Source organism: Sycon ciliatum, chromosome 5, assembly GCF_964019385.1.
Source record: "Sycon ciliatum chromosome 5, ocSycCili1.1, whole genome shotgun sequence".
Lineage (NCBI taxonomy): Eukaryota > Metazoa > Porifera > Calcarea > Leucosolenida > Sycettidae > Sycon > Sycon ciliatum.
The window spans coordinates 18,456,327-18,528,415 of NC_088647.1; the positions used below are offsets into that span (position 1 = coordinate 18,456,327).

At 47.3% G+C, this 72,089-nt stretch overlaps 3 protein-coding genes and 1 long non-coding RNA gene across 4 annotated transcripts; 1 reads left to right on the plus strand and 3 right to left on the minus strand.

The window, feature by feature from the left end:
- Nucleotides 1-6,491: 6,491 nt before the first annotated feature.
- On the plus strand, nt 6,492-16,526 carry LOC135817923 (uncharacterized). Its single transcript, XM_065331227.1, has 4 exons — nt 6,492-7,007; nt 10,883-11,121; nt 11,771-12,224; nt 15,281-16,526. Exons 1-4 carry the CDS (start codon nt 6,679-6,681, stop codon nt 15,978-15,980), a joined length of 1,722 nt encoding a protein of 573 aa, XP_065187299.1. The 5' UTR covers nt 6,492-6,678; the 3' UTR covers nt 15,981-16,526.
- A 1,771-nt stretch (nt 16,527-18,297) lies between these two features.
- On the minus strand, nt 18,298-19,317 carry LOC135816858 (gamma-parvin-like). Its single transcript, XM_065329959.1, has one exon. It carries the CDS (start codon nt 19,315-19,317, stop codon nt 18,298-18,300), a length of 1,020 nt encoding a protein of 339 aa, XP_065186031.1.
- Nucleotides 19,318-24,356: 5,039 nt separating this feature from the next.
- LOC135817924 (uncharacterized) lies at nt 24,357-33,688 on the minus strand. Its single transcript, XM_065331228.1, has 4 exons — nt 33,122-33,688; nt 29,476-29,714; nt 27,699-28,152; nt 24,357-25,599 (listed from the first exon to the last, which is right to left on the minus strand). Exons 1-4 carry the CDS (start codon nt 33,436-33,438, stop codon nt 24,888-24,890), a joined length of 1,722 nt encoding a protein of 573 aa, XP_065187300.1. The 5' UTR covers nt 33,439-33,688; the 3' UTR covers nt 24,357-24,887.
- A 20,421-nt stretch (nt 33,689-54,109) lies between these two features.
- LOC135817925 (uncharacterized) lies at nt 54,110-55,704 on the minus strand. The gene is made up of 2 exons (XR_010553591.1): nt 55,417-55,704; nt 54,110-55,265 (listed from the first exon to the last, which is right to left on the minus strand). It is a non-coding gene; the product is annotated as an uncharacterized LOC135817925 (long non-coding RNA).
- Nucleotides 55,705-72,089: the final 16,385 nt, after the last annotated feature.

Genomic DNA, 72,089 nt, shown 5'->3' on the forward strand with positions numbered 1-72,089 from the left:
AAAGCTACAGTCCCAACGGAACAAAGAATGTCGATTGTTACTGGACGATGACGAGACCAGTACGATATTTGACAAAGCGGTCTAACTACAATTCGAAGCAGCAAAGCAGCACACCACCCAACTTGGGTGGGTCATAAATATCAAAGATAAGTAAAGAAAGGGAAGCTTTGCGAAAACGAATTGTACAAGCCGAAAGCCAAACTCCTACAGTACTCCGCGAAACGTACGTCGTGTGAAACAACTTGTTTTGTAGTCAACTAGTCCATCACAATGTCATGCATGAGGAGTACTGTAGGAGTTTGGCTTTCGGCTTGTACAATTCGTTTTCGCAAAGCTTCCCTTTCTTTACTTATCTTTGATATTTATGACCCACCCAAGTTGGGTGGTGTGCTGCTTTGCTGCTTCGAATTGTAGTTAGACCGCTTTGTCAAATATCGTACTGGTCTCGTCATCGTCCAGTAACAATCGACATTCTTTGTTCCGTTGGGACTGTAGCTTTTGCTCGTTTTCGTTGCGCTTGCCTTCCCCTCTTTTGTCTTTTCCATAACCTTGATCCTTCCAAGTTGGAAGGCTGTCGGTTAGCGCTACGGAGATGTGTTAAAGTTAGGTGTCAGGACGTCGAATGTCTCAGTACTCTGTCAGTTTTGTGCCTAGTTATTGCACTTTCTGACTGTATATAGTATCATGTTACAGTGATGGAGAGTTACTCTAAACTCGTATCCATATGTCCTTTTCTATTTTACAGTTATTTATGGCTCAACATCCGAGTTTCAAATTGCACACCTGATGAGCCGTCACGAACCATACGGCGAAACGTACGTCGTGTGAAACAACTTGTTTTGTAGTCAACTAGTCCATCACAATGTCATGCATGAGGAGTACTGTAGGAGTTTGGCTTTCGGCTTGTACAATTCGTTTTCGCAAAGCTTCCCTTTCTTTACTTATCTTTGATATTTATGACCCACCCAAGTTGGGTGGTGTGCTGCTTTGCTGCTTCGAATTGTAGTTAGACCGCTTTGTCAAATATCGTACTGGTCTCGTCATCGTCCAGTAACAATCGACATTCTTTGTTCCGTTGGGACTGTAGCTTTTGCTCGTTTTCGTTGCGCTTGCCTTCCCCTCTTTGGTCTTTTCCATAACCTTGATCCTTCCAAGTTGGAAGGCTGTCGGTTAGCGCTACGGAGATGTGTTAAAGTTAGGTGTCAGGACGTCGAATGTCTCAGTACTCTGTCAGTTTTGTGCCTAGTTATTGCACTTTCTGACTGTATATAGTATCATGTTACAGTGATGGAGAGTTACTCTAAACTCGTATCCATATGTCCTTTTCTATTTTACAATTATTATTACTGTTTTTTTTATACGAAAGTCCACTATATTCCCGAATATGTGCGAGAAGTGATGGCGGGGCAAGGCTGCTCTGCCGACCTCAAAGGTCTTGGCGTCTACAAAGACAAAGCGCGCCATAATGCAGTCCCCACGACGCAGCTCACCAGATCAAGGTGTGGGTCCTCTGCACTCAGTAGAGTCAAGTCGAGCGAGCTGCAACTCCCGGTGCCGAAAGGCGGGCTAACGCCCCTACATGGCTGCTTCCCCTTGTCTAACCCCCAAGACGAAATGATAGTAGCCGACTGGCCGAAATTAAAAAAAAATGCAGTAAAACCATAAGGGCATAAGGAGGGGAGCAAGAGGGGAACTGAATACTACATGAATGTAGTGAGGAACGAGGACAATGGGTAGATGGTCGTGAGAGAAGCAGAGTGAAAGATAACGTCACACTAAGTTGTGGTAAGGGGGGGGGGCGGGGGGGGGGAGGGTGCTATAGGCCTTGACAGATTATGCTAATATTTTCGTGAAATTATGCTTTTCGCATTGCTGAAAAAATTGCAGAATTATGCTATTATTATGCGAAAAGTTATCATATTATGCGGCATTATGCTCACATATGCTGCTAATGTATATGATGGTTCTGTGCAAAATAATAGGTGAATTTTTTTGTAGAGGGCGTTGTACTGTAGTAGCAAAAGTTCAACGGGGTCAACGCACCGTCCGACCTAGCTATGACCGTCACCCTGGTCACTGATTGTAGTGGACTGGACATGCTATCAAGGGAGTCGTAAACCTACGCCTTCCTGGTGTGTCTACTTGTACTTGTACTTGTAGAACATGTACAACTGTATGGAATTTGATGCGAACAGGCGGATTAGTCCAATTTTATGCGATTCGTATGCAATTTGCCTCGAATAATGCGATTATTCGATTTTGGTAGGAATTATGCGAAAATTTATGCTAGCAGAATCTGTCAAGGCCTAGGGTGCTAGTGAGGCGCAGGTCTAAACCGTTTCACAGGGCGTCGGTGGCTGCTTGCCAGTTCAGGTGCAGCAGATTCTTGTTGCATTTTTCCTTGAAGGATTGGAGCTGTCTGGGTTGCGCACGTGCTGGTAGAATGGTCACTGGTAGGCTGTTCCACAAGGGAATAATGCAGTCTGGGTAGGAATCCTGGAGGCTGGTACGAATGCGCACGGGCAGCGTCGACTTGAGCTGGAGCTGGTGGCAGTGTGCAGTCTCCATAAGGGGTGTGCGGATAATGCTCGAAAAGGTGGCAGATTCTGCTCAAAAAGCAGTGAAATTGGCTGAACCATACAAACCTTATGGCGGGCAATTCCTCGAATTCTGCTCCATTTCTTTATCCACATACTAAACATGCATGAAACTTACCAGAAAAAGTACCGATTTTCTGCCAATTTTTCTGCCAGCATTATCCGCATATGCCTAGTCTCCGTGGCTAACCATGTACATGTATTTGGGTGCTTTCCTGTCACTCGGGTATTAGTTGAACTCGAGTTGAACCTTGTCCTTAGTGTGAAACTAACTACATGTACATGTAGTTGTCTCATGCTCCATATTGGCACAGTTACCAGGTGACTTGTGTACGCAGGAGCACTTGACTGCTTGTTCAACCATGTTCGATTGGGAATAAGGCCCGAACGCTGCATCGTAGCCTTTTCCGACCAAATCTAGTCGACTCAGCATCCAAAAGACAACTGGTACGACATATGGGCCATCTGTGCTAGGAACGAAATTGCGCGTTTAGTGACATTTTTCATACAAATCCCCATCTAAAAGTACAATCATGTAGTAGGACGCACTCCCCCAGTTTCGGTGGAAGTGCGCGAGATTGGGAATAAGGGAGGAAGGGAGCGTCTCAGCTTCCTCGGACAGACTCCCTGCCACTGACTGACTGTCAGTGTCTGTGGCAATGACATGCGATAGTCTTAGTCTTAGTCAGCATGACATTGTAATGACTATGTCTACACTGGCCGTGGCAGGTTGCAGGTCCAAATCGCCAGATCACTCTGACTGACATCTGATTCTGATTTCTCATTTTCTGTTGACCATGGCATGGGCCGTCTCGTGGCCTCAGCCTCTGTCTACCTGGTCTGCTGTGTAGACCATGACCTCTGCCAGTGCCACCGCGTCTAGGCGTAGCTAGCCCTACAGAACAGGCTACACGGCTACACGAACGGTTGCCCAGACTAGAGGTGTCCGGCCGGCCTGCACTATGCCGGAATCATTTCCTCTACGTAAAAAAATTGTCCCTCCAGGCAGTGACTAGTCATGTAGATCCACATGTACATGCTCCGAGTTCTAGTCATTATCTTCGTCGTTCGATGAGACAATGTCCTCGGTAGTGCAGTGTGGCGGTTGTGGGTCGTCCACGACCACTCTAAAATTTGTTTCGTGTTTGCACGCATTGTGTGTGCCGTGCCTGCAGAACAGCTTGGGATTTGATGGCTGCATAAAGTGTCCGCAATGTTTGGTCAGCACGCAGGTGAATTTTAGCTTGGATCCATTACGATCTCTTCCAAATGTGGTCCAAGAAAAAGATGTGAATGGAGCGACTGGACAACTGCAGCGGAGTCCTGTTTCACCAACGTGCGATGAGTGCTGGGATGACACAGCGGCTACAGTAGTTTGCGAGATTTGTGACGTGAAGTTTTGTGAGCATCATGGCACAGGTCACCTGAGATCAAAATCAGGCAGAGGCCACACTATCAACCCACTGTCTGCAGCATCCACCACAGAGACTGGGTCAACAAGCAGTGGCAGCAGCAGTGGCAGAGTGGTCCAGCATAGATGTGCTCTACACACGAATGAAGTGCTGAAACAGTTTTGCTTGGATTGCAATCAGCTATTGTGTTCACAGTGCATACATACTGGAGCACACAGACATGATGAACACAAGGTGATGGATATTGCCAGTGCTGCACAGAACACTCGTGACACACTTTCCACTAAGCTGGGCAGTTGTACATCAGAATGTGATGGCGTTGTCAGCAGTGCCATAGAGACCGTGGAGAAGAACATTCGAATGGTACACAGTCAAACAGAGTATGCTTCAGAGAAGGTATCTAACTTCTTCAAGCCACTGAAGGAGGCTGTGAAGAAGCGAGAGGACTCTCTTCTATCCGAGCTCGATCAGTTGAGGTTAAAGAAAATGGAACCTCTGGAGAAGCAACTACATCAACTTCAGGAGTGTGTGTCGAAAGGAGAGAGTGCTGCCAGCATTCTGCAGTCGTTTCACGATGACATTGAGCTTCTCCGTGTATGGTCCTGGGTGGATGCGTCTATCGTGAAAACCATGAAAACTGCGGAGGACGAGAAAGAGCCATGCATCACCAGTGGCATTGTGTTTGGCACAACGGACACCACATCACTACTCAATGACATCAGCAAGACTGGAGCAGTGCTGGATATTGCTGATGGCACATTGAAGAGTCCCGACAATGCCCTTCTTAACGATCATTTGAACATCTCTATAGAGCTACCAGACAGTGCTGTCCCAAGTATCGTGGAGCAAGAGCAACTGGAAAACATTGGACTGGAGATATCAATATCCGGTCTTGATGAGGACACAACCACCATGTGTACACAGCTTACACCTGCTACCGGAAAAATACAGGCCCGACATACTCTATTGCAAACTGGCCACTACAACATCTTAGCCAAGATTGGCTGTGTCCATCTGAATGGTAGTCCACAGAAGCTGGTGGTGTCGGCGACTCCGAGGTTTGATGGAAATCGCTGTGGCAGCCGGGTGGTTATCACCAATAATGGTCGCTCGCTGAGTAATACCAGTGGTGGTTGGTCATCAGCATGTACCGCACCTATGGCAACTGATACTGGTAGCAGTACACTGAAGGTGACGATTGACGAGGCTAGACTTGGTGACATCTTCCTCTCTGCCTGTTCATCCAGTAATCCTTACCTGGAACAATTCCAACAGGACGAGGCACAGTGTTTGGTTGGTATGGCTATAGTCCTAGTAACTGCCACACCGGAACAGCCCTTGGTCAATGCTGGCAACCTGGTGACGTCATTCATCTCACAGTTCATCATGATCGTCACACTCTCACTGGTAGACACGAGAGAATGGGCATCACAGAAACCATCCGGAACGTCACAGGTAACCTGTACTGGATTGTGGCACTCCACGATGCGGGGGACAAAATCACTCTGATTTGACATGTTTGTTTAGTAAATGTTTCGCTTTCCTTAAGGACAATTCTAGATAGTTGAGTTACTCAAGTAGTTGACTAGATCTTATCATTGATACGCCTAGCATTGTACCAGTATCTGTATAGTCATCAACACTAATGTCAGCAGCCATCAGTGTCAGTACCAGGATCAGCATCAGCACTGTCAGCTTCACGCAATGCATAATACCGTTCCAAGTTCAGTTACATGGGCATGTACATGTACATACCGGGGGCGTCGGAACCGGTGAGGCCAAAGCCGCACCAATAATTTTCGATTTTTTTACATTTCAACCTTGTTGATGGCTTGTCGACTCTTGTACAGATACCATGTTTTACATCGACAATGCGGCGTGTCATCAGCATGCATATTCTTATTTCTCGTTATTATTCTGTAGCATTAAAATATGGCCTTTTAGGCCCAATTTTCGAAAAAAATTCGCGATGAAGTGCCCCCGCACCCCCTCTCAGTTTTCTTGGTTTACTACGAAAGAAAAAAATACGGTGATATCCCTACAGTATTATTATATATATTCTAGGTGGCCTTATAGCGCAGGTGAGCCGTGAGGGCATGCCGTGCGGTGAGTTCTGCACCGCAGACACACATTATAATCATGTATGTATGCGGTCGGATTTCAGTTGCCAGCAGCACTGTAGTATCCGGGAAGGCCCACCAAACGGCGGCCGTATCGAATGCAGAGTGCATCTAATCCCTGAAACCTGAAATCAGACTTCTATTTCTAGAGTGTAGAGAACTGAGATCTGCTACACATGATGTAGTCCGTACTACGTACTACCCGTATAGTAACCTTATTTTTGGCAAAACTATCGTAATAATAATTATTATAAAAAAAATATTGTGTGAATGAATGACGATGCATGCTTGACGGGTCGGCGTTATACGTATACCAGGTATACCGGTATGCAAGCTGCAAAGCCACTTCGTTCCACCGTTATCATTGTTTTCCAAAGGCACAGACCTCCTCGTATAGTAGTTGAGAGCGAGCCCTGCAAGAGGATCCAAGGGCAAGGAGGAGTACAGTAATAGGGCAAGAATCTTTGGAACAGTGTCGCGAAGCCCGGCTTGGCTTCGACGCTTCGCCCTTGGCTTCGACGCTTCGTCCCTTGCCCGCTAGAAATAAGAATGGGCCTGACGGGCCCCCAAATCGATGTACGAGTCGGTATACTAGTTCTATCCTACGCTTTGGTCATCTCCATGGTCAGTGTGTCAGGAAGCGGAGCAGAACTAAATGTTCCTAAACACGATACGAGCGAATGGATTGGTGCCTCGTACACTCCTTCATCGGCTAGCAACTCATTGTGGTGGTGGAACTATTCTCATTACGAAGACGAGGTGAAGAGAGAGCTGAGTTGGGCGCGTCAGCAGTTTGGCTTCACTGCACTACGTATGTTCCTGCACAGTATGGTGTATGAAGGGGATAACGGCACAACTCTGATCGAGGCCATCAGCAGGTGAGTGTCGCTGTGAAAAATGTGAACGAGTGCTGAATAGCGTCTATGGGGAAACTTTTGATTTTATTGACATGTAGAGTGAGTAAGCACCTGGTCCGAACCGTCCGGATGGACCTGTTGTTTTTTTTGGAAAAAGTTGACCCGCCCAAGTGGTGATAAACTAACAGTTACTTGCACGCACGTTATTTGCATGAGAACAGCGACGGTATCCTGGTGCCTAGCAACAACAGCGACGGTTTCCTGGTGCCTAGCAACAACAGCGACGGTATCCTGGTGCCTAGCAACAAGAGGACATGACACCCAGAGTGTGCAGCTCTGATGAGTTACTGTCACGGTGAAATTCTGAGATTACATCATTTTAGTGGTGTAGTGCGTACAAGCAGGTCTCTTTCTGCACAACTGCGCCTCAGATGTACCGGGTATGCACTACGCCACTTCCCACCTCAGATGTACCGGGTATGCACTACGCCACTTCCCACCTCAGATGTACCGGGTATGCACTACGCCACTTCCCACCTCAGATGTACCGGGTATGCACTACGCCACTTCCCACCTCAGATGTACCGGGTATGCACTACGCCACTTCCCACCTCAGATGTACCGGGTATGCACTACGCCACTTCCCACCTCAGATGTACCGGGTATGCACTACGCCACTTCCCACCTCAGATGTACCGGGTATGCACTACGCCACTTCCCACCTCAGATGTACCGGGTATGCACTACGCCACTTCCCACCTCAGATGTACCGGGTATGCACTACGCCACTTCCCACCTCAGATGTACCGGGTATGCACTACGCCACTTCCCACCTCAGATGTACCGGGTATGCACTACGCCACTTCCCACCTCAGATGTACCGGGTATGCACTACGCCACTTCCCACCTCAGATGTACCGGGTATGCACTACGCCACTTCCCACTTCAGATGTACCGGGTATGCACTACGCCACTTCCCACTTCAGATGTACCGGGTATGCACTACGCCACTTCCCACTTCAGATCTGCGGCACTGAAAAGACTTTAAGTGATGTACAGTCAACTTTGGGTATAACGACACTCGGCGGGGCATCAGAAAAGTGCTCTTATTTTGCGAAGTGTCCTTATACCCGAAGTCTCATTATGTGTATTACAGTTGGATGGGACTTTGCTCTGGGCATGGAAATTCTAACGTTATTCGCGAATTGTCGTTATATCCGCTGTCGTTATTACTATATTAGCGAAGTTGACTGTACTTGTAATTCTTTGTTGCCATCTTCAATAGGTCCGTCAAATAGTAAGTTGACTTTATCCCCGGCTGCGACAGACAGCCATGCAGAAAAAGTCAGAAGCTGCATACTCTGGGTACTATGTACTCTTGACGACGATCACCAAGTAATTAGTATACACGTACATGGGATCTGTGAAGTTAGGCTTGAAGAGACTTCCGCTCAGCTAGGAAACTCTGCCTGCTGTTAGCATCAACCTATGATCAGCAGGGGTGTAGAAGGGGTTTGGAAAGTGGTACGACCAAAGGACAGAGTGGGCTGTGAAGGGGGGTGGGGTCCTCCTCGGGAATTTTTTTGTAAAAAGAGATATGAAATCGTGTGTTCTACATATTCTATAAAATTATGCAGAGCTCACTGACTTGTCAGTTTGAGCACTCTGGCAAGGTACGTTCGGGCCTGATTGGAAATTTTTATTTCCATTGCTATCAGGTTCGGCCTCATTTCCTCTGTGCTGCGCTGACGAGTCCACAAAGGACGAAACAGTTCTGTCCGCAGATTGAGTATTTCGCTCCTGCTCTTGTAGCAGTTGAGCACTCTTGCGTGGGGTAGTGCCTTTGCTGTTTGCAGTTTATGCAGAGCTCACTGACTTGTCAGTTTGAGCACTCTGGCAAGGTACGTTCGGGCCTGATTGGAAATTTTTATTTCCATTGCTATCAGGTTCGGCCTCATTTCCTCTGTGCTGCGCTGACGAGTCCACAAAGGACGAAACAGTTCTGTCCGCAGATTGAGTATTTCGCTCCTGCTCTTGTAGCAGTTGAGCACTCTTGCGTGGGGTAGTGCCTTTGCTGTTTGCAGTTTATGCAGAGCTCACTGACTTGTCAGTTTGAGCACTCTGGCAAGGTACGTTCGGGCCTGATTGGAAATTTTTATTTCCATTGCTATCAGGTTCGGCCTCATTTCCTCTGTGCTGCGCTGACGAGTCCACAAAGGACGAAACAGTTCTGTCCGCAGATTGAGTATTTCGCTCCTGCTCTTGTAGCAGTTGAGCACTCTTGCGTGGGGTAGTGCCTTTGCTGTTTGCAGTTTATGCAGAGCTCACTGACTTGTCAGTTTGAGCACTCTGGCAAGGTACGTTCGGGCCTGATTGGAAATTTTTATTTCCATTGCTATCAGGTTCGGCCTCATTTCCTCTGTGCTGCGCTGACGAGTCCACAAAGGACGAAACAGTTCTGTCCGCAGATTGAGTATTTCGCTCCTGCTCTTGTAGCAGTTGAGCACTCTTGCGTGGGGTAGTGCCTTTGCTGTTTGCAGTTTATGCAGAGCTCACTGACTTGTCAGTTTGAGCACTCTGGCAAGGTACGTTCGGGCCTGATTGGAAATTTTTATTTCCATTGCTATCAGGTTCGGCCTCATTTCCTCTGTGCTGCGCTGACGAGTCCACAAAGGACGAAACAGTTCTGTCCGCAGATTGAGTATTTCGCTCCTGCTCTTGTAGCAGTTGAGCACTCTTGCGTGGGGTAGTGCCTTTGCTGTTTGCAGTTTATGCAGAGCTCACTGACTTGTCAGTTTGAGCACTCTGGCAAGGTACGTTCGGGCCTGATTGGAAATTTTTATTTCCATTGCTATCAGGTTCGGCCTCATTTCCTCTGTGCTGCGCTGACGAGTCCACAAAGGACGAAACAGTTCTGTCCGCAGATTGAGTATTCTATAAAATTAAATAACTTGAAGAATACAACAAACAACAAGATGAACCACAATCTTCAATGCGCGGCACATCGTGTGAGTGCTGAAACAGACATTGCACTGTGCACATGAATCCGCCTCGCTTTCACACACAGCCAAGTACGAGAACGGTGCATAAAACACTGATTATATGCCACGTGGGTTGATTTGAACATTTTTACACACCAACAATGTGCTCATAGTCTGCTTCTGGTGCTTGTGCATGGGCGGGCAAACATGCAGGTGCATCTATGTACATGCATGTGTAAATGTGCTGTGTTTGTGTTGATGTGTGAGGGCAATGTCAGTCTATAAGCAGGAGATAACTTAAATCTACATATAGTCAAATACGGTATTTGGGTCAGTTGGTATCAACCCTAATTCCTATGTACCCTACTAAGCATCCACTCTGTTGTCTGACGATTGGCCCGATTACAATGTAACTCAGAGTTTAACACAAAGCAAAGGTTCCCGGCCTGTTACATGAGCATTATTGTGTATACAATTTTTATCTTGCTAAGTGGTCGTCCACAAGGATCAATATTTTTTGGGGAAGATATTGGTTCGTTAGGGGGGGGGGGGGGGGCGGGTTTGGTCTCTGTTCGTCTCATCTTTGTTAAAAATATATTGATCTCTAGATGTGGACGGGCACTGTGCAAACATACACATGTAGTTGATGACCTACAAGAAGTGAAAGTCGGCCTCGTGAATATGAATGTAGCCACGGCAAGATTTTGCGACCATCGCAATGAAAACCTAGCTGTACCTTGAATTTGGAGTTGCTGTTGGTCATGTTTCATGAGGAGATTGCACTAAAAATATCGATCCCCTGCATACACGTGTGTATGTTCGTTTTAGGGAGGGGGGGGAGAAATGAACAAATATCGTCTCGAAAAAAATTGGTATTTACGGATGGCCCCTAAGCCAGCATTGCTCTATCTACAGGTTTCTCCTGGTTGCAGATTCGAACAACATTGGCGTGGGTTTTGTTTTCTTTGACGACTGCTGGTCTACATCAGGAGCAAATCTGTCCAGCCCATGTCAGCCGGTGAAAGGTCGTCACAACGGCTGTTGGAAGACCTCTCCGCAAGCTAAGGATCGCACAACAGTGGAGAGATACAAGCCGTACGTCGGCAATGTTGCTAGCAAGTTCAAAGATGACAAGAGAGTATTGTGGTGGGAAAGTAAGTGAGTATTGGGTGGACACTGCCCATGCGGGTCGTATCTTGTACAGGCTCATGCAGTCGTATCTTGTACAGACTCATGCAGTCGTATCTTGTACAGGCTCATGCAGTCGTATCTTGTACAGGCACATGCAGTCGTATCTTGTACAGGCACATGCAGTCGTATCTTGTACAGGCTCATGCAGTCGTATCTTGTACAGGCTCATGCAGTCGTATCTTGTACAGGCTCATGCAGTCGTATCTTGTACAGGCTCATGCAGTCGTATCTTGTACAGGCACATGCAGTCGTATCTTGTACAGGCACATGCAGTCGTATCTTGTACAGGCACATGCAGTCGTATCTTGTACAGGCACATGCAGTCGTATCTTGTACAGGCTCATGCAGTCGTATCTTGTACAGGCACATGCAGTCGTATCTTGTACAGGCTTATGCAGTCATATCTTGTACAGGCACATGCAGTCGTATCTTGTACAGGCTCATGCAGTCATATCTTGTACAGGCTCATGCAGTCGTATCCCTCCTCTTTACATGTATTTCCTTCACAAGAGAAATTTGGATTTATACTGGACTTTGTACATGACTTTCTGTGTTGTTTGGCATGGTATTCAAAACTATTCCTTTTTGTGTTCTCTTGGTGATTTGTGTCAGTATACAACGAACCTCACACCACATTTGCTCCCAAAGGCTACTCGATTGCATTGCGACAAGCGGCATACACCTGGCTGAAGGAGAGCAATGTGTCACAGCCTGTACTCAGCTGCTGGGATGACAACAACGACACGGACATTGTCGATACACACCACTACTCATCAGACTTTACCGGCTGGACCAGTGCGGTGTACTCCAATCCCGACAAGGGTGCTGCAGTGACCGAGGCTGGTTCTCGGTGGTACCAGGGCTATCCCAGCGACAGTGGATCAACACTGATGGTGGTCACGTGGCTGCAAGCACTCAGGCAGCTGCATGCCAACTGGCTTGCGGGCAAGGAGCCGTGCTCAGTGGCCGGGCACAATGTGACGTTTGTACCGGGAGCAATGATAAGCTGGGAGCTGATGGTTGGCAACAGTAATACACGCTGGCACTGGAACACTAAAGATGGCAGGTGAGCGGGCAACACTATAATATCACTGGGAATACAGTTAAACCTGTGAGTAACGACCACCCCTTGGGGCCAGAGAAAGCGGTCTTTAGTGGCAGGTAGTCCTTAGTTAGAGGTTTGCACGCACACCCGTATTTATGAATGTGAGACCGTCCGTGCCTGGTGAAGTGGCCTGTAGTACCAGGCTGGCCGCTAGTCACGGTGGTCTTTAGTACCAGGCTGGCCGCTAATCACGGTGGTCTTTAGTACCAGGCTGGCCGCTAGTCACGGTGGTCTTTAGTACCAGGCTGGCCGCTAGTCACGGTGGTCTGTAGTACCAGGCTGGTCGCTAATCACGGTGGTCTTTAGTACCAGGCTGGTCGCTAATCACGGTGGTCTTTAGTACCAGGCTGGCCGCTAGTCACGGTGGTCTTTAGTACCAGGCTGGCCGCTAGTCACGGTGGTCTTTAGTACCAGGCTGGCCGCTAGTCACGGTGGTCTGTAGTACCAGGCTGGTCGCTAATCACGGTGGTCTTTAGTACCAGGCTGGTCGCTAATCACGGTGGTCTTTAGTACCAGGCTGGCCGCTAGTCACGGTGGTCTTTAGTACCAGGCTGGCCGTTAGTCACGGTGGTCTTTTAGTACCAGGCTGGCCGCTAGTCACGGTGGTCTTTAGTACCAGGCTGGCCGTTAGTCACGGTGGTCTTTAGTACCAGGCTGGCCGCTAGTCACGGTGGTCTTTAGTACCAGGCTGGCCGCTAGTCACGGTGGTCTTTAGTACCAGGCTGGCCGTTAGTCACGGTGGTCTGTAGTACCAGGCTGGCCGCTAGTCACGGTGGTCTTTAGTACCAGGCTGGCCGCTAGTCACGGTGGTCTTTAGTACCAGGCTGGCCGTTAGTCACGGTGGTCTTTAGTACCAGGCTGGCCGCTAGTCACGGTGGTCTTTAGTACCAGGCTGGCCGCTAGTCACGGTGGTCTTTAGTTATAGGTTTTACTGCATATTTAATACGTTTTTTTTTAATCAGTTTCGACGCATCTTTTGTTCTTTATGGCACAGTGGGTTGGTCAAGGACCATGATTGAGATACGAGAGGTACCTGGTTCAAGTCCTGCCTGGGAGCGGTTTTTCCAGCCGTGCTGCTACCCACAGTCAACTGGGAACTTGTGGCCTGGCACAAGGGGTACATGGATGCGGCTAATGGGGTCTTTCTCGGCAATTGTGCCAGTGGTTGTGAGACTTATCCACTCACCCCCACCGTTAGGCGCTGCATCTGCCGCTAGGGTTTACCGGGTGTTAGCGGCCATCGTGAGTTCCCTTCGGGAACGGACACGATAATTTACTTCTTCTTTTAACCCATTGAACGCTGATGACGTCTATAGACGTCATTGAAAATGCCCCCCATGCGCGGGATGACGTCTATAGACGTCATGGGATATATAGTGATTTCTGGCACTGTCTGGTGTGTAAAAGCACTGTTAGTCAGTTGGATCATGATCCTGCCTCTTGTACGATAGGTTGTTGGTACGAATCCCGCTCGGAAACACTACGCGTCTTTTTTCTTCTCTTTTCAGCGATCTTTCAGCTGCAATTTCACGCATTTGGCGTATTTCACGCAATTTGAGCAAACTTGCGTCCCCTATTGTGATGCATTATTCTTTTTGGGGACTGTATCGATTCTGTCACCCTGTGGTTGATAGTCTTGGCAATCATTTCCAAAATATTTGAGGACCCCAGTTGCCAGAACCCTGGAGTTTTAGAACTTGCTATTGGCCCTGTTTTTAGCATTTTATATGCAGAGTACCATAGGCAAGGCCCAGTAGCGCTGAATGGGTTAAAATACCGGTATGATGTATACGTGTACACAGGTGTCATGCCGGACATACACAATACCGATCTCAAGGCTACAACATCTACATTTGCATTGCCGTAGTAACCCCACCAGGTCATCAACCAATATAGTTGATCCAAGTATCCATTCAGCCACACACGCTCACCTTGGTCATTCGAAGAAGGTTGAGAGTAACTGTGATTTCAAGCTCGATTCAAGATTGAAGGTCGAAGGAAGGTTGGCACTTTTGATCAGAAGCAGCAGGAGTTATATGATAACAAAAAGGATTGAGTTAGACAAAGGCGGGAAAAACCAACCAATCAGACCATAGAGAGCTTGTTGCTATGCAGAATTGACCAATGGGAGAAGACAAGGAGAAATGCGTATTATTTATGAATTAACTAAACAGCCAGCGTATACGATAAGACAGTTAGCAGATACAACATCCCGTGGCACATGCATTGATAAACGTGACAAGTAGATACAAAAGACAACTGCCGTACAAACGCGCGCTCATGAGGGGAACACGTTCACCCAACATGTAAACTAGTACCGGCAGAGTAGTTAGTTCGTCGTACAACCCGGGGAAGTTTGTCGTACAGCCCGGGAGAACCTGTCAGCTGCCGTGGCCGATATGACACAGGGACTGTGTGCTTTAACCTGCTACAGTGCTCAATTCCTGTGATGGGCAGAGCCCATCTATTCGGTGTATTCTTTCCCGCCACCTAAACGTGGGGCATGTGTGTGTATGAAATGTTTCATTTCCAACCATACAAGATGCACTTCGAAAAATCAGGCTGGGCCGTGCAAGACTGCCCCCATCCTCCACGAGATCAAGAGAGGTCGTTAGTTACAGGTTTTACTGTGCACTATTTTCCGCTATCTGAATGTGTGGCGTATGTGTACGTTATTCCCAACCAGACAGGGAGAACTTAAAAAAAGGTCCGTTCCATGGGAACCTGTACCCATCCCCCAAGAGGTTGTACCCCCCCCCCCACCCTACCTATGTGATTGTTGCGGCACCACAACTGTCGGGACGAGCACGAAAGCATTATTTTCGCTGTTTGGGTACATCTTCCTAGAAAATCTTTTCAACAGGCATGATGACATACCCAACTTTCGAATTTGAATTTTGCTTCTGGAATATTTGAAATCCGTCAGTTTGAGGGAGTTGAGATAAAATCGAATAGTCAATAGTTTAGAATCACATCCCTAACCTTTATCCTGCCTGCTTTGTTACTCTATGCTGCAGCCCAGAGCCGGCTATTCCGTGGGACGCTCATCTATTTCCCGACGGCACACCAGTGTCGCTTACCGAAGCCGCGGCCCTGCGTAACCTGACAACGGGGAAGGATGAGTTTCTCTACTACAACACGTCGCTGCCTGTGTCTGCAATGCTGACGCAGGACTCCTTTCTCAACATCACCGGCAAGGACCAGTTCATCCCGTGGATTGCCGGCTTGAAGACGCCGATGACCGACGCCGTGGCGGAGGCAGCTATCTGGGTTGGAGAGCAGGCGGACACGGCCGGTATGCTGGTTCGGCAGCAGTGGACGGTGAAGAGCTCGCAGGCAGGCTATTATGTAGGCGTCGATGTTCCGAGCAGGACGCTGAGCGTGGCTCGCTGGACACCAAACATGAGCCCAGTGCTCGGCACGTATGACTTGTCCAAGAGAGAGAACGGGCTGATCGTGAACGGCTGGAACTTGCTCAGGGTTGCCATAGTGGGAAACAAAACGTCGGTGTGGTTCAACCCGGCGCATTCGGATGCTACAGGCGAAGACGGCACGCCTCAGCCAATCAAACCGCTAATCGTTGCCGTTGACGACAATCCCGATGACCCAGAGCAGATTGCGTCCGGCGACCTGGCACTGGTGACGCTGGATGATAACATGAAAGTCGACTACATCAGCCTGCTGCCAATATCCGTCTTGCCATCTTCAGTGCTGTAGCTTCAACGGCAAGCCACGGCTGGCACACACCTGGACTCGAAATTCCAGCACAGCTCTAGACCAACCCACAGTACAGCTACGTTCGTAATGATAGGATGAGTGGATCCGAATGACAGCCATTGTTCTTGACAAACAGTTAATATCTGCAACTGCATGAGAGCACAACATAATAATTACTGTAAATATACAAATTTTCGGCAGCTATTTAATTTCGGCTATATTCGGCACCGACCCAAAACGCCTAAATTAAAACGCCGATGAAATTTTTCACAGCATCTGTCGCACTATACCATGCCCTCTACCCCACGCCGAAAATAAATCGCCGCCGAAATGTCAAAAATCGTGAAGTGCCGAAATTTTGTATATTTACAGTATACAGTTTTCAAATCTTTTTTGGAAAAGGAGAGTGCACGCCCATGGCAAAGTAACCCATCTAGACGTGAGCCTTGTACATACAGCAGTGGGCACTGTACAAGTACAAATTTCGGTCCAACCAACCAACATGGGTCAGCAGACCAACCGGTTTATTTTTCCAGGATCGCAGTATATGTTTGGTCCTGTGTGTGCGTGTATGTGTGTGTGTGTGTGTGTGTGTGTGTGTGTGTGTGTGTGTGTGCGCGCATGTGTGTGGTGTGCGTGCGCATGTGTGTGAAAGAGAGAGAGAGAGAGAGGATGGAACCATGGCTCCATCGTCTCCGATGACTCGATGACAGATGACGGTCTTGATGGAACCAGCTTATCACGACGTGTTTGCCATGCGTGGAGCACACTAAACCACCACTTGACACGTACACTGTACGTGCACACAACTACAGGAGGCAAGAGGCTGGTTTGCTGTAACTTGAATTTCACTTACTGGGTGATAATCAGAAGACAGTACTAATTGAACACTGTATTGGTCCTGATTAGGACACACATACATATACTACATATACTCTGATTTTCTGCAGAGCTCACTGACTTGTCAGTTTGAGCACTCTGGCAAGGTACGTTCGGGCCTGATTGGAAATTTTTATTTCCATTGCTATCAGGTTCGGCCTAATTTCCTCTGTGCTGCGCTGACGAGTCCACAAAGGACGGAACAATTCTGTCCGCAGACTGAGTATACTCTGATTTACTAATTTAGCGATGAATAATATCAAATGCACAATCCTAACACAAACATTTCAACCAAAGTAGTTATGCGTCTAGAGCATTTTCTTGTCACAAACATTAGTGGCATATCGTTTCATTAATTGCCTGCAAATTTGCTGGTCATAGCACAAGAAAATGTCACTTGAGGAACATGACTCCAACATGAACAACTCCAATAAATAATAAATATTGAAAGAAAGGTAGGGTTTATCGGGTGTTAGCAGCCGTCGTGAGTTCCCTTCGGGAACGGACACGATAATTTCCTTTTTTTACTTTAAAGGAACTGCTGTAAATTCTTGATTTCTTTAACTGCTTTGGAAAAACAATAATGCTCGAAATTGAGATCTTCAATATCCACTCGGGTCAAAATAAGGAGGCGATACGTATGGGAATATCAAGGATAATAGATTAAATGAAGTAAATTTTAATATTCATCAGATTGAGGGAAAGATGCAAAAAATAACTAAAAAGATTATATCATTGCGTAGTATCCAAATTGAATACCACGTTCCGCCCTTAATGCTATTTGTGTATAGTAATACCAAAAATGGTAATACTTGTAGGATAAGGATAGACAACTTTTAAAGCTCAGCATGCAATGAATTTCTGTCTTACTACTCAAATTGGCATTACTATGGCTGGTGGGGTGATACATGTCGTTCTGTATATACATGTACAATCGGTGATGGTGAATGAAATCAGACGACGTGAGTCAAGTCTGCGTCCTGCGCCTCTTCCCATCCCAGGATTCCCAGATCTGGGGCTGCACGGCGCCCGGCCCATACTTCACTCATACGATCATTACAACTTCATTGAGCTGCCCACACCGGTACATACCCAGTGTTTCAAGTAGCCGCCTGAGAAGCTTCACGCCGTGCTGTGATGAGGCGGCGCTATATAGATTGCCGCAGTATCATCTCCAGTGCGATGAGTAGCACAGAGCAAGCGCGGCACGCTGATGCAAACTTCCTGCGAGTAGCAATGTACCAGTAAGTACCGGTACCGGTAAGTACCGGTAAGTATTTTACTACTCCTGGTTTGCATGCCACATCCACAATTGACTGCTTTGGTGAGGTTCCTGCACCGGTGATGATACGGCTGGCATCACATGCACAATCTTGCCAGTCGTAACTAGAATATCTCAAGTGCATGTGCAACAACAGCACTCAACCCAGAACCATGATCAGACATAGAATGTCTTGATAGCGTAGAGCAGCTGCACGATGGCCCTCTCCTCATTGTCCGCGATGTCCTCCGGCGTGCAGATCGTGCGCACGTGCTCCAGCTGCGGCGAGCCAGACTCCTGGAGCAGTGTCAGGGCCATGTCGGCATTGTGTAATGATTCACCGTGGCTGAACGGCACCGCGAAGAAGCTGTCCAGGCGCACGAAGAACGACCCCAGCATGCCGGCAAGCAGTATGAACAGCACACCACTGGCAAAGTCGCCGATGGACTCCGCCGGCTTCGTGATCACGCCGAGGTGATTGTTGACGAACTCGAGCAGCGAGTCCACCAGCACGTGCCGCTGCCCGCTCTGGTAGAGGCAGCGCACGCACGTCACCGCGTTCTGCAGCTCCAAAATCTCGTTCTGGTTGTGCCAGAAGATGTCGACTTCGGCGGTAAGGCGCACGGATAGCGGGACTGTCACCATTGTATTCATGTGACGCGTTGCCCGCACAAAGTCCAGCGTGATGTTGACGGGCAGCTTTGGGTAGCCGCCACTGCGATGGTACAGCGCCAGCTGCGTAGCCACCTGCAGCAGTGCCAGCGGGTTGCGGTCCAGCAACTCTTCCAGCAGCGAACTGTGCACGCCCAGCTCATAGTCTGCCGCCGACGTGTCGTCGCACTCCTCGTGTCCCCACTGCCCGCACGCGGCGCCCAGCTGCTCCACGCCTAAATCGTGCTCGATCTCGCGCAGTACTGCTTCCCATTTCTCGCGTACCGCCGAGCTGCTGACGGAAATGTGGATGTTGGGTCCGATACCCAGCTGAACGCCTCTAAGAATTTCCAACAGCTCCACAAGCACGCTTCCATCCCAGAGATCGGCAAAGAACGACCTGACCACGATGGAGCGCTTTCGGACGGTATCGTTGATCCAGTCCAGGAGGCTTTCGGTCAGCTTGCTCAGTTGCTCTTGATTGTTTTCGCTGGAAGCGAGCACCAAATGGGATTTGAAATCGCACCTCCAAGTACGTTTCGCCATGTCCATGACTTCCACTCGCTTTTCGGCCACTCCAGCTTCCGCACGCAGAGACAGAGCGCTCCAACTGGGCTCTCGTTGACCGAGTACAGTCGGTTTTGCAATCTTGGAAACACTTTGTTGTGCGATGACTTCAACACAAACTCCGAGGACAGCAAGGGACAGGACGGGAATGCAGCAGTTCGGCAACTGACGACGATGCAGAGACCGGGCGGCTGATGTTGTGATGGACAAAACGTCCGCTTCGCTGAGGTCACCATAATTTATTTTACTCACTGCGGTCCGACTCTCTCTCGGACTCATGTGAGGATCTGTATCGCTGTAGTTGTGTTACCTCAGTCGATATCACGTGTGCATGGCTTGATCAGCGTATTCATTGCTCAATGATCAGTTTCTGATGCATAATAAGTATGCGTAGCTACCGCGTAGACTACTGTGGCGGTAGCTAGAGCCGAGTGCATGCGAGATGCAGCCCGACGTGTAAATCCGAAGCAGGAATGCTAGAACTTAGTAGAAGTAGAACCGAGAGCTCCGGTCTCCGGACCAACGACGTTACTAGTAATATTGTGGTCAAGTGAGGTCATGCGTTTCCACTGCTTCACTTTCACTCTTCACAGTCACTGTAAGTAGCGAGGAAACCTCGTAGTTTTGAGACCAGACTGATGTCTGTGATGAGTGGTGGCGCTGCAGTGTCACCGCTCCACTGCTGCATACCTGGACGAGAGCTCGGACCTAACAGCAAAGAGCGATCCAACAGCCGATGACTGCCGCCGGTAAACCATGATGAACTAACTATTCATGTAGCATGCTGCAGCTAAAAAAGACAAGTCTACAATGTACGTCTCTGCTACGGAGCACTCGATGACCCATATTCAGTCTCTACGTGAAGAAGACTACCGGTAGTCTACATCAGTGGTCTTGCAATGACTGTACTGTTATCATGGTTATGCATGGACCGGTTTGATAACTGCACTCGGACAGTACAGCAGGCCCAGGTCCACCGGTCTTGACGCGGCTGGCCTGTTGCTAATGTCATCAAATGAGAAAATATTGGTCACTTCCAAAACGTGTAGATCTACCACTGCAGTACTCAATATGGACGTACATGTACGTAAACCGGTGAACTGCAGCTGAGGCAAGGCAAGTCTCCGCTACGCGCATACGTATCGGAACACTCACTGACTCAAGTCTCTAGCTCTACATGAAGACTAAGTAGTCTACATCACTACACTTATCACTGCGACATCTGTGCAATGACTGTACGTACTGTTGCAGTGTTGCCCGTTGCATTGCATGGACCGGTTTGATACCTGCACTCCTACTCCTGGTCCTAATCCGAAGGCCCAGGTCCACCGGTCCTGGCGCTGGCCTGTTGCTAATGCCAAGAATGGTCACTTCCAAAACGTGTACAGCTGTAGAGTCTACCAGTAGACCTACATGTACGTACTGAAGGTCACAATAATCATAATGTACATTATACCGGTACATGTACATGCATGCACATCTACATGACATTGGTTACACATGACATGTGTATTTTGACGTAAAAACGTGGTTGCAGTTGGCTACTTCGTCCTTAACCCTTCGATATAGTTTGATATAGTCGCTTCTCTGGGCCTGAGTTCATCACGACGTGACGTAGTTCGGTGGATAACGCCAGCCACGATCGGCGAGTTTGTTTCTCACGGTTCACAAGTTCACAATACACCGATAATGACACCGGCAACATCGACGATCAGGAATCTTAGGAATATGGGAGCGTAGACGGTTGTCTACACAAGGAAATAGTTTGCCAAGGAACAAGGCCATGCCACAATGACATTGTTGTCTGATGATTAACCACATGGCAAGGAAGCTAGCTGTATATGCAGACGAAAATGAAAAAGAAAGGACCAAAAGTTCTACATCATTTTATCACGGTAGATGTCCGACACTTACGAACAGTTACATGTACATGTACATGTATAATGTATAAGCAAGATTCTGGTGAGTCGCAACGTGCAACACTCAGCACAATAATGACTGACATGGTACTGGCACAAAGGTTTAGCGGACCTGATGTAACAGCTCTATCACATCTCGAATGTGCAAACCAACAGCCGTCCAACTTGGAAGGTTCGCGTTCTCGTCCTCGTCCTCGTTCTCGAAGTGAGCCGTGGCAGTCCTGTGCCGTGAACCCTTCGTCTTTCGTCATCATTTTGTCATAGCTAGCCTGACATTCTTAGTTCGCAGTGATGTTTAGCTTTTTTTCGCCTTGAGTGCGCTCACCTTCCCCTTTCTCACCTCACTCCATGACTTCGAACCTTCCAACTGCAAGTAGTGGGGAGGCTGTTGGTACAAGTACATGTAGTTGGGAGGCTGTTGGTTTGCGCATTCGAGACGTGATGGGGCTAAACATCGACGATCGTGTGAGGTATTGGACTGTATTCAGAGCCATTTATCTCCTTTCTTCCTGTTGTATAATACTTACTATCCGGTGCGTATTTACCGCCATATTACCAGGTGCGTGTTTACCACCATAATTATGAATAAAATCCTCAGGAACCCATCGTGCTAACTGCTGCACGTTCTGAATAGTTTTTTGTACTTTCTTTTTGATTGCCTTGGCTTTCCATCCGAGCCTAAAATGGCAATATAGCCTTAAAAAGTGTTGCATTGCAAACTTGTGTCATTTGGCTATGTCCTCACAGCATATTACAAGTAATTTATAGCAACTTAAGCTTGGGAGTTAACTAGCCTTAAACTAGGGCATGACTGTAAAGTCACTTACATGTACTTCGAGTACGTAGTACGTACATGTACATGTACGTGTTATGGTCGCATTGTGTGCGACCATATATTTTACCTTTCATGGCAATTGGTATCTCAATTTTTTCACGTCTACATGACTTTATCTTGCCCGTAAAAGAGGCCGTTACCCCGCAAAAAAAATTGTGTGCAATAGATGTACATGTACAATGCATCATGTACATTTGATTTTAACTACATTGTAGATGGTTTGGTAGAAAAACTTGGGCGGAAACCAAGGACATGATTGTACTATGATATAATCTAACACTAGATAGACCATGTTATAGTTCACGCAATTGCACTGTCAATCTAACAATTATGATTGTACTACATGTAGAAGCAGATCTACTACGATAGCTTGTCTCAGCCTCCGCCTCACGGACCTGCAGCATGCTACAAAGTCAGAGCCTGAGCTGAGGCGAAGTGCAGGAATATCGACTGCTTCCCACCGAACCGTTACCTTCCGAAGTGCCGGTACGTACAATGTCAATGAGATAGCTAGGGATTATAGCAGCTCTAATTGTACCACTAAATCATACCGTAATTTCACAAATTTTCCTTGTACATGTACTTTTTACATGTTCAGTACCTTCTGTGCTTCCGTTTCATACCTAAAATGTCATAACCGAACAAACACAAAGCACATAATCCAAGAGGAGACTGTCTCTCTGTACCTGAATTTTCTGTTCACCTAACCTGGTAGTACTATTATTATCACGCAGGCTGCAATATTCAATGACATAATTAAAGACATATTCATAAATGACATATCTTCAATACCCATGAGCTACATTGTATATGATAATTATATCATTGTATCATCGTTCTAGCTCAATTTCTTTCCCCTGTCATAGTCCTGTTTATCATGTTCAGCATAAGCGAAGTTGTGGATCATGCTTGCATGGTTGACTCCAACGCCGCTACATGCAAGTAATAATAATAATAATAATAACCTGGTCCTTTGCCCTCATACCCCGAAAGAAAGATTTGGACCACCTACCTGTACATGTAAAACTTACTTCTGAAATCAGTACTTTACCTTTCATGGTATCTCAAATTTTTTCACGTCTACATGACTTTATCTTGCCCATAAAAGAGGCCGTTACCCCGCCAAAAAAAAGTACAGTCATGTTACTTCATCAGTTTGTGTGGCGGACCTGGAGTAAAATGATCAAAGAGTTGTACGACTGCCTGACAAATCACATCTCCTTGCACCAGACTTTATTGTAGGAAGAGTAGGCTCTGGGTCTGGGGACCCGGGAGGTTATAGCTATACTCTTGATACTAGCAAGAGTACATAGTATTCCTGGGAGCTTGTTGACTTGTACTGGATAGGTACAAATCTTCCTTTATGAAATCTTTCGTTAGATCACTCCACCAGCAGGTTCGTTACGTACAACATTTCGTTTTTGGTCGAGGTCTGTCACCCCGAACGATCAGAAAAATTACTTTGGTACAGACTTTAGTTACTAAGTTTCGTGCTCCCTAACGAAAAAAAGCGAAAGTTAATTCCAAACCAAACTTTCTACTTACATGTATACAGTAATCCTAATACTAGCATAACGGGGGGGGGGGGGTTACTGTATTTACACTTGATACACGTGTAGCCTACATAACCTGAAACTTTATTTACAATTATGGTGGTAAACACGCACCTGGCAATATGGCGGTAAATACACGCCGGCCAGTAATTAAACAACAGGAAGAAAGGAGATAAATGGCTGTAAATACAATAATATTTTACTCTTGATACTAGTACTCATTGAAGTACCTGGACCTGTACAAACAGCGCATGCATGCTGTAACTATTTTCTTTCTGTTTGGCTTTATTTCATCGCCTGCAAACAAACTGTTAACCGTGAGAACTCTGAAAGTTCAAACCGACCAAATAATATAGAGCGCAAAATAAATGTATTGTGAAAACAAGTTGTGATAGCAACCCATCAGGAGTTGTACACTGGAGTGGGGAGTTTTGACCGACTCTTGGTCCTGCATGTAGTGCTACATGAAGAGTGATAGGGTTCAAGTAATAGTTACCCTTGGATTGGAGTGCACCACCATACCCAGACATTCCCCAGTCTCTGCTTACTCAGTGGGGTGGCACTCACAGTCTCCCCTGGCTGGGGCGGCACTCACAGTCTCCCCTGGCTGGGGTGGCATTCCCCAGTCACTGCTGGCTGGTACCATTCACAGTCACTGCTGGCTGGTGCCATTCACAGTCTCTGCTGGCTGGTGCCATTCACAGTCTCTGCTGGCGGTGACATTCACAAGCTCAACTGGTCTCTGCTGGTGTGTGTTCGATTAAAAAATACACTTTGGCTTTATGCACTACTAGCAGCACCCGGCCAGCGTTGCCTGGCCGAACGTGGCATGCGGGTGAAGCAAGTACATGAACAGCACACGTGCTCAGCACGTGGTGGTGGCTACACGATTCGCACGCTTCGCGTGCTCAGTGCTTCTGCGGCCGCTAGCTACACTGTTCGCACGCTTCGCGTGCTCAGGGCAGCGCTTCTGCGTAACACACAGACAAACACACGTCACAGGTGCCTCTTCTTTATAGTATATATGTATCCAGCATTGTGCTGAAGAACCTCGTATGAAGCATGGAGAGAGAGAGAGAGAGAGAGAGAGAGAGAGAGAGAGAGAGAGAGAGAGAGAGAGAGAGAGAGAGAGAGAGAGAGAGAGAGAGAGAGAGAGAGAGAGAGAGAGAGAGAGAGAGAGAGAGAGAGAGAGAGAGAGAGAGAGAGAGAGAGAGAGAGAGAGAGAGAGAGAGTCTCTGACCCCTAACTGTTGGTTCGTGCTAGGACAGATGGCGGCAGAGCCGAAATGGGGAGAACACTGACATAATCCACTTTCATATTTTCATCGAGCGTGATGAGTCCCAGATCACCGGATGGAATGTATTCCGGGTCATCTGGGACATCACCGGCAACAATGAGCGGTTTGATTGGCTGCGGCGAGCCATCTTCGCTTACAGCATCAGAATGCGCCGGGTTGAACCATACGGACGTTATGTTTCCCACAATAGCAACCCTGAGCAGGTTCCAGCCGTTCAGGATCAGCCCGTTCTCTCTCTTGGACAAGTCATACGTGCCGAGCAGGGGGCTGTGGTTTGGAGTCCAGCGTGCTACACTCAATGTCTTGCTGCCCACGTTGACACCGACATAGTAGCCCGCCTGGGTGCTCTTGACTGTCCAGCGCTGGCGCATGATCAGTCCGGCCGTGTTGGCCTTCTCTCCGACCCAGATGGCCGCCTCCGCCACGGCGTCGGTCATCGGTGCTTTCAAGCCGGCAATCCATGGTATGTACTCGTACTTCACCGTCATGTTGAGATAGGAGTCCTGCGTGAGCATTGCAGACACGGGCAGCGACGTGTTGTAGTAGAGAAACTCATCCTGCTCCGTTGTCAGGTTCCGCAGGGCCGCGGCTTCGGTAAGCGATACTGGCGTGCCGTCGGGAAATAGATGAGCGTCCCACGGAATAGCTGGCTCTGGGCTGCAGTGCAAAGTCAGAGAGAGAGAGAGTAGAGCAGGTCAAACCATGATCAGAACAAAGCTCCATAGTCCATAGTCAGGTCAACTTTGTAGCAAGGCAGAACAGTTGATCATAAGTACATCGAATAGGTTCAGCCTGGATCCAACTGAGGTTGTTCCTGGCTACAGTCAGACCTCAATAAGCCGCACACATCCGTTTTCCACAAAATATCCGAGTAGGCGAGGGAAGCGGATAATCGAACACACATGCTGTATGTATGCATGGCAAATGCTGTAAATCGGTAACCAACGATTTTCTTCCGGATGACGAGAAATCTGGATAAAAGAGGACCGGGTAAGCGAGGTCCGACTGTACCTCGATTTAGCATGCTTAGTTTCAGTTTACAGTAGCAAAACTTTGCTTTGCAATGGATAAAATACTGTTTTGCAGTAGTAAACACTTTGGGAACACTTTTCTGTGACAAAACTAGAGGAATTCCCTGGTCCCTGGACATGCTATGAACTACAGTTGAACATTGATTATCCGAAATAATCAGACCATTCGAATTTCCGGGACGGGTTTTCGAACCACACGTGACTCAGGCTGCGCATTTTTGTATGGGAGCATGCACAAAAAGTTAGTTGCTGCAGTGTGCACTCGCTTCCTGCACCACTGCGTACAGGCTGTAAAGTCAGAAACTTACAAAAACTAACACGAAAACGACTGTTGTTGCGGGTACTGTGATATACCGAACACAGGTATCGGCCTGTGGTGAGATTTTCCTTATCCGGAACACTTTCATTACCTGAACACCTTCCCAGGGCTCGCTGCCCAGAGGTGGTCGGATAATCGATGTTCAACTGTTACTGCAGTCAGTATACAGACTCTTCACTCCTGCATAAACATGTGGGCCCAAACATTTGGGAGGTGAATTTCGAAAGGTCCGAAGACAAAATTGAGTTTCATCTGCAGGATTTAACCCAGGGATCTTTGTACAAGTTTACTTCCTTTTTTCATATACGCTCTGCGCAATGTATTAATGTGGCAGCAGCAAACATACCACATGAACGTATTCACAAAACTTAGGTTCACATGACCCGCGAGTAGGGACCGGCGGATTATGCTCGAAAAGGTGGCAGATTCTGCTCGAAAAGCAGTGAAATTGGCAGAACCATACAAACCTTATGGCGGGCAATTCCTCGAATTCTGCTCCATTTCTTTATCCACATAGTGGTGAAACGAATGTCAAAACCTAGTAGCCGAATATTCTTTGGCTTAACGAACGAACGTACGAATATTCTTTTGGTAACACGGATGACATCACATGCCCTCCTCTCAGTCATTTGATGGATATTGTCATTACTATTAGGTATGACAAACGGTAGTGCCACATAAAATGCACTGCCACATAAGGCTACTTCGAAGTTCATACATGTTATGTGCACCATTGGCAGTCCAGTATGCACATACATGTGCAAGCATGCAGTGCAAAGTCACAGGCAGGCTGTACTCGCTGTCTGTACTGTGTTTGGCGTGCATGCACGTACATGCACTACATTCGAAGTGACGTCACGAATACTCGAATGCGACTTAAAGAATATTCGAATGTGACCAACCGAACGAATGTTCGAATATTCGTTTCACCACTACGGCACATACCAAACATGCATGAAACTTACCAGAAAAAGTACCGAATTCTGACATTTTTTGCCGGCATAATCCGCCGGTGCCTACCCGCGAGGGTTCTGAATAGTGGATACGCAAAGTGCAGCTTTCAAAAAAAGGTGACTATGGATGTCAGAAAATATAATTAATTTTATTTTGGTTGTTACTACTTGCCATGTCACTCTGAACACCCCAACCAAAATCAGGTTCCCATTCTTGTCAACGCATACAATAAATGTTCAGTAAAACCTGTGACTAACGACCACCCACACGAAAGCGGTCTTTACTGGCAGGTGGTCCTTAGTTAGAGGTTTGCACCGCGCAACCATACATGAATGTGAGACCGTCTGTACCTGGCGGAGTGGTCTGCAGTACCAGGCTGGCTGCTAGTCACGGTGGTCTGTAGTTACAGGTTTTACTGTATTCCCAGTGATATTTTAGTGTTGCCCGCTCACCTGCCATCTTTAGTGTTCCAGTGCCAACGTGTATTACTGTTGCCAACCATCAGCTCCCAGCTTATCATTGCTCCCGGTACAAACGTCACATTGTGCCCGGCCACTGAGCACGGCTCCTTGCCCGCAAGCCAGTTGGCATGCAGCTGCCTGAGTGCTTGCAGCCACGTGACCACCATCAGTGTTGATCCACTGTCGCTGGGATAGCCCTGGTACCACCGAGAACCAGCCTCGGTCACTACAGCACCCTTGTCGGGATTGGAGTACACCGCACTGGTCCAGCCGGTAAAGTCTGATGAGTAGTGGTGTGTATCGACAATGTCCGTGTCGTTGTTGTCATCCCAGCAGCTGAGTACAGGCTGTGACACATTGCTCTTCTTCAGCCAGGTGTATGCCGCTTGTCGTAGTGCAATCGAGTAGCCCTTGGGAGCAAGTGTGGTGTGAGGTTCGTTGTATACTGATACAAATCAACAAGACAACACCACATCAATAGTAATGAATACCATGCCAAAAAACACAGAAAGTCATGTACAAAATCTTGTTATCGATTTTTTTCTTGTGAAGGAACTACATGTAGGGGGGGGGGGGAGGGGATACGACTGTATGAGCCTGTACAAGATACGACCCATTAGATAAACCTTGTTTTGTTGAAAAATGTTGTTGGTTGATAGCATGTAAGAAGGCGGAGACCACTAGACCTTTCCCAAATCGGCCATTCATTTTGGCCTATTCGGCTTTTCGATCGGCTGAAAAATCGCCAGAATCGGCTGAAAATTTCTGTAAAAGGTGGAAATTCGGCTCTAAAGTCGCAGCCACCTTTTGCAGATGATGGCTACAGAAATTGTATTTGCATGCTATTGAGGCACTAAAACATCAATTTTCGGCGAATTCAGTGCGAAAATTGCGTATTCGGCTAAAAGATCGGTGATTTCTTCAAAACCACTATTTTCGGCCAATGTTTCAGCCGGCCGATTTGGGAAATGCCCACGGGCCGTGACGCAGGCGCGCACGAGCGGTCATGCCCAGTTGCCCACGACCCTGCAAAACATGTATATTCAGCGATTTCTTGCCGGGTAAAATCTCAGAATTCGGCCAAAAACCGGTGATTTTCTGAAAAGGCTACTTTTCGGCGAATTTTTCGGCCGGCCGATTTGGGAAAGGCCTAGAGACCACCGTGTTCGGAAACAGTGACCTTTCTATCACCATACACGGTTGGTGGAGCATCGGTCTTTACGGCCATCTGAACCGTATGGGTGTTAGACCCGGTTCTGACCCTCTCTATTCTAGGGGGAGTTGTCTTAGTTTTCTTGTTGTTGTACCGTCAGTCGTGCATTCGTGGTTCGCTCCTGGATGTCTTCTTGATACTCAGTCCTCATAAAATGTGTAGCTTCTGTTGTGAATTGTTCTTCTTCCGTCTCTTTTTATACTCGTTTTCAAACTTCTGTCCATAGCGTCCATCTCTCAGCTCGCCAGCTGGCAACAGTTACTGTCACCACCATGGCAGTGTCATGAGACCGGGGCTCGACCAACCGTGGATAGTTGTAGTAAGGTCACTGTTTCCGAACACGGTGGTCTCCGCCTTGCTACATGCTGTCAACCAACAACAATATACGATTTTTTTCTCCTCCCCTCCCCATTACTATTATTATTTAAAAATTTGTCATGTCGCTCGCATGTATAAAAGGGGGTGCTATTGCCTGTTTGTGTTGCGACTTTAAATAAAATTCAACAACAACAAGACACTACCCGCACAGGCAGTGTCCACCCAATATGTACTTACTTTCCCACCACAGCACTCTCTTGTCATCTTTGAACTTGCTGGCAACGTTGCTCACATACGGCTGGTATCTATCCACTGTTGTGCGATCCTTTGCTTGTGGGGAGGTCTTCCAACAGCCGTTGTGACGACCTTTCACCGGCTGACATGGGCTGGACAGATTTGCTCCCGACGTGGACCAGCAGTCGTCAAAGAAAACAAAACCCACGCCAATATTGTTTGAATCTGCAACCAGGAGAAACCTGGCAGTTGGGAAAGAGTGCAATATAGTGAAGAAAGATGGAAAAAGAGAAGTATGGCGGAAATAGAGGTGGAGAGGAGAGAAGAAATAATGTAGATAGAGAGTCGCTGAGAGGGGGGTCTCTGCATCCACGGTTAGTTTCAAACCTGAGGAAGATGTTGCTACTCCGTGATCGACACCAGACTGTCCAACCTAGTCCATCGGCCAAGTCTCAAAATCGAAAGTGGTGATGCACTGAGCTTCCAACTAAACGCGACCATACCCAGCACGTAGAGAATATATCAGAGAACACTATTCCGTTTGTTGGACGTGCCGAATTCAGTCCAGGGCGTCGATACGAAGCGTTCTTCGTCGCCGAGTTTTTTACTGTGCGCTCCATTTGAGAGTGCGCAGAGTTCTGATCGAGAGTTTTTTGAGCAGATTTTCAAATTTTTGAGGCTGTCAGCTGACAGCTGTCAACCCTAAATGGCACTTAGTATGTGACAGGCAATAGGTTTTGGTGCCTCCGTATGCCTTCTAATAAGTTCTATCTTCCTTCGTTTCACTTCGCTGCTTCGCCCACTACCTCAGGAGATGACAGCGTACCTGCACTAGTCAGCTCTCGCTAACCCTGTCTCTCTTTCTCCGTCTTAGCGCTCGTCATTCGTGTCCTTCTGCTGGGGCGAGCTTGATACTGTTGTGTCGTAGTTTTTAGGCAATAGTGGCTGTTGTTCGCGTGACGATCAGGATTTAGGGAGAAAGACGACGACTCGCCAAGTTCCCATGCAGCCACAGACGGCGTAGCAATTCTTACCGCCAACCCTTCGAGCAACGGAACCGGCCTGAGTTGGAAATCGTGTCTGTGTAATTGTGCCACGATACGGATGAAACACACAGGCTCACATGTGACGAGATGAAGATAATCTCAACAGGCTGACGGAAATCCAACAGGCTCACGGGAACGCTGCAGTTATGGTCGGAGACGCGGAGTTATTTAGTCACTGGTAAATGTTGCATCGAGTGCTGTGTGCTCTAACACAATTGTAAAAATCATGAAAAAGCGAAAATAATGCAATGGTGGGGCTGAGTGGTGTTCTGTGGAGGAGACGTCGCTGTCTCAGTATTCAACGCCGGACCCTGTATTTCAAGTCTGTGGTCATGCTCGATCATAAGATCCTGTATGGCTCCAGTGCCTTCTCAGCATTGTTGGCGGGTAAGCACCTGGATCGTGTCCAAGTACTGCGGCTCTGTTGGCTTGAGGGACGTACGGGTGCTCGCCGTGCACCCCTGCCGGCAATCTGCTAGTGAAGCTTGGTACCTACTGAGTCCGGGAGATTTTCATCCAGAAGCTGATCTTCCTAGGCTGGAGCTGCTGCTACTCCTGTGCTAGCCCTCAACCACTGGCGCTCCTACTCAGCTCCAGTGTGGGCCATTAACCACCCTGCCCGATTTCGCACTGTTGCTATTCCACACCGTCAGTATTTAACTCTGAGGTCAGACCTTGATCCCTCCCACCATATGCTATCTGTCTGTCTGCCTCTCTCTCACACACAGATGTGCGCGCATACACACATGCACACACAGTGGCACAAACATACACATAGCCAAATTCTCTGTGTTTGGTGATCATCATCTGTTTTCTGGTGTGCAAGCTCACCTCTGATGCCGATTACTTCCTTGCTTAGACCCGGTCTGCTATTAGACCAGTCTGCTCTCCCTTCACTCGCTTGTAAATCCTACTTGGAGCAGTAAGGTTGTGTCACTGCTCCTACTGATGTCATTGTTGTGAAAGCAATATCATCGCCATTGGTGGTAATTTTCCACCGTGCATGAATCATTAACAATCATCATCTATGTGTCACGGCCTAACCATCCTCGTAACTCCCCTCGTCGTGACTAGTGCTGTACCGTTGAAACCTACTTTGCTTCAGTGTATATTCGCTCCAAAGCTCTTGTTTTGTTGCATAGTGATCTGACGCAGTGTGCTATAGCCTGTCGGGTAATATGGATAAGATTAGTACAGTCGGCATCGCCTATCGAGTGACCAGGTACATGTATAAGGATACTAGTACATGTATACCGGCTTAACGATATCGGAACACAAATAGCACTATGTGTGCAATATTCCTTTCTAAGCTCACGCTGTGCGGTGCAGATAGGTCATTTGTCGTTGCCAACTTGCCGCATGTGCATGTGCAGCAGGAAGGCACCACATGTCGACTACTACTTATACTGTACAGCATTGTGTGCTTACATGCATCTACGGCCTTGTGGATGCAATTGAGTCTCACATACATGTACATGAAATATTGCGTGTAGTGCGGCATCAGGTGTTAACATAGAGTGGCAAATATTTTTCTCGCAATAATGACCGTATTCACCACAAGTGTGTTTATGTCCAGAGCCAACTCAAGTCCAGTATTATTTATGACCATGACAACAAGACTTCCAGGCTGAAATTCTTCTAGGACAGGCATGAACACTTGCCTTACAATTGTTCGTGATTGTACGAAGTACATATTCGCTGTTGCATCAATTTTGCACCATTTACATTGTAGTGCCACAAGTGGTATCACGGACACCTGCATGCGTATTGAGTCAAACAAGGTTACCTCTGTATAATTATGCTTATCGTGGCTATCAAGAGCTTCGATGCGAATTCCCAGCTGACGAATGGTGTCCAGCTTGTGTTCAGCTCAGCTGGCACTCACAACTCATAATAATTGCGTTATAGACGCCAGATGAGATATAAGATGTTTCAGCTACAATGTAGACACAACGTCCGTGTTCAAGAAAGCCGTCACTTCATCTTCTGTCCATCCTCAATAGCACGTTCAAGCAAATACGTCTGAAACACAGTAGCGACAATCCGACAGCGGCGACACGCCGTCTTCTCCGAATGAGCTTCTACCGTTCTAATTCAGATTCCCCAAAAAATGTCAAAATAAATAATAGATTTCCACCAAGCTCGCTAGAATCTTGCGAACCGTCAACATGCAGGCATTTCAAGTGTTCGAGCGTGCGTAGATTCTGCTCAGCGGCTCAAGAACATTCGCCAAGCGAAAAAAAGTCGATGAGAAAGATGTAATGGTGGACGAAATTACAAAAATCGGAAGAAGGTATTCGACCCAGTTCGACTATCCTGGACTGGATTGGCAACGTCCAACAATCGGATTCGTATTCTATGGGGTCTCATGAGCTAGTGTGCCAAAGGGCGTTTATTTGGAGCTTCAGTGCATCACCTTCGTCGAAAGAGGCCCTTTCTGAGATTTGGCCGATGGACTAACCGTCCTGCTTTGAGCAGGACAGTCCTGCTTTGGACCAAAACATTCGTATACATTTACATGGGACACGATTGCCTTTGTATACATTGTATATGGGTGTCCTGCTTTGGAATGGTGGCAAGGTTGGACAGACTGCGACACTCACCTGCTGATGGCCTCGATCAGAGTTGTGCCGTTATCACCTTCATACACCATACTGTGCAGAAACATACGCAGTGCAGTGAAACCAAACTGCTGACGTGCCCAGCTCAGCTCTCTCTTCACCTCGTCTTCGTGATGAGAATAGTTCCACCACCACAATGAGTTGCTAGCCGATGAAGGAGTGTACGAGGCACCAATCCATTCGCTCGTATCATGTTTAGGTATCGCTTCTGCTCCGCTTCCAGAGACGCTAATCGTAGAGATGACTAAAGCGCAGAATGAAAATTGCACGCCTACCCGAACGGCGGTTGGGAGACTCATCACGATGTATCCCGTAGGCAGAGGATGGAAATGTGGAAGCCAGATGGCCAAATCAAGCTTTCGCGAGGGATTACGAATACATCTTCCGGGGTGAATTTTGGACTCCTGATCCAAAATTCTTCTTGCTTTCCCCTCAGCTCACCTTCGACCCACTTCAAAAATCCAAGCCAAGGTTTGTTTCTGCAGTCAGATCACAGTGCAGTGACTGGTCTCTACTCGGAACTGTGCATGTGGGCAAGGTGAGCGGGCTAGGCACAATACAAAGAACGACCATTCATTCTAGAAATGTTTTTTTTTATTCCCTGGCCTATGCCTATCGGCTATGCATTATTATGATATGCATAGCCGATAGGCATACCATGGTATGGCTGTGTGCTGCGCATTTTGTGGGTTGGCGTTTCGGTCTTCCAGATCGCGAAACTTCCTAGCTTTTAATACGTTACGTCGTCCGAAGGCTGAACCGGGCCAGCACTATTTTTTAGTCATAACAAGAGCATACCGGTATCATAGTACACTGTATACATACACGTCATGTACAGTAGATCTACCGGCAGAAAAATTGGCAGAATTCGGTACTTTTTCTGATAAGTTTCATGCATGTTTGGTATGTGGATAAAAAATGGAGCAGAATTCGAGGAATTGCCCGCCATAAGGTTTGTATGGTTCTGCCAATTTCACTGCTTTTCGAGCAGAATTTGCCACCTTTTCGAGCAGAATCCGCCGGTCCCTACTATTTTGGTGATGATGTAGGGTTTTCTGTGTTCTCAGCAATCACCATTATAAATAAGTTTGAAAAAGCATTGCGGAAGCGCCATGCATACCATCTCAGTTCCGTATTCTCCACCGAAGAGCAGAACGGGAGAATTGCAATTCTGGAATTAAATTGTACTTTTTTAAAACTACATGTACATGTACAGTGCTGGCATTTGGCAACTGAAATCCGACACCTGAGCGGTGCGCTCACATCGCAAAGACCCAACACGGGATAGTGAAACTACTATGTAGAGACCTTTAGAATGTGAACGCGTCGCTAGGGGGTCGGATTTCAGTTGCCAGCACTGTACATGTACATGTACATGTACATCCGGTGTTATGGTGATTGGTGATGTCTGGATCCTTTGCCACTTTGTTACTCCGTATCTATGACCATGATGACTGTTTGGGATACTGAATATTCATTTCCAGTATTTTGACCTCGGATATACATGTAGATTGTGATGTATCTCAGCTACATGTATAAAGTGATACTGAAGCTTCACTGCAGCAGGGACATGGTCACGTGGGGATCTGAAAGTTACAATGTAGGAAGTAAACTGCATCATTTTACTTGAACGGACTGGAGGCACGCATTTCCGAGTGTTCAAAGTTGCTCCCAAGCACGAACAATGACAATCATGTCCTCCGAGGTTTTCGTTATTTCCGCAGGAAAAGGACTCGGAAATTTCCACAAGTTCAGCATTGCACAAGTTTCCCGAAGCAGAAAGCTCAAGACTGCAAGAACCACAAATGCACTGAATGAGTCATAGCTCCTCTTTCACTACGGTAGAGTCGCACGCTGAAGAACGTTGAGCCCAAGAACGTCCAGCCTGAAATGCTAAGAATGCCACAGCCTCAAGAAGACCGGCGGTGTTGATTTTCCGGCAGGTTATGGGATAGATATGATCCAGCACAAATTGTGTCTAGGAACGTGCTATGAGAACGCAGCCAGACTGCCCAACAAAATAGGAACGCCCCAAGCTAACCTCTTGGAAACAACGTTCTTGGACGCGCGACCCTACTGTATGCATTATCGCATCAGAAGATACTGTTGATAGCGAAACGCACCAACAGTGCAGTACTATGTCCCCCCCCCCCCCATCAGGCATCACTACCGAAGCACAGTGTGACAGTGAAACAAGGCCAAGTAGGGTCCGGCGGATTCTGCCGGCAGAAAACTTGGCGGAATTCGGTACTTTTTCTGGTAAGTTTCATGCATGTTTGGTATGTGGATAAAAAAAATGGAGCAGAATTCGAGGAATTGCCCGCCATAAGGTTTGTATGGTTCTGCCAATTTCACTGCTTTTCGAGCAGAATCTGCCCCCTTTTCGAGCAGAATCCGCCGGTCCCTAAGGCCAAGCCAGACAAGTAGTAGTGAATGGAGAATTCAGCAATAGGGAAAGTCTGTCCCACACGTCGTTCAAGAAACTAGGTGCGGAGCACAGCTGACACATGTATGAATGAAGCATGTAAAAGTAGAGTGGAAGAGAAAGCATAGAATGATCAACCAACAACAAAATAATACCACACGACGTCAGAACTCAAAACAATCCAAAATCAGACAGAATCAGATACTCAGCGTCACCCTTACTGGACATTCACCTGGTATGAACAGTGAGAAGTTCCAGGCAGGCCGGATCACAGTAGTGCATGTAACATCAGCTGTACAATTGCCCGACGACATGCCTCGTGTCACTTTGCCTTCCAACAGAATCACACAAATCCTAGCAGTAGTACACTGATGAAAACTGGTGCGAAAATATCCTCCCCGGAGAGATATACAAGTAGGTACATGGAGGAATGATTTTCCTTTAGGCAGCCGGGAGGGCTCAACACACTACCATGGAGAACTATTACCCACAAAGGGCACAAAAAGAGATTTACAGAGTTTTGGGGATTCGGCCCATATAAAGCAAGTAAGCAAGTAGGTACATGTACATGAACATGAACATGAACATGAACATGAACATGAACATGAACATGTACATGAACATGAACATGGACATGAACATGAACATGTACATGAACATGAACATGAACATGGACATGAACATGAACATGTACATGAACATGGACATGAACATGAACATGGACATGAACATGAACATGAACATGAACATGGACAAACAAGAGGTGGAGGGATGGGGGGGGGGGGGGTACTACCCTATACGTGTACCTGTTAGTGTACTGAAGAGCCGCACTCTTTGATGTATTACATAACAGATCAAATCACTGGGAAAATACACACATCTAAGAAGTCAAGACACTACTACCTGACAATATTAAACCCAAGGCAATCTGAAGTGTGGACCAAGCGTCCTCTACACCAAAGTGATTGCATCACCACCGTCACAGAGTGACACAATCCAGTACAGGTTTCCTGTGACGTTCCGGATGGTTTCCGTAACGCCCGTTCTCTCGTGTCCAAGCGTCCTCTACTAGTACACCAGAGTGATTCCATCACCGTTGTTGTGGAGTGACACAATCCAGTACAGGTTACCTGTGACGTTCGGGATGGTTTCTGTGGCGCCCGTTCTCTCGTGTCTACCAGTAAGAGTGTGACGATCGTGATCAACTGTTAGAAGAATGATGTCACCAGTTTGCCACGGTTGACCAAGGGCTGTGCCGGTGTGGTATTTACCAGCACTATGGCCGAACCAACCAAAACACTGTGCCTTGTCCTGTTGGTATAGTTCAAGCTGTGGATTACTGGACGAACAGGCAGAGACGAAGATGTAACCTTTGGAGATCTTGTCAATCCTCACCTTCAGTGTACTGCTACCAGTATCAGTGACCATAGGTGTGGTACATGCTGATCTATAACCATCACTGGTCATTTTCAGTGTGCGACCATCATTGGTGATATCCAACTGACTGCCACAGCGATTTCCATCAAACCTCGGGGTTGCCGACACCACCAGCTTCTGTGGACTACCCTTCAGATGGACACAACCAATCTTGGCTAAGATGTTGTAGTGGCCAGTTTGCAATGGAGTATGTCGGGCCTGTATTTGTCCGGTAGCAGGGGTAAGTTGTGTGCACATGGTGGTTGTGTCCTCATCGAGATCGGATATTGATATCTCCAGTCCAATGTTTTCCAGTTGCTCTTGCTCCACGATACTTGGGACAGCACTGTCTGGTAGCACTATAGAGATCTTCAAATGATCGTTAAGAAGGGCATTGTCAGGACTCTTCAGTGTGCCATCAGCAACATCCAGCACTGCTCCTGTTTTGCTGATGTCCTTGAGTAGGGATGTGGTGTCCGTCGTGCCAAACACAATACCACTGGTGACACATGGCTCTTTCTCGTCCTCCGCAGTTTTCATGGTTTTCACGATAGACGCATCCACCCAGGACCACACACGGAGAAGCTCAACATCGTCCTCAAACGACTGCAGAATGCTGGCAGCACTCTCTCCTTTCGACACACACTCCTGAAGTTGGTGTAGTTGCTTCTCCAGAGGTTCCAGTTTCTGCAACCTCAGCTGATCCAGCTCGGATAGAAGAGAGGCCTCTCGCTTCTTCACAGCCTCCATCAGTGGCTTGAAGAAGTTGGATACCTTCTCTGAAGCATACTCGGTTTGACTGTGTACCATTCGAATGTTCTTCTCCACGGTCTCTATGGCACTGCTGACAACACCATCACATTCTGATGTACAACTGCTCAGCTTAGTGGAAAGTGTGTCACGAGTGTTTTGTGCAGCACTGGCAATATCCATCACCTTGTGTTCATCATGTCTGTGTGCTCCAGAGTGCATGCAATGTGCACACAATAGCTGATTGCACTCCAAGCAAAACTGTTTCAGCACTTCATTCGTGTGTAGAGCGCATCTGTGCTGGACCACTCTGCCACTGCTGCTGCCACTGCTTGTTGACCCTGTGGAGGATGCAGATAGCGCCTTCACTGTGTGACCTTTGCCAGATCTGGACATGGGATGGCCAGTACCGTGGTGCTCACAGAATTTGAGGCTACAGTTCTCACAACCCACTGTAGCTGGCTTTCCATTCCAGCATTCGTCACAGGTTTGAAAGACCTGATCTCGGCCTGCAGCCGCTCCAGTCATCGTATCGCTTGCTTGAACGACATTCGGTAGCGATCGTAACGGCTCTGTACCAACAGGCAATTGCGTAGCGGACAAACACCGCGGACACTTTATGCTTCCATCGAATCCCAAGCTGTTCTGCAGGCACGGCACACATAGTGCGTGCAAACACGAAACAAACTTTAGAGTGGTCGTGGACGACCCACAACCACCGCACTGCACTACGGACGACATTATTTTGCACTCCTGAAGCCAGTGAAGCTACTGAAGGAGCTCAATCTTCGGACAATCTGAATACTGTATAACTACAAATTTTCGTTCACGAAATCTTTCGTTATCACTCCACCAGCGCAGCAGGCTTGTTACGTATGTGTACAGTCAAAATCCGTTGATCCCCGAGCTGCAGAGAGTGCTCAATGTCAGAGACAGAGCTTAGTACATAGCAGACTCAGCGGAGGACGTTCAGGTTGGTTGTAACTCTGAGTTTCATGCCGCTAGGCAATCATCAGACAACTGATACTCTGGTCTACCCAACAGTATGCTTATAAACACATAGGGCCACAAGCATAAACAAATTTAGCGCTAAATCTGGTGTGAGGTATGGGGAGAAAGCTGGCGCGGGCCAAGGCGCGACAGTGGAAGTGCCAGGAGGGTGGCGGGCAACAGGCAGGTGTGAGCATGAAAGCGCGGAAAGAGGCGATGGGGAGGCAGTGTACAGCAGATGTGTGGGGGGTGCCAGGAGGGTGGCGGGCAGTGGCCCAGTGAGATCACTACAAGTAGGGAGTCGTTTGGTGACGGGCAGGCGTGAGCAGAGTGGCATCGCCAACAACAGGCCAAGGTTGTTGTTGTTGGCGATGCCACTCTGCTCACGCCTGCCCGTCACCAAACGACTCCCTACTTGTAGTGATCTCACTGGGCCACTGCCCGCCACCCTCCTGGCAACCCCCACACATCTGCTGTACACTGCCTCCCCATCGCCTCTTTCCGCGCTTTCATGCTCACACCTGCCTGTTGCCCGCCACCCTCCTGGCACTTCCACTGTCGCGCCTTGGCCCGCGCCAGCTTTCTCCCCATACCTCACACCAGATTTAGCGCTAAATTTGTTTATGCTTGTGGCCCTATGTGTTTATAAGCATACTGTTGGGTAGACCAGAGTATCAGTTGTCTGATGATTGCCTAGCGGCATGAAACTCAGAGTTACAACCAACCTGAACGTCCTCCGCTGAGTCTGCTAGTGCTATGTATGTGTACAGTCATGTACTTATCTACTAGTATACTAGTACTACAGGCAGTCAGTGCTGGCAACTGAAATCCGAGCCCCTAGTATAGCGTCTCGTACGAATCGCTAGCGCACCGCGAGGGGGGTCGGATTTCAGATGCCAGCACTGTAGATCTACTAAATTTCTATTCGTGGTCTGTCTGTCACTGTCAGTGCAGTGTCACCCTGAACGTTCAGAAAGAAAGAAAAACTTTAGTTTGGTCACGTACAAACTTTATTTCGTGCCCCCTATGGCCTATACGAATAATTATAGCGGAAGTTACATACATGTACATTAATTTATTGATTAATTCCAAACGAAAATTTGTACTTATACAGTAGCCTACAAAAAAAGTCCATTCAGAAAAAGATGGACTTCTAGCTTTTGGCCATAAATGGGTCAAACTTTGAGTTTTTTTAGAATTTTTTCTGCAATCCCCTATGGAATCCTCTTCCAATTATGTTTCTGAAGTCTATTTGTCCAAAAAGCAAGCCATAACAAGAATAAGATATCGGCCAGGTTTTGCCCCAGAAGCATTGAATTGGAAAAAAAACATCAAAATCCAGGCCGTTTGACCCTGCCTGCAACAGTGCATTGTGGGGTTCGAACCCCAGTTCAGGTACCCTTTTTGGACTCTTTTTCAAAGTTCAAATTTCGCAGCACTGCACTGTGTACAATGAAATCACGAAAAATCGCCAAATACGGGAGCTCGCCAGAGCCAGAGCCCATCTTTTTCTGAATGGACTGTAGTGTAGTCCGTAGAGCTATTATTATTATTATTATTATTATTATTATTATTATTATTATTATTATAAGCTTTTATTTTACTAGGGTGTTTCCCACAGACCTATGGTCTTCTTACGGGAGCCCCTAGGAAGGTTATGCATGAGCGAATAAATGAGCGGTAATCGGTACAATTACGAACAGTGGAAGGCAGCATATTCCACCGGTCAGCAGCGAGATAGCCAATCCGAGAAAAGCCAGCCGTACTCTGTGCTGGGGGTAATGCCAAAGAAAAAGACACCTGGGATCTCGTAGTGGCAGTGGTGTGAGAGCTACAGCAGCGGCTGGTAAAGATTTCTTGAAGCAAAGAGCTGCATGTTCCGCTATGGATGCACCGGAACAAAAGAATGAACAATTTCAAATTGACGCGCACCGAAATATGATAAAGGCTGTAAAGGCTAAGAATGTGTGAAGCACTGGTAAACTTATCAAAACCAAATACTATTCTGAGGGATCTATTGAACAAACGGACATACTTATCAGCTACATTTAGTTGCAGTTCATCAAGTACAGTCAACTTCGCTAATAACGACTGCGGACAATTCGCGAATAACGACAGAATTTCCATGCCCAGAGCAAAGTCCCATCCAACTGGAATACAATAATAATGGGCGCTTTCGATTACACGCATTTCGGTCAATTCTAGAATTAGTTATTGTTGATGCACAGTTCGATTACACAAAAAGTGACAAAATCCGTCGTTAGAATTGATTTTATCCAATTCCGTCGAATCCATCAATTCTGAAGAGAAGGCGGAATTTCTCTAATTCTGGCGCCAGAATTCCACTGTCGGTGTGTTACCGGTTTGGTTATGATCTGCGCGAAGAGCCTCCCTGGCCGGCGTGTGCGCGATGCTAGGTCCACGTGCGCGCGATTGATCGCGAGGGTGTACGTGATCTCTTTTTGCGATTCATCAATTTCATTTGTGACATGACATGAATAAAATGCGTTGTGAATTCAAGTCGTTCGTTTACAAGGCCGGAATACGTTCATTCTGGCCATTCCAGAATTTTAAAAAAAACAGTTCCAGAATTGTGTAAACGTGTAATCGAAAGCGCCCACTGAGACTTCGGGTATAACGACACTTCGCGAATAAGGACACTTTTCTGATTCCCCGCCGAGTGTCGTTATAAGCGAAGTTGACTGTAACAGTTTTGTCAACTAATACTTCGCGTACAACGACACTCGGCCCGGCGGGGCATCAGAAAGGTGTAGCGAAGTGTCCTTATACCCGTTATTTTTACAACGTTTCGGCACTTGGCCATCGTCAGGTAATAACAATGAATACCGTGGAAGCCACACAAGAGCAGTATATACGCATACCCGAAGTCTCAATAATATTATGTACATGTACATGGCTTACAGTTACTAGTACTCAATCTGCGGACAGAACTGTTTCGTCCTTTGTGGACTCATCAGCGCAGCATAGAGTTCTCAGCAAGCAAGACATCCGTGCTGTGCCATAGAGCTATCAATGATACACCACCTGCAGGAATCCAATACCAAATGTACAATGAGCCATTAACGGTGGTTTCTGAACTGCAACATCTTGGCATCACCTTGACCGACAACCTGGATTTCCGCAAACATGTCGCCTCAATAACTTCGAAGTTCAGATATCGAGTGCACCTACTGTCAATTATGTCCCAGCAACTTACGCCTTCGGCAATGATCATACTGTACAAAGGGTTTGTAAGACCTGTGATCGAATATAGCTGTACGGTGTGGTCGTTTGGATCTAATAAGAAACCCATGACCACTCTTGATCAATTACAGGCAAGGTTTGCTAGAGCTCTACTGAAAAAGAAAAAAATTGCATTTGATTACACTTCTTCCAAATCTGTCTTAAATTCTAAATGCTCCCTAGAGTCACTAGCCTATCGTCGTCAAATCATCAGTCTCACTACTTTTCACAGATATGTTTTCCATCATCGTGATTACCTTGCTGATTTCCATTTCAAGATTACGAATAGTGAGCGACGACCAAATAAAATCATTCTTCCCAAATTTAAATCATTGTCTAAGTCTCTCTTCATGTTCCGAACTGCTATTCTATGGAACTGTTTACCCCCCAGTCTAACATCGGAAGCCTCGCTCTATAAGTTCAAAGCTGCCCTCAGGAAATTTACAGCTGACTATGCTTATGCAATCAACGGAATTCCGCCACCTTGCAGTTGATTTTCCCCATTTCTCTCCTCATCAATCCCTACTTCTCTTTGTACATACATCTACATCTACTGTTCTTTCAATCAAATGAACCCCTCGATAGGCACATTGCCTTTGGGTCATTTCATAATAATAATAATAATAATAGAGATTCGAGAAACGTACCTTGCGGCAAGTATTATTAGTTGCCAGAGTGCTCAAACTGACAAGTCAGTGATTGTGTTCGATTATGCACGCGAATCGATTCGCGCTATTCACATTGTAATAGGTAGCCGAGTGGTATCAGGAGGCACACACAAGAAGACTGACTAATATTATGTTATTCGGCTCAATCTGCCTGAAGTTATGTATACAACTGCTCCGGCTCAATCTGCCAGGAGGGACTCTGTTCTGTTCTGAAGAAATGAGTAAAGCATGGCAGCTTTTAAAAGGAAGGAGATCATCATAGAGTCTGCATGAGCCAGGAGTCATGAAAAAGGGCAAAAGTCTGTTGTGTCAGTCCAAACAGAACTTGGGAAGGCATAGCAACAGTATCTACATGTATAAGGATGAAAGAAGCAAACCGAACTTTGGAGGAGAACAGAGGCCAGGGAGGGCATTAGCAAATGGATGCAAACAGGATCTAGAAAGGGTCATGACTGTCCGCATGACCTCAGTCAGGGTCAGGGAGGTACGATAATGTAGTATGCAATCCAGCAAGCGCAAGAGAAACAAGTGCCAAGTGGTGAGAAGTGATTATAATTAGCTTTGCAGGCTTGTCAGCAAAGGAGTGACAAGAGTCATGCAGTGTGTGTACGTGTACATGTGACATGATTAGAGGTCAGTAGATGTACATAGATGTAGTACTAGTAGTCAGCTACAGTTCAGTACTACTACTAGGGAGGCAGGAATACTACAACATCACCCCATCCGGCCCATGGGTGAATCGAATCGTGGGTCATCATGACGTGAAAATCGAACGACTTGAAATGCATGCGAATGGATTCATGAATCAATAATTCAAGTGCATAATCGAACGCAGTCAGTGAGCTCTGCATACTGTTAGATGGGACTTTGCTCTGGGCATGGAAATAATTCTGTCGTTATATCCGCAGTTGTTATTTAGCGAAGTAAAGTATTAGTTTAGTTGACTGTAGAGAGTGTAGTCTGTACTCCTACCGGTACTGTATAACTATAAGTACAAATTTCACGAAATCTTTCGTTTACTAGTACCACTCCACCGGCGGGCTTGTTACGTACTAAATTTCGTTTTTGGTCGAGGTCTGTTGTTGTTGTTGATTATTTATTTTACATCGCATGTCAAACGGGCAATTCTGCCCAATATTATGAAAGCGATGACAACCAGTAAGAAGAGTCAGATATGAAAAGAAAAATAAATAAAAATACGAAAATGGAAGTAGCAATGAGGGGAGGCAGGGTCAAGACGAGCAGAACAATGGATCTCAAATTTACAAGTCGGGTCATCGTGGCATGATTCTATCGAGCCTCATCAGCAGGTTACGAAAGCCATTACATTTAACCAAAGTAAAATACGCGTAGCATGCGTTTGAATTCACGGACAGATACTATGGACTTCATACAGTCGGGCAGGACATTCCAGAGTCGGCAGCTGGCTGGAAGCGGTCGGCATGCGCCAGAAGCACTGTGGGCCAGGGGGAGGAGAAGGTTGCGTCCCAACTGACCTCGAGTGGTCATGCCTGTCGGCGGGCCTTGCAATACAATTCGGGACGACAACAGCTCACTGACGATTCCAGAACGGATTCTAAATGTCAGGAGTCGGAGCTTGCATTCCCCTCGTTCCTGCACTGGGCAGACACCCAGCCTGGTGTACAGGGGAAGAGTGTGGGCCAATGGGTGACTGACATGTCATAGTTATTTCGTGCCCCCTAACGAATATACCGAAAACGAAAATTTGTACTTACTGATTCGGAAATGCGCATTGAGCAACATGTAACAGCATCTCAAGAGTTCCCCCTTTTCTCTTTATTTCGGGAAGAAAAGTGACTCGGAATTGCGTAACAGCATTGCACGATTTCCACCTTTTCTCTTTATTTCCGCAAGAAAAGTGACTCGGAAATGCGTACAGCATTGCACGATTTCCACCTTTTCTCTTTATTTCCGCAAGAAAAGTGACTCGGAAATGCGTAACAGCATTGCACGATTTCCACCTTTTCTCTTTATTTCCGCAAGAAAAGTGACTTGGAACTTTCCACAACAGCATTGCACGAGTTCCCCCTTTTCTCTTTTATCTCCGCAAGAAAAATGAATCGGAAAATTCCACAACAGCATTGCACGAGCTCCCCAAAGCGACCGAATGTGTCCATGGCTCCTCATCCATTGAGCATTATCACGCCACATGATGGAGTTTATAGTGTAGCTCACCAACAAGTACTATGACCCCCAATCATACATGTATGTCTAGGCTTTGGCGGATAATTATAAAAAAATAAAATAAAAACTCGACGGGTTCGCGTACCGGGCAGGTCAAAAATAAGATAATTCTAATTATAAGTAGCTTTTAAAGTGTTTGATTTGGGATGAGCATAATGCTAGCATAATAACACTGCATTTTCCACTAAAGTAGCCGTGATTGATTATCAAAATGGAAGTGTTCGCAGTCTCTACAGTACATGGTGCAGTGCAGTGGTGAGCTCCTCGTTTTCCCAGGGAAAGCAAACACACTTGCCCTACCACTCAAGCGATAAGGCCGAAGCTTCTTCAAGACTACAAGACTTGTGACGTTCTTTCCTGATCGCACCTCTCGGTTGGGGATGTGCGTTGAAGCGCACCATACTAACGATCTATACTGTCCTCTCTTGGTCACTCTCCCTATTACCAAGAGTCCATAACCCAAGAGTATGCAACTGTGATTATGGGTGCATGCGCGGCGCGCTGCCTTCATTACGTAACTTGCCTTCATCACGCTCTGAAAGCATGCATTCAAACTCGCAATTTCTCGCACGAGCCCATCCGTTTTTGCTCGATTCGTTCCAGTACCTACACAATCTCTGAATTCTGGCGCGTGAACTCCAGTTCCGCACGAAAGAGGGAAAGTGCGGTGTTTGATTTTCCGCAGTGCGCGGACTGCAGCTGAATGATGTAATGAAGGCAGCGCGCCGCGCGGTATCGGGGGGTCTCTCTCTCTCTTTCTCTCTCTCTATTTCTCTTTCTCTCTCTCTCTTTTATCTGTTTTGTCTTACTCTTTTTCTTTGTCCGCTTTCCTGGTGGTTATGTGCTTTTCAAGTAAATAAAAAAAGTGGCATAAGATTTTGCAGACGGGGAATAGTTCCACGTGGAAAGCGAGCTTTCAGGCGAAACAGATTTGGAGAAGTGTCGCATCCGGCAAGAAACACTAGTGTAGATGTAGTCATCAGCTAGGTGAAACACAAGAAGAATCCTACTGCTGAACTTATGGGCACTGCCGTGTCTTCTGTTGTCCCTGACGATAATTATAATCGAGCGTCGGGAAGACATGCGATGCGGAGGACATAGTGGAAGCGTTCCGCAAGCCTGGCATTATGGAGCAGTAACAGCACGAAAACTAGCTCTAATCTCTATGACTCCGATTTGTTCAGTATTTCCTGGGCCATTTTACCCATGTACAAAAAACTGCAAAACGTGCATACGTGCATAAGGCTTTACAAACCAAGCCATTTTTTACATACAAAGTGTCTTGCTGGCGAATTGCTGGCATTATGGAGCAACAGCAGTTCCGCTGTACATCCTGTTCTTATGAGTCCGTGGCTTTTGTTGTGTGATGGTATAGGTACTTGGAAATACGTGGCAAATGTCAAGCGAAAGCACCAAAAGCAAACTTGAGCTAAATACACACACCGTGACATATTATGTACAATCATGTTGTTAGTTTGACAGCATGAAACAAGGTGGAGGACATTGTGTTCGGAAACAAGGTTTATCTAATACTGGTATTGTAATAGTATTGTAGGGTTATATAATATGTACATGACTGTACAATTATGTACAGTACGTACATGACACTGAACTCACTGTATGCTGGGGTGTTCAGGTGGACCCACTGCCTGCTGGGGTGTTCAGGTGGACCCACTGTATGCTGGGGTGTTCAGGTGGACCCACTGTATGTTGGGGTGTTCAGGTGGACCCACTGCATGCTGGTGTGTTCAGGTGGACCCACTGTATGCTGGGGTGTTCAGGTGGACCCACTACATGCTGGGGTATTCAGGTGGACCCACTGCATGCTGGGGTGTTCAGGTGGACCCACTGCATGCTGGGGTGTTCAGGTGGACCCACTGTATGCTGGGGTGTTCAGGTGGACCCACTGTATGCTGGGGTGTTCAGGTGGACCCACTGTATGCTGGGGTGTTCAGGTGGACCCACTGCATGCTGGGGTGTTCAGGTGGACCCACTGCATGCTGGGGTGTTCAGGTGCACCCACTGCATGCTGGGGTGTTCAGGTGGACCCACTGCATGCTGGGGTGTGCAGGTGGACCCACTGCATGCTGGGGTGTTCAGGTGGACCCACTGCATGCTGGGGTGTTCAGGTGGACCCACTGCATGCTGGGGTGTTCAGGTGGACCCACTGCATGCTGGGGTGTTCAGGTGGACCCACTACATGCTGGGGTATTCAGGTGGACCCACTGCATGCTGGGGTGTTCAGGTGGACCCACTGCATGCTGGGGTGTTCAGGTGGACCCACTGTATGCTGGGGTGTTCAGGTGGACCCACTGTATGCTGGGGTGTTCAGGTGGACCCACTGTATGCTGGGGTGTTCAGGTGGACCCACTGTATGCTGGGGTGTTCAGGTGGACCCACTGCATGCTGGGGTGTTCAGGTGGACCCACTGCATGCTGGGGTGTTCAGGTGCACCCACTGCATGCTGGGGTGTTCAGGTGGACCCACTGCATGCTGGGGTGTGCAGGTGGACCCACTGCATGCTGGGGTGTTCAGGTGGACCCACTGCATGGTGGGGTGTTCAGGTGGACCCACTGCATGCTGGGGTGTTCAGGTGGACCCACTGCATGCTGGGGTGTTCAGGTGGACACACTGTATGCTGGGGTGTTCAGGTGGACCCACTGCATGCTGGGGTGTTCAGGTGGACCCACTGTATGCTGGGGTGTTCAGGTGGACCCACGGTATGCTGGGGTGTTCAGGTGGACCCACTGCATGCTGGGGTGTTCAGGTGGACCCACTGTATGGTATCATACTTTACACAATCATCACCGAAGCACAGCGACTCAATGCCAAGTCAAAATGTATAGTATTGAGCAAGGCGAGTCTCCCATACATCCTAGAAACTAGGTCGTGGCAGACGTACAACTGATATGAATGAAGTATGAATGAAGAACATGTATGTAAAAGTAGATTGGAAGGCGAAGCTTGGAACAAAAAATCAAAAACAACAAAATAGTAATGCCACATGAGTTCAAAACAATCCAAATCAGACGATATCAGATAGACTCAGTGTCACCCACCCTGGGCAATAAGCGTGAACATTGACAAGTTCCAGGAAGGTCGGATCACAGCAGTACATGTAACATCAGCTATACAATTGCCTGACGACATGCCTCATGTCGCCTTGCCTTCCAACAGAATCACAAAAATCCTAGCAGTAGTACACTGATGAAAACTGGTGTGAAAATATCCTCCCCGGATAGATATACAAGTAGGAACATGAATGTGTGGAAACAAGAGGTGGAAGGATGGTTTGGGGTGGTGGTGGAGGTGGGGAGAGGGGAGGTGGTACTACCCTGTACAGGTACAGGCGTCGCCAAAAGAACTCCGGTCGATGCCATGGTTACAGTGGTATGGTAGATCTGTACGTGTTCACCGGCGATACTGCACCGTGGCATGCATGCACGTCAGTAGCAGCACAGCACTGAACAGTCTGCGCTGCACTCTGCTGCCTGCTGCAGTCGGGTCGAGCACTGCATAGCTGAGTGTATCAGGTGTACGCAGGGCTGGCAGCGGGGCATGTGCCGTGTGCTAGGCTAGTAACAGTGGCAGTACATGCGGCCCATGCACCGTACAGCTACCGGTAGCTAGCATAGCATTGGCCGGATTTTCTCGGCGACGGCTGTACCTATCAATACGTTGGTGCACTCGTGGATGTACATTGTACTAAATAACAGTTCAAATCGCTGGGAAACATCCATTAAAGAAGTCAGGACACTACCACCTGATAGCAATAGCTGTAGCCAAGGCAACGTAAACTGTTCGCCCCGTAATGCCCTACACAAGAGTAATTTCATCTCCCGCATTGCTGAGTGCGACAATCCAGTACAGGTCACCTGTGACGTTGGGGATGGTTTCTGTGACGCCCGTTCTCTCGTGTCTACCAGTGAGAGTGTGACGATCGTGATCAACTGTGAGATGAATGATGTCACCAGTTTGCCACGGTTGACCAAGGGCAAGGCCGGTGTGGTAGTTACCAGCACTATGGCCATACCAACCAAAACATTGTGCCTCGTCCTGTTGGTATTGTTCAAGCTCTGGATTACTGGATGAACAGGCAGAGAGGAAGAGGTTACCACCGGTGGTCTTGTCAATCCTCACCTTCAGTGTACTGCTACCAATATCAGTGACTATAGGTGTGGTACATGCTGATCTATATCCACCACTGGCACTGGCCTTATTCAGTGAGCGACCATCATTGGTGATATTCAATTGACTGCTACAGCGATTTCCATCAAACCTCGGAGTCGCCGACACCACCAGCTTCTGTGGACTACCCTTCAGATGGACGCAACCAATCTTGGCTGAGATGTTGTAGTGGCCAGTTTGCAATAGAGTATGTCGGGCCTGTATTTGTCCGGTAGCAGGTGTAAGCTGTGTGCACATGGTGGTTGTGTCCTCATCGAGACCGGATATTGATATCTCCAGTCCAATGTTTTTCAGTTGCTCTTGCTCCACGATACTTGGGACAGCACTGTCTGGTAGCACTATAGAGATGTTCAAATGATCGTTAAGAAGGGCATTGTCGGGACTCTTCAATGTGCCATCAGCAACATCCAGCACTGCTCCTGTTTCGCTGATGTCATTGAGTAGGGATGTGGTGTCCGTCGTGCCAAACACAATGCCACTGGTGACACATGGCTCTTTCTCGTCCTCCGCAGTTTTCATGGTTTTCACGATAGACGCATCCACCCAGGACCACACACGGAGAAGCTCAACATCGTCCTCAAACGACTGCAGAATGCTGGCAGCACTCTCTCCTTTCGACACACACTCATGAAGTTGGTGTAGTTGCTTCTCCAGAGGTTCCAGTTTCTGCAACCTCAGCTGATCCAGCTCGGATAGAAGAGAGGCCTCTCGCTTCTTCACAGCCTCCATCAGTGGCTTGAAGAAGGTAGATACCTTCTCTGAAGCATACTCGGTTTGACTGTGGACCATTCGAATGTTCTTCTCCACGGTCTCTATGGCACTGCTGACAACACCATCACATTCTGATGTACAACTGCTCAGCTTAGTGGAAAGTGTGTCACGAGTGTTTTGTGCAGCACTGGCAATATCCATCACCTTGTGTTCATCATGTCTGTGTGCTCCAGTATGTATGCACTGTGTGCACAGTAGCTGATTGCACTCCAAGCAAAACTGTTGCAACACTTCATTCGTGTGTAGAGCACATCTATGCTGCACCACTCTGCCACTGCTGCTGCCACTGCTTGTTGACTCTGTGGAGGATACAGATAGCGCCTTCACTGTGTGTCCTTTGCCAGATTTACACATGGGATGGCCAGTACCGTGGTACTCACAGAATTTGAGGCTGCAGTCCTCACAACCCACTGCAGCTGGCTTTCCATCCCAGCATTCGTCACAGGTTTGAATGACCTGATCTAGGCCTGCAGCCGCTCCAGTCATCGTATCGCTTGCTTGAACGACATTCGGTAGCGATCGTAACGGCTCTGTACCAACAGGCAATTGCGTAGCGGACAAACACCGCGGACACTTTATGCTTCCATCGAATCCCAAGCTGTTCTGCAGGCACGGCACACACAGTGCGTGCAAACACGAAACAAACTTTAGAGTGGTCGTGGACGACCCACAACCACCGCACTGCACTACGGACGACATTATTTTGCACCCCTGAAGCCAGTGAAGCTACTGAAGGAGCTCAATCTTCCGACAATCTGAATACCGTATAACTATAAGTACAAATTTTCGTTCACGAAATCTTTCGTTATCACTCCACCAGCGCAGCTAGCAGGCTTGTTACGTATGTGTACAGTCATGTACTTATCTACTACAGACAGTCAGTGCTGGCAACTGAAATCCGACCCCCTAGACTAGTATCGTCTCGTACGAATCGCTAGCGCGGCTAGCGCACCGCGAGGGGGGTCGGATTTCAGATGCCAGCACTGTAGATCTACTAAATATTTTCTATTCGTGGTCTGTCTGTCACTGTCAGTGCAGTGTCACCCTGAACGTTCAGAAAGAAAGAACAACTTTAGTTTGGTCACGTACAAACTTTATTTATTTCGTGCCCCCTATGGCCTATACGAATAATTATAGAGGAAGTTACATACATGTACATTAATTTATTGATTAATTCCAAACGAAAATTTGTACTTATACAGTAGCGTAGTGTAGTCCGTAGAGCTAGTTGGAGTTCATCAAGTACATTGTACAGTCAACTTCGCTAATAACGACTGCGGATATAACGACAATTCGCGAATAACGACAGAATTTCCATGCCCAGAGCAAAGTCCCATCCAACTGGAATACAATACAATGCCAATGGGCGCTTTCGATTACACGCATTTCGGTCAATTCTAGAATTAGTTATTGTTGATGCACAGTTCGATTACACAAAAAGTGACAAAATCCGTCGTTAAAAAAAGTAAAAGTAAATTATCGTATCCGTTCTAGTCCGTGAGCCAAATCTCAGAATCGGCTGTTTTAGCATCGACCGTTGCACCCAGAGAGGGACAAATCGTCCTTCAGCACACCGATTCAGGATGGTATCCTGAAGCGATTTCCACTTGTTGGACAATTCGAAACTGATCCAGGGAGGTCACAGAAGACGCCAAACATCCAACTTTGCTCTCTGACAGCAGCGGCCATTTTCGCCTTCTTCACTTGATTTTTTTGCGCTTGTTCACGGATTCTCATTTTTTGAAGCCATGAGCAGATTCCACGAGTGCACATAACGCGGAAACCAGTGCACAAAACTAGATTTGAATTTTTTTTACCGCTGAGAATTATCAATCCGGATCATGCATGCAAACTGCAGCAAAGTTACAATGCATTCGTTCAGAACTAAACTGACTTCAAAGAATGTCCTAAATACCTCTCGAGATATTTGTTCACCACTTCCTAGGCGTAGAAGACTGTAGTGAGTAACCTTCTGGAGCGAATGGCGGACTCTGCCCCGAGCATGAACTTCTTTTCATCCTGTTCAAGGTCAAATATTACTCAGTTTGCGTTGAAGAATAACAATTACATGAAAAGGCGACGAGGAGACAATAACTTTATTAATGCGATTAATAGTATAAGTGAAGCGGACATTACAAAAATGATGAATGAGAATACATGTATCTAAAATGGTTGTTCCTAATCGATTTTCTTGAGACTATCATCAGGGAAAATCGTCTCACAATAGAGGCTATACGGAGAAACAAACTACTTATAGGTTAATGGATTGTGGGAAGTATACAAGGTGAGGTGTGAAAAAAAACTAAAGTGGGAGAGAAGACGAAAGAAATTAGAAGAAAAGATGTGAGAGTGTTCTGACGGTGTGAGCTACTACAAAAGGTGAGTGAAATGAAGGCGTGGAAGCAGGTGAATGTGATAGAGTGAGGAACTGTGAGGTGTAGGTGTATGCAAATGAATACGTGTGTGAATGCTAGGTGAAGAGTCTCAGTTTTGTGACATTTTCTTTTTGAATGCATAGGTTAGGATTGTGTTTACGGATGAAAACAGCTTCTAATACCTTAACCCTTTGTGGGTCTTACTCAATGTATGTGAGGGGTGGTCACGCAAACACGCGCACAAACAACCAGCCATAACTCAAGTTCTGTGGGTTGTAGGTATGGGTAAACTATATATATTCAAAATCTGTATGCCTGGACGAGTCCAGAAAACACAAATATGACTATGTCCAGGCAAGGGTATGACCCGTGGTAGCCCTTCAAGTTGAGAGAAAATACAATTGCGAACAAAAAACACAAAAATCACAGCACGAAGTGCATACCAAGTTCGTGATGGAGCTGAAGTCCTATGATAAACAATCAGGTAAGCGCTACATCTTGGTGAAGAATATATGCTCCTAATTCCGTCCTGGAACTCCAACACGTCGCCATCGGCGAGGCACCAGCAGCAACAGTTCCATCACAATAGACCGATCCCCTTATTATTGTCTGGGTTCGAGCAAGGGGGCAACTCCGCAGTCGCGTGGGATCCTGCTGCACACACGCGACCAACCTCACCTCGCGCCGAGCTCGGCTTTGCGTGACTTCTCGCATGCGAAGTGCAGAGCACGCGAAATCTACACGCAGTGCAAGCCTGTCTACAAAAAATGCCACAAGGACTTTTGATTTGAGCTGTTTTGTTTTTGTTTAGACGTCTTCCTTTTTACGACTTCAGGATGCCTTCTCAGGATCATTGCTGCGTTCCTCACTGTCAGAACAGGAGGACGAAGCAAGCAAGTCATTTCACTCCTTTCGTCGTGTGGAGCCACAGCGGCCTGGAGCAAGCGGATCCAGGCTATTCCCCGTGAGGAAGGACGTAGTTTTAGGGTCACTCTGAATATTTGAGATGCAGCGATCATTTCGATCCCGAAGTCGAAATCGTTTTGCCCAGCTCTACAAGGGCAGGATGCGTCCAGGAAACCAAACAGCTGTCCTACGGTACCAGGTTTGCTTTTCGCAAGAGAGTGGAGTCTGGACGCTCTGCTCCCTATGCTCGCAAAACAGTATTTGCTGAGCCTAGTGCAGTTTGGTCATGGAAGTGCAGCGTCTGCATCACGAGCTCCCCATGCTCGCAAACCAGTATTTTGCTGAGAGGCAACGGCATTTTGAGTTGGAAAGGAACCTGGCTTAGTGCAGTTTGGTCCTGTAATGGAAGTGCAGCATCTGCATCAGGAGTTGGCAGCAAGTAGAGCTCGTGTACAGAGTCTCGTGGAGCAGTTGGACGATGGGGTGAAGAAAGCCGAAAAACAGCTTACGTACAATAACATAAAGAAAGACTCTGAGCCGCGCCAGTTTCAGACTGGTTTGCCTTCAGGTGTTTGGACCGCTCTGTGGGACTTCTTTGAGCCTAGCCGAGAAAATGTACTGCGCCGAGCCAGATCTGTGAAGACGGAAGCTGAGGGACGGCGGATACAGTTGGAGGTGGCCGTAAATCGCCAATGAGCATGTAATGGAGGATCAGCTGCTATTGGCATTGATGTGTCTAAGCCTGGGCCGAATGGGACAGAAGCTGTCATGCGTGGCACAAGTTAATCATCCGTTTCACGGTATATACTATATAGCTAGCTGAGCTGGAAAGACGTCTTGTTCCTCCGTTTGGGCATGATCCCCATTTGGGCGAGCTGGCGAGATGTTCAGTCATCAATGCCATGTACCGCAAGACATTCTGCATTGTGGATGAAACAGTTCTATTTTGCCATGCACTTAGGGTTCTCGCACCGGCACAAAAAGACCCAACAGATCCTTGCGCTCTTATTTTCTCCCATGGTAACATTGCTGATCACAACACCCGGTAGCCAGTCGCAGATGCAACCAAATCAACCAGGTTCTCTTACTCTTTTTTTCCAATACTGAAACCAAAGGTATACCAATATTTGCATCGAATGCAGTGATGATTTCAATACTGTCCACTAGTACAACGCATTACCAGACTGGCATATAATCATGATAATATTATCCATTTCGCAATCACTGTCATTGCTTTCTTAGATCTTCAATCATCAATATCGGACCATAAACCGTCTATCATCTTCTATTATATCATCATTAGTATCCTGCTACTATCCTCCTCTAACGATGAGCTCGAAGAAAAGAAACAGCGGTCTAGAGGCGTAAACACTATCTGTCAACGGAAGTGTCCTTGCTGTGCTGGTGTGTTTATGCTTCGTGCATTAGTTCGGCCAAGAGCGCATGGTGGTGGCGGGTTGAGGATGTTAAATATACTAGAAAATAGTTCACTCTGAACGTGCAGGCGGTATATTCATAGGTTCGAAAGAACCGCACACACACTTTGCTGCAGACAGCGGCAAGCTTTGGCCCTCGTGCTTCGAAGGGGGAGCAATCCACTGTGCTACGCTTGCGATTAACAGCAAGCTTCGACTTTTCAAAGGTACGACTCATCATTGGCTCTGGGGTAATGTTCCTGGAACAAATGCCCCATAGCCAACTGAGGGCCAGGGAGCACGCAATCTGCCTTCCTGGGCGAGAAGTGTTCCAGCACAAGAAGCAGCACGAATACATGCTGACAAAGACCACCATCACCACCAGCCGGCACACAGCACACTGTTCTTCAAACACCATCCACCCCGTCCATGTGTTTGCACTGTCCTTCTCTAGCTCTTCACGCTCAACAAATAACACGCACTGCTCATCGTTTTTTTTATGCTTCCTCTGGGTTGGCTAGCCCTTCGACTTGACAAAACAGCGATCACCACTGCACTGCTATCGTCAGCTCATAGCAGTCGCTTCCACCAGTGGCTTTTCCTGTCTTTGCAAGGTGTCCAAGGATGGCTGCTGTTGTCACTACAGGCAAATCAGAAGTACTTTAGTGGCTGATGTCCAACCAGATCGTTGGAAAATCGATTTTTCCACTTCAGGGCTGCTGATCGCGACTTGGTGACTTGGCAGCACCACGGTTACCTTCATAGAAGATGGCTCTGGAGAGGAAAAGACAGACCAGAAAAAGGTTACTATTATCTTCAGCACCGATCGCAAGGAGAAAGAAATATGGTCTGCTGTAGCCTAGGCACAAAATAAATCTCACAACACGATTCGCGATTCGAATATTTCAACAACAAAAAAACTCACCTCTGGAGTAACTCCTGTTTGTGGCCCGAGATCGTTCCCTCCCGCGCCTTGAAAAAATCCTGCAGCGGCATCACAGTCCATGTCTCTCTCGGAGACTCTGCTCCTACCAGCAGGAGGTTTAGCACCGCTCGAAGCCATCGCAAACTACTTGAACTAAGCAGAAGACATTCCAAAACAAACCTGAAACACACTGTCAAAGATGCTGTCACGTTCAAAAACTAGCTCGATCGCGAGTGAGGTTGCCCCCGTGCTCGAACCCAGTATAATAAGGGGATCGGTCTATTTTGGTTCGTTCAGCTCAGCGCCGCTCGCGTCAGATTCGCTCGCTCAGATGAGTACGAGACTCGTACTCAGGCGCGATGTCACGCATGCCGTGATTCTCACGGCCAGGCGAATCAGCTGATCGCACCTGACAAGTCCTTGTAAGAGTTGCTGTTGCTGTGCTTCCTCGCTGGTTGGTAAATTTGATTTCTTCATTCGGGGACGATTTATTTGAGCTTGGAGGACTCAACGGAGCTCTCTTTCTCACCACATTACACTGGAAATCCTCCAGGGACATCCAGCCTAGACTGGTGCCGTCAGTGTCCTCAGAAAGCTTTTCTGACACTGCCTCAAGAGATGCACTCCCATTCTCGAAATGCGCGCATGGCGGATGTTCGTCTTTTCCAATTTCACCAGACTTCAGTGGATCAATACTGCAAAAATTTGTATGGTAAGTATGGTTGAAGATAACCTAATGTTAAATATTCAGAAAACACAATATATTACAGTAACTAAAGCCGACTCCTCTTGGCGATCTGTCAAGCTGCTTGGCTCTTTGTTGGGGTCCGCAGAGGATATTCAGGCAAGAATAGGTGCTGCGAATAGAGCGTTCGGCTCCATTTCGTGGAAGCGTCATAAACTGAGCTCCAGACTTTGTATGTTCTCTGCCCTCATTTTGCCTATCCTGTTGTATAACTGCGGACTGTGGGCCCTGACACAGCAACTCAGTAATCGGCTGGACGCATGGCACCGCAGAAAATTGCGGTACCTGCTTGGTGTGGTGTACCCTCACCACATGTCGAATGCCAAGGTGTACGCCTCAACGCGACAAGGCCCAGTCAGCACTACCTGTCGCAGACGTCGGCTGCTCTGGCTGGGCCATGTTGTTCGCGAAGGACGTAACTCAGCGTCCTACCAAGCACTGGAGATGGCAATTAATACCCGGGACATCAAGCGCCCACGTGGCCGACCCCATCTCAGATGGATTGACAATATTAAAAGTGATCTAAAGCACGCCAATATTGATATTTCTGACTGTTTTGAACTGGCTCTAGACAAGAAAGAATGGCTGATGCTTATGGAAAAATGTGCTGCGCTTGCGTAGTTGTTCTTACTGCGATACGTTCTAACAATAATGAGATGCCTTTTGTCGGCTCTTCTGCCTGGATTTCGTTGACAGATGCGTTAAGCCCATGGATCCTTCCATGAGTGACATGCGAACTGTAACTATTATCATTATTATGGTTGTTTTTTACACCGTTGGAAAGCCTTGGACCTCAGCTACACGTAGAGCACCATTTTAGTTGTCTCCTAGCAACAAAACTCACCGAAAATACGATTTTGCTGTAAGGGTCACATACGACCCTTACGCTTATGTGAGACCCATAAAGGGTTAAGTTCACGAAACCTACGAGCACGACACAAAACAGTGAAGCATGAATCATCATACACTGAGCGGCATTGGCTACTAGACAAGAGGTGTTTCTTAATGGCTGACCCTTTCGTTGTGGTCTCACCTTCAGTCCGGTCATCGTCATCTTGGTTGTCCAACTCACTCTCTTCATCACTGCTCTCACCTTCCTCATCCTCCTCCGCTTCCATCCCGTCCTCTGCACCCAACGACAATCCCACGCTACTGCTCGCTGCTAGTCCATGTCCGGTAGCGTGGGATTGTCGTTGGGTGCAGAGGACGGGATGGAAGCGGAGGAGGATGAGGAAGGTGAGAGCAGTGATGAAGAGAGTGAGTTGGACAACCAAGATGACGATGACCGGACTGAAGGTGAGACCACAACGAAAGGGTCAGCCATTAAGAAACACCTCTTGTCTAGTAGCCAATGCCGCTCAGTGTATGATGATTCATGCTTCACTGTTTTGTGTCGTGCTCGTAGGTTTCGTGAACTTAAGGTATTAGAAGCTGTTTTCATCCGTAAACACAATCCTAACCTATGCATTCAGAAAGAAAATGTCACAAAACTGAGACTCTTCACCTAGCATTCACACACGTATTCATTTGCATACACCTACACCTCACAGTTCCTCACTCTATCACATTCACCTGCTTCCACGCCTTCATTTCACTCACCTTTTGTAGTAGCTCACACCGTCAGAACACTCTCACATCTTTTCTTCTAATTTCTTTCGTCTTCTCTCCCACTTTAGTTTTTTTTCACACCTCACCTTGTATACTTCCCACTATCCATTAACCTATAAGTAGTTTGTTTCTCCGTATAGCCTCTATTGTGAGACGATTTTCCCTGATGATAGTCTCAAGAAAATCGATTAGGAACAACCATTTTAGATACATGTATTCTCATTCATCATTTTTGTAATGTCCGCTTCACTTATACTATTAATCGCATTAATAACAATTACATTCGTGAATGGCTGAACTGAGAATACCCTAATGATTTCTCTTGGATTTCGTATCCCAAGTTCCTCTACTTGGCTGGATAAATCGCCTCTTGACTTCATCATACTGGAATTGGACTTGTAGATAATAGCGAGCAATGAATTGGTGAGTGAAGTATATTTATAATAACCACTCCATTACTGAATACATGTACGTAGAATACTCCAGTATAGAATGATATGAACACTGAAGCTAATGTGACATTACGGTAGTACCGTTGAATAGGAAGTACGTCACCACTGTTGTAAATGCACGCGCTGATCCTATCCAACCTGAATTGGCTATTGATTGCCTAACACACTCATACAGTACCAAAAACTATCTGTCATTGCTCATTTTCCACTCAACATAACACAGTTGGAAATCGCCAGCTAGGTGCACATCTTGGCACATAATGTGTGCTATCGCAGTCCACCGCAGTACACAGTAATACACAGATAACTACCGATATAAGATGATGCCACATACATACATACACGCATACGCGCGCACCCACACCCACACGCGTGCGCATGCGCGCGCGCGCACACACACACACACACACACATGAAGCAGCTGCCGAATCCGACTATGCAGTCTCCCAGACACGCGTGCACGGGCACACACACAAACCAGCAGCCGAATCCAACTATACATTCTCTCAGGCATGCGTGCACATCCACACACGCGCGCGTGCGCACATACACATGAACCAGCTGCCGAATCCGTTTATGCAGTCTCCCAGGCACGCGCACACACACACACACACACATGGACCAGCTGCCGAATCCGACTATGCAGTCTCCCAGGCACGCAACCCCAATGGCAATGGGAGAAGAACAGACTCCAGGAGGACGCCGGATCAGGAGGAGGACCCACCTCAGTGAGTGCAAAATGACCGATGCCCGTTGTCTGTTGTGGTCCTGCTGCCGTCAGTTATAAATTGATCTCTCTTCACAAGACGGACAGCGACCGAACGAAGGAAAAGCAGATGTCCCTGGTGCCTGCCTGATCACCGAGGCAGAGTCCAGTAGCGGATGGGAGTGAAGGCAATCTAGGGATGCACGTGTGGTCGGCCAAAGCTCCTCTGCTGCGAAACCAGCAACAGCATGTCCCGCGGCCGGAACACACTTCCTGTCTTGTCCTGAACATTGCCGTTTCCGGTTACATGTCCCCTCGTGTGAGGGGCCGACAGACATGGAGAGTTTGGCTGAGGCGCTGCTCGCATCAACGTCCTAGCGAGATCTAGACTTTCTTGAATCCATTTGTTGCAGTTGTGCAGCTGGAACCCTCGGGTTGACTTGCAACATGATCGCTTTGGCTGCAGTGAGCTAAAACCCACCACTGACCTGAAACACGGATCACACTGACCACAGTGATTGTGGCAACACCGTGCCCCGACACCCACCATCCGGCCCGCAGTTGTAGCCTGGGGTGGTGTCACCAACAAAGGAAAGCGCCTAGCACGCACACACATGCACCAGCGCGCGCACACACAAACATGCACGCGCGCGCGCACACACACACATGTACGCTCGAGCACACACACATGCACGCGCGCGCGCACACGCACACGCACACACAGAAACGTGCACGCACACACGCATGCACACACTGGCACACATACACAGACAATGGTATAGTATGTTCCTCGTCAAGCAGCCAGGTGCTCTGGCTTGGACCTCCAGCAGCGCTGGTTTCGCCCTCGCTACTTGTCGTCTTGCCCTCGCCAGTGCTGCCTGCAACAAAACATTCCCTTCCGTAAACTCTGGGTGGACCAGTTCTCGGTGTTGTGTTGACACCGTGCTCTGCTTTCATGGCATTCGTTGTTCGTATCAGCCACTAAGCTCCTGGTAGGTAGCCCCTTGTTGGCCTTAGGATGTGGCTCTGGGTTCACTACTACATGCACATCACTGTCAGTAAGTATAGATAAAGCAAAATCAGAGGCACTGGTCTTCTCCAGTGTTGCAAATGCTCAGGATCACATGCGTGCAATTGGTGTAGCACTTTCCATGATACCAGCCACACCATTTGCTCTTCCCTGAGCCCTTGTGCTGGCAAAGAAAATCCCAGACATGGTCGTCCTTCTCTCGAACAGCGCTGACGATGCGACGCCAACTTGTAGTCTCGATATTACTCGCTGCAGGCTTCTCGTTTCTACTAAATTGGGTGCTGTCACACAGACATAAATTCCAGCAATATTACTCCGCTGGGCTGTCGTTTGCCACTTCGTTGCCGTCAGCTGCCCCATCTGGCACCTCGCTGCCACTAGAAACGTCTTCCTCCTCTTCCATTGTTGTCAAACAACATCAATGTACACGAAAGGAATAAACTTCAATAAAGTGATCTCAAAACCCCAAATCCATATTGTCGTCAACGTCGTTATCTTCTAAAAAATAAATTATTTTTCCTCATTCCACCCGAAATCGTACTTTTGTGCTTACTCGTCCGATGCACACCTCACCACTCGCGTAAAAATATTTGTTCTCACGGTGGAATTTGGTCGAGAAAAGAAGCCCTCCCGAAGGTCTCTGGATCAGTTCTGGAACGTCCAACAAGCGAAAACGTATCCTTGACCAACACTGTAAGCGGTGACTTGTCCCTCCGAGAGTGCAACGGCACTTGTGATTTTGAGTTTTGGCTCACGGACTATTCCCGAAGGGAACTCACGACGGCCGCTAACACCCGATAAACCCTAGCGGCAGATGCAGCGCCTAACGGTGGGGGTGAGTGGGTAAGTCTCACAACCACTGGCACAAGTGCCGAAAGCGACCCCATTAGCTGCATCCATGTACCCCTTGTGCCTGGCCACAAGTGGGTAGCAGCACGGCTGGAAAAACCGCTCCCAGGCAGGACTTGAACCAGGTACCTCTCGTATCTCAATCATGGTCTTTGACCAACCCACTGTGCCTGCCTGGTGAATCCGTCGTTAGAATTGATTTTATCCAATTCCGTCGAATCCATCAATTCTGAAGAGAAGGCGGAATTTCTCTAATTCTGGCGCCAGAATTGCACTGTCGGTGCGTTACCGGTTTGCTCATGTCTCAAGCGCGCGAAGAGCTAGAGCCTCCCTGGCGGCGTGTGCGCGATGCTACATGTAGGTCCACGTGCGCGCGATTGATCGCGAGGGTGTACATGGTGTACGTGATCTCTTTTTGCGATTCATCAATTTCGTTTGTGACATGACATGAATAAAATGCGTTGTGAATTCCAGTCGTTCGTTTACAAGGCCGGACTACGTTCATTCTGGCCATTCCAGAATTTAAAAAAAACAGTTCCAGAATTGTGTAAACGTGTAATCGAAAGCGCCCACTGAGACTTCGGGTATAACGACACTTCGCGAATAAGGACACTTTTCTGATTCCCCGCCGAGTGTCGTTATAAGCGAAGTTGACTGTAACAGTTTTGTCAACTAATACTTCGCGTACAACGACACTCGGCCCGGCGGGGCATCAGAAAGGTGTAGCGAAGTGTCCTTATAATTATACCCGAAGTCTCAATAATATTATGTACATGTACATGGCTTACAGTTACTAGTACTCAATCTGCGGACAGAACTGTTTCGTCCTTTGTGGACTCATTAGCGCAGCATAGAGATTCGAGAAACGTACCTTGCGGCAAGTATTATTAGTTGCCAGAGTGCTCAAACTGACAAGTCAGTGATTGTGTTCGATTATGCACGCGAATCGATTCGCGCTATTCACATTGTAATAGGTAGCCGAGTGGTATCAGGAGGCACACACAAGAAGACTGACTAATATTATGTTATTCGGCTCAATCTGCCTGAAGTTATGTATACAACTTCTCCGGCTCAATCTGCCTGGAGGGACTCTGAAAGGAATACAACTGCTCCGGCTCAATCTGTCTGTTCTGTTCTGAAGAAATGAGTAAAGCATGGCAGCTTTTATAGGGCGAAAAGGAAGGAGATCATCATAGAGTCTGCATGAGCCAGGAGTCATGAAAAAGGGCAAAAGTCTGTTGTGTCAGTCCAAACAGAACTTGGGAAGGCATAGCAACAGTATCTAAATGTATAAGGATGAAAGAAGCAAACGGAACTTTGGAGGAGAACAGAGGCCAGGGAGGGCATTGGCAAATGGATGCAAACAGGATCTAGAAAGGGTCGTGACTGTCCGCATGACCTCAGTCAGGGTCAGGGAGGTACGATATGTAGTATGCAATCCAGCAAGCGCAAGAGAAACAAGTGGTGAGAGGTGATATAATTAGCTTTGCAGGCTTGTCAGCAAAGGAGTGACAAGAGTCATGCCGTGCGTGTACGTGTACATGTACATGTGACATGATTAGAGGTCAGTAGATGTACATAGATGTATGATGTAGTACTAGTAGTCAGCTACAGTTCAGTACTAGGGAGGCAGGAATACTACAAGACTTACAACATCACCCCGTCCGGCCCATGGGTGAATCGAATCGTGGATCATCATGACATGAAAATCGAACGACTTGAAATGCATGCGAATGGATTCATGAATCGATTCAAGTGCACAATCGAACGCAGCCAGTGAGCTCTGCATACGGTTAGATGGGACTTTGCTCTGGGCATGGAAATAATTCTGTCGTTATATCCGCAGTTGTTATTTAGCGAAGTAAAGTAATAGTTTAGTTGACTGTAGAGAGTGTAGTCTGTACTCCTACCGGTACTGTATAACTATAAGTACAAATTTCACGAAATCTTTCGTTTACTAGTACCACTCCACCGGTGGGCTTGTTACGTACTAAATTTCGTTTTTGGTCGAGGTCTGTTGTTGTTGTTGTTGATTATTTATTTTACATCGCATGTCAAACGGGCAGTTCTGCCCAATATTATGAAAGCGATGACAACCAGTAAGAAGAGTCAGATATGAAGAGAAAAATAAATAAAAATACAAAATACGAAAATGGAAGTAGCAATGAGGGGAGGCAGGGTCAAGACGAGCAGAACAATGGATCTCAAATTTACAAGTCGGGTCATCGTGGCATGATTCTATCGAGCCTCATCAGCAGGTTACGAAAGCCATTACATTTAACCAAAGTAAAATACGCGTAGCATGCGTTTGAATTCACGGACAGATACTATGGACTTCATACAGTCGGGCAGGCCATTCCAGAGTCGGCAGCTGGCTGGAAGCGGTCGGCATGCGCCAGAAGCACTGTGGGCCAGGGGGAGGGGAAGGTTGCGTCCCAACTGACCTCGAGTGGGCATGCCTTTCGGCGGGCCTTGCAATACAATTCGGGACGACAACAGCTCACTGACGATTCCAGAACGGATTCTAAATGTCAGGAGTCGGAGCTTGCATTCCCCTCGTTCCAGCACTGGGCAGACACCCAGCCTGGTGTACAGGGGAAGAGTGTGGGCCAATGGGTGACTGTCATGTCAAAGTTATTTCGTGCCCCCTAACGAATATACCGAAAACGAAAATTTGTACTTTAAATAATACTAGGCACCGGCGGATTATGCTCGCGAAATCATGGAATAATGCTTTCATGGATTCTCGCATTATGCTCACAAAATCCTCATATTATGCTTTGGCACGCGGGGATACATATCCACTTTGTTGTACTTATAGTCCAGTTATGGAGCCTCAAAGGTCGGGAAATTGTGCCTTTTCGTACTTGCAAGTGGCCATAAGTACAACAAAATACATGAGTATCCCCATACCAAGGTGTCCATTCATGCTAGAGATCAAAATGTAATGGTGGAAAAGAGAAAACATTTAATACTTCTTCTATTCATTAGTTGACTTCTTTTGTAAAAAGATTTTTCATTGCCAATAATAATATTATAAGTTTGAGTTACCTTTGCAAATTATCACGTTCAACTGTCTTCGCAATCGTCATGCTCGTCCAACCGATGTCACCCTCACCCTTCGATTAATCAGCTCATCTCCCCCGTAGCTCCACCTCTTCTTCCATCATGACCACACTCTACTATACCTCGACTTTTTTTAAATTATCTAGAGCAATATCCATAGCCGACACAGTCATGGCTGCTAAAATCCAGAGGTCATGGCTTCGTAACATGCATAATGGGTAATGTACATGTACATGTACGCGGAGTTTTGTGAACTACCCGTCACTATCTCGTCCGCCCCGGGACACTTGATAAAAGCTGATTCACTCGCACCTTCTGCTACATGCATGGTGCAGTGCAGTGGTGTGCTCCTCGTTTTCCGAGGGAAAGCAAACACACTTGCCCTACCACTCAAGCCATAAGGCCGAAGCTTCGTCAAGACTACAAGACTTGTGACGTTCTTTCCTGATCGCACCTCTCGGTTGGGGATGTGCGTTGAAGCACACCATACTAACGATCTATACTGTCCTCTCTTGGTCACCACTCTCCCTATTACCTTTATCGTAATTACTATTCATGTATTGTGCCTTTGATTTCTTCGTTTTTGTCTTTTGATGCGTTGTCGGCATGGCGACACTGAGACCTATTGGACCAGTAGTGGTCTGTGGAGTGCATGTTGCCTCACCAGCACTGCTACTATCTGTGGATGTGGCGACCACCATTCAATGTCTTGTCCTCCCCAAACCTTCTCTCTCTCTCTCCCTCTCTCTCTCTCTCTCTCTCTCTCTCTCTCTCTCTCTCTCTCTCTCTCTCTCTCTCTCTCTCTCTCTCTCTCTCTCTCTCTCTCTCTCTCTCTCTCTCTCTCTCTCTCTCTCTCTCTCTCTCTCTCTCTCTCACACACTCACACACACTAACTTTCTCTCTCTCTCGCTCTTTCTCTTTCTCTCTCTTTTTTAACTGTTTTGTCTTACTCTTTTTTCTTTGTCCGCTTTCCTGGTGGTTATGTGCTTTTCAAGTAAATAAAAAAAGTGGCATATGATTTTGCAAACGGGGAAGAGTTACACGTGGAAAGCGAGCATTCGGGCGAAAAAGATTTGGAGAAGTGTCGCATCCAGCAAGAAACACTAGTGAAGATGTAGTCATCAGCTAGGTGAAACACAAGAAGGATCCTACTGCTGAACTTATGGGCACTGCCGTGTCTTCTGTTGTCCCTAACGATAATTATTATAATCGAGCGTCGGGAAGACATGCGACGCGGAGGACATAGTGGAAGCGTTCCGCAGGACTGGCATTATGGAGCAGTAACAGCATGAAAACTAACTCTAATCTCTATGACTCCGATTTGTTCAGTATTTCCTGGGCCATTTTACCCATGTACGAAAAACTGCAAGACGTGCATCCGTGCATAAGGCTTTACAAACCAAGCCACTTTTTACATACAAAGTGTCTTGCTGGCGAATTGCTGGCATTATGGAGCAACAGCAGTTCCGCTGTACATCCTGTTCTACTGAGTCCGTGGCTTTTGTTGTGTGATGGTATAGGTACTTCGAAATACGTGGCAAATGTCAAGCGAAAGCACCAAAAGCAAAATTGAGTTAAATACACACACCGTGACATATTATGTACAATCATGTTGTTAGTTTGACCGCATGAAACAAGGTGGAGGACACTGTGTTCGGAAACAAGGTTTATCTAATACTGGTATTGTAATAGTATTGTAGGGTTATATAATATGTACATGACTGTACAATTATGTACAGTACGTACATGACACTGAACTCACTGTATGCTGGGGTGTTCAGGTGGACCCACTGCCTGCTGGGGTGTTCAGGTGGACCCACTGCCTGCTGGGGTGTTCAGGTGGACCCACAGTATGCTGGGGTGTTCAGGTGGACCCACTGTATGCTGGGGTGTTCAGGTGGACCCACTAGTTATAGTAGTATGCTGGGGTGTTCAGGTGGACCCACTGCATGCTGGGGTGTTCAGGTGGACCCACTGCATGCTGGGGTGTTCAGGTGGACCCACTGTTTGCTGGGGTGTTCAGGTGGACCCACTGCATGCTGGGGTGTTCAGGTGGACCCACTGCATGCTGGGGTGTTCAGGTGGACCCACTGCATGCTGGGGTGTTCAGGTGGACCCACTGCATGCTGGGGTGTTCAGGTGGACCCACTGTATGCTGGGGTGTTCAGGTGGACCCACTGCATGCTGGGGTGTTCAGGTGGACCCACTGTATGCTGGGGTGTTCAGGTGGACCCACTGCATGCTGGGGTGTTCAGGTGGACCCACTGTATGCTGGGGTGTTCAGGTGGACCCACTGCATGCTGGGGTGTTCAAGTGGACCCACTGTATGGTATCATACTTTACACAATCATCACCGAAGCACAGCGACTCAATGCCAAGTCAAAATTTATAGTATTGAGCAAGGCGAGTCTCCCATACATCCTAGAAACTAGGTCGTGGCAGACGCACAACTGATATGAATGAAGTATGAATGAAGTACATGTATGTAAAATTAGAGTGGAAGGTGAAGCTTGGAACAAAAAATCAAAAACAACAAAATAGTAATGCCACATGAGTTCAAAACAATCCAAATCAGACGATATCAGATAGACTCAGTGTCACCCACCCTGGGCAATAAGCGTGAACAGTGACAAGTTCCAGGAAGGCCGGATCACAGTAGTACATGTAACATCAGCTGTACAATTGCCCGCCGACATGCCTCATGTCACTTTGCCTTCCAACAGAATCACACAAATCCTAGCAGTAGTACACTGATGAAAACTGGTGTGAAAATATCCTCCCCGGATAGATATACAAGTAGGTACATGAATGTGTGGAAACAGGAGGTGGAAGGATGGTTTGGGGTGGGGGGTCGGTGGGTGGAAATGGGGGAGGGGAGGGGGGTTCTGTACTACCCTGTACAGGTACAGGCGTCGCCAAAAGAACTCCGGTCGATGCCATGGTTACAGTGGTATGGTAGATCTGTACGTGTTCACCGGCGATACTGCACCGTGGCATGCATGCACGTCAGTAGCAGCACAGCACTGAGCAGTCTGCGCTGCACTCTGCTGCCTGCTGCAGTCGGGTCGAGCACTGCATAGCTGAGTGTATCAGGTGTACGCAGGCCTGGCAGCTGGGCATTTGCCGTGTGCTAGGCTAGTAGTGCTAGCACTAGTAGCAGTGGCAGTACATGCGGCCCATGCACCGTACAGCTACCGGTAGCTGGCATAGCATTGGCCGGATTCTTTCGGCGACGGCTGTACCTATCAATACGTTGGTGCACGCGTGGATGTACATTGTACTACATAAGAGTTCAAATCGCTGGGAAACATCCATCCAAGAAGTCAGAACACTACCACCTGATAGCAATAGCTGTAGCCAAGGCAACGTAAACTGTTTACCACGTAATGCCCTACACAAGAGTAATTTCATCTCCCGCACTGTGGAGTGCGACAATCCAGTACAGGTTACCTGTGACGTTGGGGATGGTTTCTGTGACACCCGTCCTCTCGTGTCTACCAGTGAGAGTGTGACGATCGTGATCAACTGTGAGATGAATGATGTCACCAGTTTGCCACGGTTGACCAAGGGCTGTTCCGGTGTGGTAGTTACCTGTAGTACGGCCATACCAACCAAAACACTGTGTCTTGTCTTGTTGGTAACATTCCAGCGTTGGATTAATGGACGAACAGGTAGAGAGGAAGAGGTCACCACTGGAGGTCTTGTCAATCCTCACCTTCTGTGTACTGCTACCAGTATCAGTGACCATCAGTGTGGTACATGCTGATCTATATCCACCACTGGCACCGGTCCTATTCAGTGTGCGACCATCATTGGTGATATTCAACTGACTGCCACAGCGATTTCCATCAAACCTCGGAGTCGCCGACACCACCAGCTTCTGTGGACTACCCTTCAGATGGACACAACCAATCTTGGCTGACATGTTGTAGTGGCCAGTTTGCAATGGAGTATGTCGGACCTGTATTTGTCCGGTAGCAGGTGTAAGCTGTGTGCACATGGTGGTTGTGTCCTCATCGAGACCGGATATTGATATCTCCAGTCCAATGTTTTCCAGTTGCTCTTGCTCCACGATACTTGGGACTGCACTGTCTGGTAGCTCTATAGAGATGTTAAAATGGTCGTTAAGATAGGCATCGTCGGGACTCTTCAGTGTGCCATCAGCAACATCCAGCACTGCTCCTGTTTTGCTGATGTCATTGAGTAGGGATGTGGTGTCCGTCGTGCCAAACACAATGCCACTGGTGATACATGGCTCTTTCTCGTCCTCCGCAGTTTTCATGGTTTTCACGATAGACGCATCCACCCAGGACCACACACGGAGAAGCTCAACATCGTCCTCAAACGACTGTAGAATGCTGGCAGCACTCTCTCCTTTCGACACACACTCCTGAAGTTGGTGTAGTTGCTTCTCCAGAGGTTCCAGTTTCTGCAACCTCAGTTGATCGAGCTCGGATAGAAGAGAGGCCTCTCGCTTCTTTACAGCCTCCATCAGTGGCTTGAAGAAGTTAGATACCTTCTCTGAAGCATACTCGGTTTGACTGTGTACCATTCGAATGTTCTTCTCCACGGTCTCTATGGCACTGCTGACAACACCATCACATTCTGATGTACAACTGCTCAGCTTAGTGGAAAGTGTGTCACGAGTGTTTTGTGCAGCACTGGCAATATCCATCACCTTGTGTTCATCTTGTCTGTGTGCTCCAGTGTGCATGCAATGTGTACACAATAGCTGATTGCACTCCAAGCAAAACTGTTTCAGCACTTCATTCGTGTGTAGAGCACATCTATGCTGGACCACTCTGCCACTGCTGCTGCCACTGCTTGTTGATTCTGTGGAGGATGCAGATAGCGACTTCACTGTGTGACCTTTGCCAGATCTGGACATAGAATGGGCAGTAGCGTGGTGCTCACAGAATTTGATGTTGCAGTTCTCACAACCCACTGTAGCTGGCTTTCCATCCCAGCATTCGTCACAGGTTTGAATGACCTGATCTCGGCCTGCAGCCGCTCCAGTCATCGTATCGCTTGCTTGAACGACATTCGGTAGCGATCGTAACGGCTCTGTACCAACAGGCAATTGCGTAGCGGAAAAACACCGCGGACACTTTATGCAGCCATCAAATCCCAAGCTTTTCTGCAGGCACGGCACACACAGTGCGTGCAAACACGAAACAAACTTTAGAGTGGTCGTGGACGACCCACAACCACCGCACTGCACTACAGACGACATTATTAATTTTACGCTCCTGAAGTCAGTGCACTAGTGAAGGAGCTCAACCTTCGGACAATCTGAAGGGCCCAGTGTAGTCAATAGATCTGCGGGTTCCAGTTCATCAACATAACTTCATAAGACAATAATCAAGTAACAGTTTTGTCTTCGCGTATAACGACACTCGGCGACTGTTTCCTCCTTTGTAGTGTGTGTAAATGAGGCCGCGCCTCAAACTGATAAGTCAGTGATCGTGAGCTCTGCATACAGCTCAGTTAGATGGGATTTTGCATGCTCTGGGCATGGAAATTCTGTCGTTATTCGCGTTTTGTCGTTATATCCGCAGTCGTTGTAGCGAAGTTGACTGTAGTCTGTACTACTTAGTAACCTTGGTAACTAACTACCGTACTCGCGCGATCAGTGCCCCTGGGGCACTATTTTTTTCAATGTCCATCACAGATAGGGCACAATTTTTTCATTGCTGGTACATTTGCGTCATCCAGCATAAAACAAAGAAAAACAGAGCCTAAATTTATAAAGTGTACTGTATACGCTCACGACTCCACAGAAACAGGAACAAGACCTGCGATTTTGCTCCTGAAAACACCAGTGCAAAGCAATGGTCAAGAACATTAGAAAAAGAACACCAAACTTGCACATGGGCTTGGTTACAAGACCGGGGTGGGGGGGGGGCACTATTCAAGAGAGGGCTTTATTTTTCACTGGCTCTTGGAGACTAGGGCACTATTCGAGATAGGGCACTATTCGAAAAAGGGCTCTAATCGCGCGAGTACGGTACTACTAGTATGCGAAGGACTAAAGCCTAAAGGCTAAACTAGTACAGGGCAAGGCCTTTCCTTCACGTTAGGGTAGCGATCCTTCCTAGATGCTATCGCCATTCATTGTTACTTTTTACTACAATGAGTCGTGTTTCTCCGAAAATAAAGTCAGCTGCCATTAGGCATTACTTAGTACAGAGTCAGTACTCTCACAACAGTCAGTAGCGGCTCGCCTAGCTAGGCCTAGGCGCCTAGCGCCTGGACTTGTAAAAATTAATTATTTTGCAAGTCTTCAATCATGTTTGCATGTACGCGCTATCCAGCCATGTGGCGTGAACAGATTGCTTGATCAATTGACGTGAAAGGTAGCGAGTCGTAGACCCGGGTGCTCGAATCAGAAACGATTTGACAGGTGTGAAATTTCTCATTTGTAAATCTCAACAATGTCAGAATATACTTTTGGAGAGGCGATGGAACAGGGAAGGGAGTCTGGCTTGACCCACCCAGCAGGAATTCAGAACCTGGGTGCGCTACAACACAATTACAAGCTACAGTACGCAGTAAAATGGTCGTATTTCCTTCGGATTTTTTATTTGAAAATTGGGTGCTCGAATCAGAAACAGCAAACTCGTCAGATCGTCTCCGATTCAAGCACACGGGTCTACCATCGTCTACGCTTGGTGTGGCATTCGAGGGCAGGTAGCAGTAACTTACTACTTCGTTTTTGAGAGCAAGAAGGTCATTTCGACAAGTACTCTGCCTCTGATGTCTGTGATGATACCACAGAAACCACAGCATGTGACGACACGCAAGCAAACTCTGCATCCCTTTCGGAAGAGGAAACAAATGTGCACGCGCCCTCAGTCAGCGATGGCTCTGAAATCAACCATGCCTGCTGATGACCATGCTGCACATTGCCTTCTTGAATGTATGTAGTATCAGGCGCAAGACAGCCGAAGTGCAAAAGTTCTTGTCAAACAGAGGCATTCATGTCTTTGGTATGGCTGAGACTTGGCTCACTCCAGATATCTTGGACAGTGAACTTACTATCCCACATTTCAAGCTACATCGGAAGGATAGATTGCAGCAACGTGGTGGTGGTGTTGGCATATACTGCCATGAATCTGTTCTTGCGCGAAGACGAACTGACTTGGAGACTGACTTAGAGCTGCTGTGGATAGAAGTTAGCGTTTCCAGTGGCATAGTGCTGGTTGGATGCTGTTATCGTCCACCAGACAAACCTGTAGCATTCTGGACCTCCCTGGAGTCCAACCTAGACGCATCAGTTCATGCACCAGGAAAGAAGGTTCTGGCAACTGTCATGCTGGGTGATTTCAACGTTGATATGAAAATGAACCAGTCACCCATGGCCATACGAGTAACTGACTTGTTTAACAAGCTAAGGTTTGCCGGCGACTCCTGAAGTCTGCAAAAATAACCTTTGATATCTATGAATCAAAATCCAATTTGAATAAATTGTGTCACTTAGAATCTCTGCAATTTCGCCGTATCTTTATTTCTCTTGCGGTTTTATTTAAGTACATCAAATTTCACCCAGAATATCTCTCTCGCTTTGCGATAACCATATCACGTAGTGCCCGTAGGCCCAAAAAGCTCGTTTTTAACTCACATGGTCGTATTTTTTCATCCCTTTTCCTACAGAAAACTGGTTCTCTTTGGAATTGTCTTCCACCCCGATTGACAACTTTAGATTCCCTATCTGAATTCAAGCGTCATTTACGTATTCACATTGCTAAGTATCAGTTCGACTGCACTGGTACACCTTTGATGTGCAATCATTGATTTACATGCTTGTTCTTTTCTTTTCTGTCTTACTTTCTTTCCTTGTGTTTCTTATTATTCCTTTTTAAAACCAACATTTCACACTCACTTTGCACACTTTCTCCCGCATCCATAACTATGTTACTAGTACATACACAAATAGGAGATCCCCCAGATAGGCGTTAGCCTTTGGGTAATCCTGAAATAAAGATTATTATTATTATTACTGAAGTATTATTATTAACAAGTTTGGTATGACAAATTATGTGTCTTCACCAACACGTGCCACCACCCTTACTGAGTCAATCATTGATCTCTTCCTATCAACTTGCCCGCTGACGGGACCTTGTGAGATAGCCTACCTAGACATTAGTGACCACTTTGCAGTACTTGGGAATCTCTCTGTGGCAGGGTTTGCACCAGGCCGTACTTCCAGCTACAGAC

What these genes read in the sequence shown, in the direction of transcription:
- LOC135817923 (XM_065331227.1), top strand. Translation starts at nt 6,679, where the DNA reads ATGGGCCTGACGGGCCCCCAAATCGATGTACGAGTCGGTATACTAGTT. An exon ending in CTGATCGAGGCCATCAGCAG is followed by an intron (nt 7,008 to 10,882) that starts GTGAGTGTCGCT and finishes CTCTATCTACAG; the next exon opens with GTTTCTCCTGGTTGCAGATT. An exon ending in TGGAACACTAAAGATGGCAG is followed by an intron (nt 12,225 to 15,280) that starts GTGAGCGGGCAA and finishes TCTATGCTGCAG; the next exon opens with CCCAGAGCCGGCTATTCCGT.
- LOC135816858 (XM_065329959.1), bottom strand. Translation starts at nt 19,317, where the DNA reads ATGGCGAAACGTACTTGGAGGTGCGATTTCAAATCCCATTTGGTGCTC.
- LOC135817924 (XM_065331228.1), bottom strand. Translation starts at nt 33,438, where the DNA reads ATGAGTCTCCCAACCGCCGTTCGGGTAGGCGTGCAATTTTCATTCTGC. An exon ending in CTGATCGAGGCCATCAGCAG is followed by an intron (nt 29,715 to 33,121) that starts GTGAGTGTCGCA and finishes CCCAACTGCCAG; the next exon opens with GTTTCTCCTGGTTGCAGATT. An exon ending in GAGAGTGCTGTGGTGGGAAA is followed by an intron (nt 28,153 to 29,475) that starts GTAAGTACATAT and finishes GATTTGTATCAG; the next exon opens with TATACAACGAACCTCACACC.